Source organism: Ranitomeya variabilis, chromosome 1 (genome assembly GCF_051348905.1).
Source record: "Ranitomeya variabilis isolate aRanVar5 chromosome 1, aRanVar5.hap1, whole genome shotgun sequence".
In the NCBI taxonomy this organism is placed as follows: Eukaryota; Metazoa; Chordata; class Amphibia; order Anura; family Dendrobatidae; genus Ranitomeya; species Ranitomeya variabilis.
Window position 1 is genome coordinate 106487500 of NC_135232.1, and position 72089 is coordinate 106559588.

At 44.6% G+C, this 72089-nt stretch overlaps 1 protein-coding gene across 1 annotated transcript; it reads right to left on the bottom strand.

The window, feature by feature from the left end:
* Positions 1–15156: 15156 nt before the first annotated feature.
* F2R (coagulation factor II thrombin receptor) lies at positions 15157–38129 on the bottom strand. Its single transcript, XM_077287286.1, has 2 exons — positions 37817–38129; positions 15157–17614 (listed from the first exon to the last, which is right to left on the bottom strand). Exons 1-2 carry the CDS (start codon positions 37890–37892, stop codon positions 16437–16439), a joined length of 1254 nt encoding a protein of 417 aa, XP_077143401.1. The 5' UTR covers positions 37893–38129; the 3' UTR covers positions 15157–16436.
* Between the last annotated feature and the right edge of the window lie 33960 nt (positions 38130–72089).

Consider the following 72089-nt stretch of genomic DNA (forward strand, 5'->3'; position numbering starts at 1 on the left):
AGGGGGTTTCTGCTGTTCTGGTACCTTAGGGTTCTGTAAATGTGACATGACACCCTCAAACCATTCCAGAAAAATCTGAACTCCAATATGGCGCCTCTTCCCTTTTGAGCTTTGTGCCTAAAAAAGTAGTATTCCTCCTCATATAGAGTATCAGCGTACTCAGGAGAAATTGCAAAACAAATTGTATGGTGCAATTTGTTCTGTTATCCATATGAAAATCCAAAATTTTGGGCTAAAATAACATTTTTTGGGGGAAAATGTGATTTTATTAATTTCACAGCTCAACATTATAAACTTCTGTGAAGCACCTTGGGATTCAAGGTGCTCACCACACATCTAAATACATTCCTTGAAGGGTCTAGTTTAGAAAATGCGGTTACTTGTAGGGTACCATTGTTTAGGCACATCAGGGGCTATCTAAACGGGACATGTCGTTCACTAATGATTCCAGGAAATTTTAAATTCAAAAAGTCAAATGACGCTTTTCCCTTCCAAGCCTTGCCGTGAGCCCAAACAGTGGTTTTCTCCCTCATATGGGGTATCGGCATACTCAGGAGAAATGTTTGGGTCCATTTTGTCACGAAACAACTGTCGGGTGACTCGGGACCAAGGGCTCCTTTTCTGGCCCTAACACTAGGGGGCTCCCTAGCTCGACCTGTTCCCCGGGATACTTAAGATGGCGAAGACGCCGGGGCCTCCACCCTTGCCTTATCTCCTAAGTTAGCCCTCCGCATGTTCTCTTCTCCCACCCAGGGAAGAGGGGGAGCTACTGTGCACCTCAGTACACCAACCCGACAAACAGGACAACAAAAACAAGGGGTAACTGAAAACTGCACACACACAAAATATTCACTCACATATAAAAGAAGAATCCACCAGGGTGTTTAGGAAGGGGAAGAAACCAAAATAGGGAAAGATAAGGAATTATCAAGCGTGCAAACCAAACAACAGTCGCTTATAACTCCTCCAGCACTCCTTCTCGTGTGAGAAACTTGTGCGAGTTTCTCGCATCACACTCGCAAGTGTGGTCCCGGCCTAGGCCTTTTTCTGTCCCTATGCTGTTCACTCTGACCTCTTACAGTACAGACCAAAAGTTTGGACACACCTTCTCATTTAACCCCTTCACCCCCGGAGCTTTTTCCGTTTTTCCGTTTTCGTTTTTCACTCCCCTCCTTCCCAGAGCCATAACTTTTTTATTTTTCCGTCAATTTGGCCATGTGAGGGCTTATTTTTTGCGGGACGAGTTGTACTTTTGAACGACATCATTGGTTTTACCATGTCGTGTACTAGAAAACGGGAAAAAAATTCCAAGTGCAGTGAAATTGCAAAAAAAGTGCAATCCCACACTTGTTTTTTGCTTGCCTATTTTGCTAGGTTCACTAAATGCTAAAACTGACCTGCCATTATGATTCTCCAGGTCAGTACGAGTTCATAGACACCTAACATGACTAGGTTATTTTTCACCTAAGTGGTGAAAAAAAATTCCAAACTTTGCAAAAAACAAAACAAAACAAAATTGCGCCATTTTCCGATACTCGTAGCGTCTCCATTTTTCGTGATCTGGGGTCAGGTGAGGGCTTATTTTTTGCGTGCCGAGCTGGCATTTTTAATGATAGCATTTTGGTGCAGATACGTTCTTTTGATCGCCCGTTATTGCATTTTAATGCAATGTCGTGGCGACCAAAAAAACGTAAATCTGGCGTTTCGATTTTTTTTCTCATTACGCCGTTTAGCGATCAGGTTAATGCTTTTTTTTTATTGATAGATCGGGCGATTCTGAATGCGGCGATACCAAATATGTGTAGGTTGGGTTTTTTTTTTATTGATTTATTTTGATTGGGGCGAAAGGGGGGTGATTTAAACTTTTATATTTTTATTTTTTTCACTTTTTTTTTACTTTTTTTTTTTTACTTTTGCCATGCTTCTATAGCCTCCATGGGAGGCTAGAAGCAGGCACAGCCCGATCGGCTCTGCTATGCAGCAGTGATCATAAGATCGCTGCTACACAGCAGAAATGCCGGTGTGCTGTGAGCGCCGACCACAGGGTGGCGCTCACAGCCACCGGCGATCAGTAACCATAGAGGTCTCCAGGACCTCTATGGTTACAATGTACAAGCATCGCCGACCCCCGATCATGTGACGGGGGTCGGCGATGCGCTCATATCCGGCCGCACGGCCGGATGCGGTAGTTAAATGCCGCTGTCTGCGTTTGACAGCGGCATTTAACTAGTTAATAGCGGCGGGTGATCGCGATTTCACCCGCCGCTATTGCGCGCACATGTCAGCTGTAAAAAACAGCTGACATGTCGCGACTTTGATGTGCGCTCACCGCCGGAGCGCACATCAAAGCAGGGGACCCGACATCTGACGTACTATAACGTCAGATGTCGGGAAGGGGTTAAAGAGTTTTCTGTATTTTCATGACTATGAAAATTGTACATTCACACTGAAGGCATCAAAACTATGAGTTAACACATGTGGAATTATATACTTAACAAAAAAGTGTGAAACAACTGAAATTATATCTTATATTCTAGGTTCTTCAAAGTAGCCACCTTTTGCTTTGATGACTGCTTTGCACATTCTTGGCATTCTCTTGATGAGCTTCAAGAGGTATTCACCGGGAATGGTCTTCCAACAATCTTGAAGGAGTTCCCAGAGATGCTTAGCACTTGTTGGCCCTTTTGCCTTCACTCTGCGGTCCAGCTTACCCCAAACCATCTCGATTGGGTTCAGGTCTGGTGACTGTGGAGGCCAGGTCATCTGGCGTAGCACCCCATCACTCTCCTTCTTGGTCAAATAGCCGTTACACAGCCTGGAGGTGTGTTTGGGGTCATTGTCCTGTTGAAAAATAAATGATGGTCCAACTAAACGCAAACCGGATGGAATAGCATGCCGCTGCAAGATGCTGTGGTAGCCATGCTGGTTCAGTATGCCTTCAATTTTGAATAAATCCCCAACAGTGTCACCAGCAAAGCACCCCCACACCTCCTCCTCCATGCTTCACGGTGGGAACAAGGCATGTAGAGTCCATCCGTTCACCTTTTCTGCGTCGCACAAAGACACGGTGGTTGGAACCAAAGGTCTCAAATTTGGACTAATCAGACCAAAGCACAGATTTCCACTGGCCTAATGTCCATTCCTTGTGTTCTTTAGCCCAAACAAGTCTCTTCTGCTTGTTGCCTGTCCTTAGCAGTGGTTTGCTAGCAGCTATTTTACCATGAAGGCCTGCTGCACAAAGTCTCCTCTTAACAGTTGCTGTAGAGATGTGTCTGCTGCTAGAGCTCTGTGTGACATTGACCTGGTCTCTAATCTGAGCTGCTGTTAACCTGTGATTTCTGAGGCTGGTGACTCAGATAAACTTATCCTCAGAAGCAGAGGTGACTCTTGGTCTTCCTTTCCTGTGGCAGTCCTCATGTGAGCCAGTTTCTTTGTAGCGCTTGATGGTTTTTGCAACTGCACTTGGGGACACTTTCAAAGTTTTCCCAATTTTTCGGACTGACTGAGCTTCATTTCTTAAAGTAATGATGGCCACTCATTTTTCTTTACTTAGAATTTGTATTATGGCAAGAAAAAAGCAGCTAACAGTCTATTCAGTAGGACTATCAGCTGTGTATCCACCAGACTTCTGCACAACACAACTGATTGTCCCAACCCCATTTATAAGGCAAGAAATCCCACTTATTAAACCTGACAGGGCACACCTGGGAAGTGAAAACCATTCCCGGTGACTGCCTCCTGAAGCTCACCAAGAGAATGCCAAGAGTGTGCAAAGCAGTCATCAAAGCAAAAGGTGGCTACTTTGAAGAACCTAGAATAAAAGGGTATGTGTCCGCGTTCAGGATTGCTTCAGGATTTGGTCAGGATTTGATGCAGGTAAAATCCTGACCAAATCTGCACCTGAGGTCACTGGCAGGTCACCTGCGTTGTCCTTGAGTTTTTTCTGCAATGTAAGGACATGCTGCGTTCTTAAAAGACGAGCTGCATGTGAGTTTCCGCGGGTGTGCCGCATGCGTCTTTTACTGCATAGTGGAGACGGGATTTCATGAAATCCCCTCCACTATGCTGTAACATCTAGACGCTGCGTTTTTTATGCATGCTGCTCAACGCTGCGTCAAAAATGCAGCGTTTCCTGAACGTGGACACATACCCTAAGACATAATTTCAGTTGTTTCACACTTTTTTGTTAAGTATATAATTCCACATGTGTTAATTCATAGTTTTGATGCCCTCAGTGTGAATGTACAATTTTCATAGTCATGAAAATACAGAAAAGTCTTTAAATGAGAAGGTGTGTGCAAACTTTTGGTCTGTACTGTATATCTGCACAGCACAGGCATAAAATGGCGTTCCTTGGCCGCTCCTGATCTTTCATACTGCCTGGGCCAAAACATTTGATCTAATTGCTTCCGAGCATTATGATGAAATTAGCTGCGTAGCTGAGTCTTCAGCCATGTGTGAAATGGTGCCGGACATTTTTTTTCTGATCCTTGTGAATCGATTTTCAGATTTTATGAGCTAATGTCCTTTAACTTACAGCAGCAAAGAACAAAAGAACACAATTGTTCATATGAGAATGATTGTTCTGTGTATTTCTATTTGTACATATATTAATTAGTAATTGAAAACGTACACTGTATACTGTAGATGTTAATCTAATAAGGTTTAATTATGTTACTCATTCTGATCTCTTTCAAGTTGCACATTATATTTTCACCACTGGGTGTCACTATTGTATAATAAAAATAGCCAAGTACATCGCCACAGGGTATGTTCACACATGGCATTTTTACGGTATACAATTTGCGCATTTTTGCTGCGTTTTCTAAAAGAATTAGTATGCTTCATCTTAGCAAAACCGTATGGTGTAAAATATGGACAATAAAAAAAACCATAAACAAAGTGTGTGCATGAGATTTCCGAAAACTCATTGATTATGCTGATACTGTGTATTTTATGCCCTAAATAAGAAATGTAAAATAAGCTGCTAAAACGCCACATGTCAATATAATAAGGTCACCCTGCCATGGTTGAATGGCTTTTTAACTTGATAAAAAAAAAACGTTAACTAAGAACCTCATATTTTTGGCGTGTATAGCAACAGCGGAGTTTATGTATTCAATGGGGGGGGGGGGAATAAAATGAGGTGGGGGGGCTGTGCTGATGGGGGAAATAATCTGATGGGCTTAGCAGAGAGGGGGATAAAATGGGCTGTGCAGAGGAGTGGGAATAAAACGAGGGGTTGTGCAGATGGGAGGAGTAAACTGATGGGCTGTGCAGAGACGGGAGTATAAAATGAGGGGGTTGGATGTGCGCTATCCCTACCTTGCAGCAGAGATTGGCACCCTAAGTTAGGAAGACCATACGGGTGCATAATAGTCAGTGGTCCTTGCTAGGTATATTTTGATGCTTACTTTTTGTCGAAAAGCACCAATAGTAAACAAAAAAAGGGGGAAGAAGAAATGGACTCGTATATCAATGAGGTCAACAAGATTCATTTAGCAGTTGAAGGGAACCCTTTAGATATTCAGCAAGATGTCTTTATGATAGCCATGATGTCAAATAATAAGGCATAAAAATTGTTTGCACAGTAATAAACCCCTTTACAATCACAGAATCATCAGAATCATGATCACTACATGAATACAGCACCAGAACAACCATCAGTACATGACTACGTCACCAGAACCGAATATATCACCATAGCCACCATCAGTTTTGTGCAAGCTGTACTTGCATGACGGATGCAATAAGCATCAAACGCATCCCTTTATTTAGAATAAGTATCTGTTTATTTTCCATTAGGGTATTTGCCAAATGCTGGACACCTTAATTAAAACCAAACAGCCCAGATTATAGTTACACTTTATTAGTTTCCATAACTATTCTTGGGTTCTACATTTAATATATAGGACTTCAGGTATGAATATCGCTATTTTTTCCCCTGTATTGTGTAAATGGTCTGGAAAAAATGATTGATTCTGTATCTAACTTTGAATTTGCACTCCTTGTGTCATGTCACATCCCTAAAGTACACCACTTATTTTTACTTTCGGTAACATGTATTTGTGAAAAAGGTAACAATTCTAGTGAAAGTGGTCATCATAGTTTGCTACCTAACCCATCAGTGTTGAAGGGGGGATGTGCATTAGAGGTCCTGTTACCTTAGTCTCTGAGCCATTCCTTTGCCTTGGGGTGATGGGGGCGCCATTGCTTCATCTACCTAGGGCACCAAAATACTGTGCCCGGCCCTGATAGAAGCACGTGCACCACTTCTACATTTTCCACCCACTACTGATTTTTCAGCAAATACTCAACATGTGCACATGACCTTACACAGTTGCACCCTTATATCATGCTGGAAAGGCGAGTATGTGACATTCATCATTTACAACAGACACCAGGGGACCTATAGATTACTGAATATGAGCATTTTGTTTTTATCTAGTTTTCGGTGGTTTTTTTTCCTGTTTTTTTTTTTCATTTGCACCATATTTTCCATTTAATTTGCACCTTTTCTTAAAGCGAACTTTAAAGCTTTAAAAAATTTTTTTATGATAAATGTCGCAAAATAGGCTAACGACAAAAATAAAGAGCATTTTTAATTTTGCGTAAAATTCATGAACAGCGTTCGCCGTTTGGAAGGATTTAGCACAATAAAAGGCAACAAATACCAAAACACAAAAAAATAACTAAAAGTGAGTCAAAACACAAATCCATGACTAATATACTATATGAAGTCAGAGTGCGGCTAAAGCGCTTTACAGGAAAAAGTGCTCAATCAATGACAATAGGATTCCAAGACAGGACAGAAACAGCTAAATGGGTTGTCCACTACTTGGACAACCCCTTCTTAAAGGGATTAAATCCTTTCATGCAAGGTTTATCCCCAGCTGCTGTTTAATATATAATAACAAACTTGTCTTTACTCACCGTCCCCTGGTCCAACACTGAGTCGCTGGCTATGGACACCTTTCTGACAACATGTCTCCGAATTTCCAAGCAATACATTTTTTATTTTTTTAAAAAGATAAATGGTCAAAATTACAGACCTCAAATAATGCAAAGAAAACAAGTTCATAATCATTTAGAAACAACAGTACTAATGTTTTGTCTCAGGAAGAGTTCAGAAATCAATATTTTGTGGAATAACCATGATTTTTAATCACAGCTTTCATGCGTCTTGGCATGCTTTCCACCAGTCTTTCACACTGCTCCTGGGGCAAGAATGTAAGTAGTTCTTCTTTGTTTGATGGCTTGTGACTATCCATCATCATCTTGATTACATTCCATGGGGTTCAGGTCTGGAGATTGGGCTGCCCATGACAGGGATTTGATGTGGTGGCCTCTTAATTTTTGCCAGAGCTGTATTTGTATTTAAACAGTTACGTGAAAAAGTGTCACCAGTGTTGTGCATCCATGTGTACGTTTTTACCATCAGTGTATTATCATCCGTGTGCCCATTTTCACCCTCAGGGACATTTGTGTTTTTCATGGATGGATAAAGAAATAAATACATTACAAAGCTTCTCCAGTACTTTGCAATGTTAAACATGGATATCAGACGGAGACGCACTGATGCCATCCGTGTGCTGTACGTGTTTTTCACAGACACATAGATCTGTATTGGGCTTTTTCATCCGTGCTGGCAGAAATAAGCAATCATGTCTCTGTGTGTTTTCTGCACAGACACACGGTCCAGGAAAAACACAGACGTGTGCAGCATAGAATACAATGGGTACGAGTTGTATCTGTCAGATAAGATACAACACATATGTGCAACACGGATGTCTGAATGAGGCCTTAACTAGTTTTATCTGACCCCCCTGAGGCTGCCGTCACACTAGCAGTATTTGGTCAGTATTTTACCTCAGTATGTGTAAGCCAAAACCAGGAGTGGAACAAACAGAGGAAAAGTATAATAGAAACATATGCATATGCACCACTTCTGCATTTATCACCCACTCCTGGATTTGGCTTACAAATACCAATGTAAAATACTGACCAAATACTGCTAGTGTGACGGCAGCCTGAGATTCTTTCTCCCCTCTCCACTACAGATCTATGTACAACCCCCTCCCTGCTGCAATCTGTAACACTGAACGCAGGGAGAGGGGCAGGGAGCAGTAACAATGGAGTTCGAGCTTTGACGGATTTGTAACATTAGAAGTTCACTCCGGTAGATAAAGAATTTACAGACATCTGCAGAGACAAAGTGGTAGAAACATGTTAATGAAGACTATAAATACAAAGCTAAGCAACTTTCAGTATAAAGAAAATGTGAATGTGACCAGAGCCTTTATTCATGTGGGGTAAGCTAGAGATGTTTAGCAGAATCCTAAGGTAAATGTACCGGGTCAGCCATACGAGCGCCAATTTAGGGTAGAACAGGATGATTTTCACCCATTTAAAGGTCGCTTTACCTGGGAGGATTATTAAGTCCCATAAGAAATGTTACTGGCTGATGTGAAGAGATTGCAGACAATGGTTGGGAAAGAGAATATTTAAGAACACTCATTCTGCCAAATGTTGGCCCTACTGAGAACACGTGGACGCTCAACTCAGGAAGGGGGTCAGACCTATAAAGCGTGTGATCGGCCCTATAAAGTGTATGGCCGACCCTATAAAGTTTACGATCAGCCCTATAAAGCGTATGATCGGCCATATAAAGCGCATGGCCGGCCCTATAAAGTTTATGATCGGCCCTATAAAGTGTATGGCCGGCCCTATAAAGTTTACGATCAGCCCTATAAAGCGTATGATCAGCCATATAAAGAGTATGGCCGGCCCTATAAAGCGTATGGCCGGCCCTATAAAGTTTACGATCAGCCCTATAAAGCGTATGATCAGCCATATAAAGCGCATGGCCGGCCCTATAAAGTTTATGATCGGCCCTATAAAGCGTATGATCGGCCATATAAAGCGCATGGCCGGCCCTATAAAGTTTATGATCGGCCCTATAAAGTGTATGGCCGGCCCTATAAAGCGTATGATCAGCCATATAAAGCGCATGGCCGGCCCTATAAAGTTTATGATTAGCCCTATAAAGCTTATAGCCGGCCCTATAAAGCGTATGATCAGCCATATAAAGCGCATGGCAGGCCCTATAAAGTTTATGATTGGCCCTATAAAGTGTATGGCCGGCCCTATAAAGCGCATGATCAGCCATATAAAGCGCATGGCCGGCCCTATAAAGTTTATGATCGGCCCTATAAAGCTTATAGCCGGCCCTATAAAGCGTATGATCAGCCATATAAAGAGTATGGCCGGCCCTATAAAGCGTATGGCCGGCCCTATAAAGTTTATGATCAGCTCTATAAAGCGTATTATCGGCCATATAAAGCGTATGGCCGGCCCTATAAAGTGTATGATCAGCCCTATAAAGTTTATGATCAGCCCTATAAAGCGTACGGCCGGCCCCAAAAAGTGTATGATCAGCCCTATAAAGTTTATGATCAGCCCTATAAAGCGTATGGCCGGCCCTTTAAAGTGTATGATCGGCCATGTAAAGCGTATGTAGCAAATAGATTAATGGCTGCACTCAACTGTACTTAAGCAAGGAAATGTGCGATACATGAAATGTGAATAGCTTAATGGCTTGTGAAATCTATGAAAAAACACATGAGATGCTTAGCACAAGATTTGGCCAAAAACTGTGAGCCCATCCACCAAACGTCAAGGTAATCTCAGATCGGATGGGTACCTGACCTGACTCCTATATTTACTATGTACTATTTTTTCTGACTTGAACACCCGCCCTTCACCATGCTGTGATTTTAATTACATCCAAACACAGTTGGTTCTGAGCTTCCTATAAAAGCAGGCTTTACCATATTATTAGCCATAGGTAAGTGTTCACACTAGGCAGAGAGGTCAGGTACCCATCCGATCTGAGATTACCTTGACGTTTGATGGATGGGCTCACAATTTTTGGCCAAATCTTGTGCTAAGCATCTCATGTGTTTTTTCATAGATTTCACAAGCCATTATGCTATTCACATTTCATGTATCGCACATTTCCTTGCTTTAGTACAGTTGAGTGCAGCCATTGATCTATTTGCTATGTAAGTCTTTTTTGTTTATGCACCAGTACAGACTAGATTGCTGTTCAGTCAGTTTTCCTATATTTACTATGTAAAGCGTATGGTCAGCCCTATAAAGCGTATGATCAGCCATAAAAAGCGTATGATCGGCCATATAAAGCGTGTGATCGGCCATGTAAAGCGTATGGTCGGCCCTATAAAGCATATGATCGGCCATATAAAGCGTATGGCTGGCCCTATAAAGTTTATGATCGGCCCTATAAAGTTTATGATCGGCCCTATAAAGCGTATGGCCGGCCCTATAAAGCATAAGGCCGGCCTTATAAAGCATATGATCAGCCATATAAAGCGTATGGCCGGCCCTATAAAGCGTATGATCAGCCCTATAAAGCGTATGATCGGCCACATAAAGCGTATGGCCGGCCCTATAAAGTTTATGATCGGCCCTATAAAGTTTATGATCGGCCCTATAAAGTGTATGGCCGGCCCTATAAAGTGTACGGCTGGCCCTATAAAGCGTATGATCGGCCATGTAAAGTGTATGATCGGCCCTGTAAAGTGTATAGCTAGCCCTATAAAGTCTACGTCCGGCCCTATAAAGCGTATGGCCGGCCCTATAAAGCGTATGATCGGCCTTATAAAGCTTATGGTCAGCCCTATAAAGTGTATGGCTGGCCCTATAAAGTGTACGGCCGGCCCTATAAAGCTTATCATCAGCCCTATAAAGGGTATGGCCGGCCCTATAAAGTTTATGATCGGCCCTATAAAGTGTATAGCCAGCCCTATAAAGTCTACGTCCGGCCCTATAAAGTGTATGATCGGCCCTATAAAGCTTATGGTCAGCCCTATAAAGTCTACGTCCGGCCCTATAAAGTGTATGGCCGGCCCTATAAAGCGTATGATCGGCCCTATAAAGCTTATGGTCAGCCCTATAAAGTGTACGGCCGGCCCTATAAAGCTTATCATCAGCCCTATAAAGCGTATGATCAGCCCTATAAGGCAGATGCAATGTGCCTTGGACTTTTCACAGCAAGGACATTAGATTCTTGTAATCAGGACAACTCCCTGTAAACAAACAATGAACGGCACATTCTTCTGGGATAAGCAATTTTATTTACACAGTAAACAAGGATACAATATCATAAAGATTAAATACATCAATACAAAACATTCAGAATCCATATTTACAGACATTTACATCTTTATTAGATATGTGCAAACATGAAGCATTCATAACACTGAGCACAAAGCTCCTGGAGGATAAAGTACAGTGCACACCCAGTGACGCCTGCCTTGCTGGAGGGGACGCAGGACAACATGTTTGTACAGTCAGAAGTTTCAGTGTGTCCTGCCAGACGAGCAGCTAAAAGCCCGGACAGACCTGCGGACACTACACACTGTAGAGACCGGCTCTGCGGTGTAGATAAACAGCCACATACATAACAAGCATAGAAACTGCTCAGAACCGTACACAGGAATTAATAAGCTTATTGGAAAAAAAAATCTAACTTATTCTGGCAACTGTTATAACATGAGAAACACATCTTTTGATTTAAAGGGATATTCCCAACTCCAAGATCCTATCCCAATATGTACTGGTTTTAATAATAATAATATTAGCAAATACCTCCAATTAGAAATGCTAGGAATGTAGTATAGTTCTTCTGATTAGCTATGCCTCTTTCCTCATGTGCAGGGCATTGCAGTAGTTTAGGTATCCGGGGTTACGACCACTCATATAGTGAGTTAGCTAGTTGCTAGTGGTCGTAGCTATGGATCCCTAAGCGTCTGCAATGTCTGAACATGAGGAAAGAGACATAGCGTATCAGAAGAACTGTACTACATTCCTAGCATTTCTAATTGGAGCTTTTAGCTAATATTATTACACCTACTACATACTGGCATATGATCTTGGAGATGGGAATAGCCCTTTAATCAGGAAACATTAAAAGGGTTGTCACTAATTATTATTTAAAAAAAAAAAAAACAATACACTCATGCGCCAGAGCCCTGTTGTTCCTCGTAACTGCTGCCTTGTCCCCCGCCAGTCGCTAGCTTTCTCCTCCGGCAGGAGACATAACATGACAGTAGCCACCAATTTGCTGCAGTGGTTACCTGCTTTCGGAGTCAGAAGAAACAGTCTCTTCGCCCTTTCTTCCATCTCAGACAGTACAGGACCACTGATTTGCTGCAGCAGTCCAGCACAATCTTGCTGACATTCCTGGTTGGTTGATCCCTCCCAAAAAAACACAGTTTAATAAAGTGAGGAAGAGGCTGATAAGGTGGATACAGCACTGTTATTTGAAGCTGTGTGTTCTTATTTCATCACATTACTTTTATTGAAGAAGGTTACAAAGATCTGTACGAAAGCAGTCCGGTCCCTCTACCAGATGCTACAGGAAAGATATATATCTTTGTACTGTGTTAGCCAGTAGATAGAAAAATATTTGGAATTGAGAGTCCTCAGTGGTTGGGAGTATAAGCTGATGATGACCTTTGACACTCTCAGTGCAGGAATGAATGTGTTGCATGGATTTATGTCTTTCTACATCAATTAAGGAATTTGTCTCTCAGACCTTGTGGGGGCATCACAACACAGAACCAGACCCCAATCAGAGGACAATAAAACATTCACTCTCCTTATCTATGAACTGTTCCAATATTTATGGCCACAACTGTTTATCACTCTCCCATATTGGTAGTTCTGCTTTACGTCACCTGTCTTATCTATGGCATTATTTCTGTAATGTGTTGTGCATAAATATGTGACTCTTCAGAATTTGTATTAGTCTGTGCCTGATGAAGAGACCTGTGTAGTCTCGAAAGCTTGCAATTTGTTACCGTCTTTTCAGTTAGCCATTAAAAGGTATCAACCACTGAGGACTCTCAATTCTAAATATTTTTTTTGTCCCAGATGAGTCATTAATAACGGCCTGTAAGCAATGTATACATTGTAAGATCAGAGGTGAGGACACACATGAATTATATCTACGGGACACTGGGAACAGAATTTTCTTTTTTTTGATGTAACATAGTCACGCTAAGTATACATTACTAGATAATATTATGACAACATAATTATGAGTGATCACACGACCCGGGCCACATCCACATCAGGATATTAAAGGATAGGATATATGGAAAGTGCGGACAAAAGCCAAAGTGACTGCTTATATTAAAAGCTTACTAACCCGACATACACAAGTATAAGGAATTGTCCTATCAGGAACATTCCTATTACTTGTTACATAAAGTCTGACACCTTAGGCTTTTAGGATTAGGCCTTCACTCCCAAAACTATTTATATGCACATGTAGCTCTTTCCTCCGTTCCTGAGAAATCAGCGTTTGAACTGATATGCAAATGAGGCTGAGGAGCTATTTGTAGATCTGAAGCCTCTGTCACTCCAGCTCTATTGCCCAGTCACTCACCATAGAGGCTGTCAGTATAGCAGGAGGCAGTGCTGGGTATGAAATAGAGCTGGAGTGACAGAGGCTTCAGATCTACAGTAACTCTTCAGCCTTAATTTGCATATCAATTCCTTGCTAAAGGCTTCCTGCCCCACGACTATCTGCCTTGTAGGCTGCAGATAGCAATCACTGAATTGTGCCACCCCATTCTGAGTGCAGGGAAGAAGGAGATTCAGTTATACTATAAGGCGAGTATTAACTAAATTATTGTGACAGAGGTTGCACAAAGGAGGCAATATGGCACTTAGGGGCATCATTACTTCTTAAGGAGGCATGCATATTTTCCAAAGGGGGCACAAAGGGCATTAATTGTTTTAATGTGAGACTCAGTGGGCATTATTTATTTTAGGGCTCGCTCACACGGCCGTATATTAATTGGGCTGATTATGCTAATGTAACTCAGATCGAACATTGTCAGAGTTTAAAGCAAGTGTCACCTTAGTGTAATCTCACAAGAGAGAACTGCATCAGAGGTGCGAAAAAGATAGAGAACTTCATTTCTCCATTGTCTGGGTCCGTGGATAGTGGACTGCACTCGGATTCCATCCGAGTGCAGTCCGCTGTTTTATAAGCACCCATAGACTTGTATGGGTGCGTGCGTTCCGATTATCAGATGCACTTTCAGAATGCTGTGATTGTTTTCTGATGCCGATTAAGCATGAGAAAATAATCGCAGATCTGCACTGCTTCATAGTATAGAACTCAGCTCTGTTATATGGTCATTAAGAGAAAACTCAGGCGGAGTTACTCCTTCCCTTATCACGGGTGCTAGCAACCCACGCTACACCAGGAGACTGAGGTGTAATCAATGAGAAATAATCTTTAAAAAATGTCTGCAGGTGCCTGCATGGAAAATATCATAAAAATATACTGTACATAAGATTTATGGCTTGGTTAGAATATGTCTTATCTGGAGTCTGGGACAGTCTGGTCATGAAATGTACAGCGCTGTATACTATGTGCCGTGCTGTCACGCCATGCCATACGACACTCCCTCATATCTGATTTACAGGAATACTAAACCTGAAGCACAAGATGCCACAAAGCAACACGGAAGCGATTTAACAGAAACACTGAATAAAGCGTTCCATTCCCGACGTACACTATGTGTTAGGGTACTGTCTCACAGTGGCAATTTTGTCGCTACGACGGTACGATCCGTGACGTTCCAGCGATATCCATACGATATCGCTGTGTCTGACACGCAGCAGCGATCAGGGACCCGCTGAGAATCGTACGTCGTAGCAGATCGTTTGGAACTTTCTTTCGTCGCTGGATCTCCCGCTGTCATCGCTGGATCGTTGTGTGTGACACCGATCCAACGATGCGTTCGCTTGTGACCAGGATAAACATCGGGTAACTAAGCGCAGGGCCGCGCTTAGTAACCCGATGTTTACCCTGGTTACCATCGTAAAAGTAAAAAAAAACAAACACTACATACTCACATTCCGGTGTCCGTCAGGTCCCTTGCCGTCTGCTTCCCGCTCTGACTGACTCCCGGCCGGAAAGTAAGCAGAGCACAGCGGTGACGTCACCGCTGTGATCTGCTTTCACTTTACGGCGGCACTCAGTCAGAGCGGGAAGCAGACGGCAAGGGACCTGACGGACACCGGAATGTGAGTATGTAGTGTTTGTTTTTTTACTTTTACGATGGTAACCAGGGTAAACATCGGGTTACTAAGCGCGGCCCTGCGCTTAGTAACCCGATGTTTACCCTGGTTACCCGGGGCCCTCGGCATCGTTGGTCGCTGGAGAGCGGTCTGTGTGACAGCTCCCCAGCGACCACACAACGACTTTCCAACGATCACGGCCAGGTCGTATCGCTGGTCGTGATCGTTGGAAAGTTGCAGAGTGTGACAGTACCCTTAGGGATGTCATACTAGATTACCGCTGCTCCGCAGGCCACCAGCTAAGGATGCCGTGATATGGCAGACCATGGGAATGGAGGGGAAAAGCTGATACTGGGTCAGAGATAAGGTCACAAAGGTGAAGATGTTGATTGTTTCACAATGATTCCTGATAATATATAAGTTCAGGCCACAAAATACAGTTTCCAGAATAAACTGCTTGATTTATCGTTTTCCATTCTGAAGTTGTTGAATATACGTTTACATACCATTTACATATTTATAGAATCATTAATGCTGATCTGTCACCAGATTTCACAATACAAACTTATTAAAAAGAACGTTTTAGACCTGATGAGGCTGGTATATTTACTTTTGAAATTCATGTCAGAATGGCTGTGTAACCCTTTGTGAAAATGGCCCCGGCCGTAAAGGGGTATTCCCATCTCCTATCGCTATTTGTAGTAGGTGTAATAATAATTTTAGCAAATGCTTCCAACTAGAAATGTAGTATACTTTTTCTGATTCGCTATGTCTTTCCTCATGTGCAGGCATTGTAGGACCTTATGTATCCATGGTTACAACCACTAGCAGTCACTATATCAGTGGTCCTAATCATGGATACCTAAGGTCCTGCAATGCCTGCACATGAAGAAAGACAGATAATCAGTAAAGCTATACTACATTTCTAATTGGAGGTATTTGCTAATATTATTATTATTACACCTACTACAAATAGGGATAGGATCTTGGAGATAAGAATATCCCTTTAAGTTAAAATGAAAATTTTGATTTGAGGACTGTACAGCCCTTCTGATTTGAATTTTTAAAGTAAGTACACCAGTCCCATCAGGTGTAAGATCTTTTTCTTGATGTATGTAGTTTGTAAGTTGAAATCTGGTGACATATTCACTCTAATGCCTTAATAGTTCACCACAATCATATGACCATAGTGCTAGGAATAAAGAAAAGTCCGTTCTGCAAGGAATAGCCCAAGCAGTACGGCCAAAATGACACCGCAAAGGCTAAAGTGTGCTGTAAAAGATAATAAAGTCCCCGGATTAAGGGAGCAATGTCTAGGTTAACAGTTTTCGGTATATGCTGTTCTTCACAGTCGTGACGCCAGTCTCGTTTTTGCTTGCTGAGCTCATTAATTGAGCGCTGCTGCTTATGGGTTTCTCCGCCTTCTTGCAGCACAGCAAACTATACAGATACCTTTGACATTGTGAGGACGCGTAATAATACACAAGGGGGTCAAGACAGCAACTGACGCTGCTAACACAGGCACAAAGGATATAGGCAAAATACAAGGACTCATTAGCCCCATGGTAGAAATACAAGTAATGGATCAAAAAGATACAATTTGTTGGCCCGAAGCACATAATAAAAACACAAAGCACAATAATCGCCAAGACCAAGGCTCGGGTCTTCTTACATGAGTTTTCAAGGCCAGAACTGCTCAGGCTATGGATGATGAAAACATAGGAAGTGGTCGTAATAATCAAGGGAAAGAAGAAGAAGACCAAGATGAAAGTGGAGAAATAGTAGAGGTAGAAGGTCTTGAGATCTTTCAGGTCCAGGACGTCATGGCAGGTTACGATGTCCAGAGAGGCGATGCGTTGCGTTTGCTCACTCAAGAAGAGCGGTACAACGCTAGCAATAGATATGATCCAGATGAAGGAACAGACCAGCCAAGCCCGATTCATCGTCCGCCAGGAAAGAGAATGCATCGGGAAGACCACGGCCAGGAACCTGTCCATGCTGATGCTGGTCATGAGCAGGATGGAGCAGTACATGTTACAGTAAAACGCTGCAGTGATAAACTGGCACAGGCCTGATCCGAAGAGCCAGTCATTCCCCGACAATCGGTAGAATACGTTGAAAGGGAGCACGCTGACAAACAGCACATCAGCGGCGGCCAGGTTCAGCATGTAGACCACCGCCGGTTTCCGGACTTTCATCTTGAACAGGAATATGATGATGGCCATTACATTGAGAGGTAAAGCCACAATGAATACCACGGTGTACACCGACGGCACCAGCACGGTCAGCCATCGGCTGCTGAGATACTGTTCGGCCTGGCTTGTGATATTCTTCTTGATTTCAGTTATCACAGTGTGACTACGAGGCAACTTTGGCTCCAAACCAGACCCTTCCCCGGATGCATCAATTGCCTCTTCCGGAAACTCCTCAAATTCATCGTCAACAGGAACGCTGTAAAATGTTTTCAAGGTCAAATTTCCTTTCTCATAACCTGAGATCACATGGGAAAAAAAAAAAAATTAGCTTGTGCTCTTTACGTGCAACTTTCAAAGTCAACTTTTTTTTTGAACCCATTAAAAGGGTTGTCTACTTCCAAAAAATGATTAGATCTGTGCATTCTGGAATTATAACAAGTCACTAATATAATGGTGCCACAATATTCACTATCAGTCTGGGTCCCAGAATAGGCGGCTAAAGTTCCCACTATGGCAGGGAAGTGACTCGGCCCAGCTATTAGGGTACTGTCACACAGTGCCATTTTGATCGCTACGACGGCACGATCTGTGACGTCGCAGCGATCGTATGATTATCGCTCCAGCGTCGTAGACTGCGGTCACACGTTGCAATCACGGCGCTGGAGCGATGCCGAAGTCCCCGGGTAACCAGGGTAAACATCGGGTTACTAAGCGCAGGGCCGCGCTTAGTAACCCGATGTTTACCCTGGTTACCAGCGTAAACGTAAAAAAAACAAACCGTACATACTCACATTCCGGTGTCTGTCCCCCGGCGTTCTGCTTCTCTCCACTGTGTAAGCACAGCGGCCGGAAAGCAGAGCGGTGACGTCAGACGTCACCGCTGTGCTCGCTTTCCGGCTGGCCGGCGCTCACAGTGCAGAGAAGCTGAGACGCCGGAGGACTGACACCGGAATGTGAGTATGTACGGTTTGTTTTTTTTTTACTTTTACGCTGGTAACCACGGTAAACATCGGGTTACTAAGCGCGGCCCTGCGCTTAGTTACCCGATGTTTACCCTGGTTACAAGCGAACACATCACTGGATCGCTGTCACACACAACGATCCAGCGATGTCAGCGGGAGATCCAGCGACGAAATAAAGTTCCATACGATCTGCTACGACGTACGATTCTCAGCAGGATCCCTGATCGCTGCTGCGTGTCAGACACAGCGATATCGTATGGATATCGCTGGAACGTCACGGATCGTACGGTCGTAGCGATCAAAGTGTGACTGTGTGACGGTACCCTTAACCTGAGCAACCGGCCAGCCCCCTTCACACCCAACAATGATGACCTGAGAAACACTTTCCTGTAGTGAAGGATATGGCTAGAAGTGGAGCTGGAAAACCAAGGATCCAGGCTGATAGCTGAAAATCCAAACACCACTGAAACAAAGTGTATTGATAACAGAACAATCCCTTTTAGATGTTAATAATCCCATTCAGTACAATTACTGGTAAATGCACGGTAAACTGTCACACTGGCACAAATATGGCAAAAATGGAAAATTAAGAATCAAGGTACTTTGAAGTGGAAACTAGAGTGAAAAAGCTGCTTCACATTTTTATATGAATAAAACAAAAACATGTCATTACAAGCGCAGAGGAAGCCAAAGACAAAGCACCTCTCCACTGAGCATGTGCAGAAGTGATGGAGGTGCCTTGTGATGACTGAGACAACCTGGGGGGGTGGGCTGCACCTCCACAACTTCATACTGCGGTCTTACCAGGGAAATTAAACTTATTTTACTCCCTTAAGCAGAATTTACCAGAAAAAGATCTTCATTAAATTACAGGTTGGAGACAGTTTAGGGCCTTATAAGGAAATCTGTCAGAAAGTTTGTGCTATGTAATCTGAGAGCAATGTGATGTAGGGACAGAGCCCGAATCCAGAGATGTGACACTTACTAGGCTGTGTTTTGCTATTTCAATACAATCAGCGTTTTATCAGCAAGCGATAATCACTATAAGACATCTGGCCTCGTGCTTCCTGGTCCATCCCCACCCCCAGCACTGATTAGCAGCGCTCTGTCACTATACAACGCACACAGAAAGCTGTATTGTGTACGGGGATATACACAGCTCAACAACTGAGCTCTGCTAATCTGCAGTAGAGAAAACTGTGACTATCATAACTGCGGCACCCAGTAAACTAAGTGATACATCGCTGGAATCAGGGTCTCTGTCCCTACATTGTACTGCTGTCAAATTACATAACAAAAACCTGCTGACATATTCCCTTTAAAGGAATATTCTCATGCTGTCTCTTAAGCAGCTCAAAGCAATGTAGTCTCCTTTCTGGTCTCTGACAGGGCGGGCTCTCCTCCTTGAGTCACAGCTCTGGTGAGTAGCAAAACTGTAGAATACTAGAACTATAAAGCTCAGCACAAGTTCTGCTGTAATACATTCAGATATTAGTGGTTTGTTCTGGAGTCTACACTGTTATCACTACAGTATATCATTAGATTTTATATGATTTTGCAAGATGTATAACAACAACTCTTCAGAAGATGATAGAGGGGGAAGGAGGCGAGCAGATAATTGCTGCATAGAAATCAATGGGCTGGAGAAAGCTGACTGGTCACTGACTCGGCTCTGCTCAGTGTAACGCCGTCTGTGTGCAGGGACGACAGAATGAGGATTGCCAGCCGCAGAAAAGCCTCATTCACGTTCCAGCATGAATGAGCAGAGCCATGTATCTAATCCCATCATGTGTGATACGATTGGCTGGACCATGCTTCTAATCCTATCATCTATGATATGGTCCCCTGTACCGTGCATCTAATCCCATCACGTGTGACACAGTACGCTAGGCTGTGCATCTAATCCCATCACATGTGACAACACGCTGGGCTGTGCATCAAATCCCATCATGTATGACACAGAACACTGGACTGTGCATCAAATCCCATCATGTGTGACACAGAACACTGGACTGTGCATCTAATCCCATCACATGTGACACAGTACGCTGGGCTGTGCATTTAATCCCATCACATGTGGCAACACACTGGGCTGTGCATCTAATCCCATCATGTGTGACACAGAACACTGGACTGTGCATCTAATCCCATCATGTGTGACACAGAACACTGGACTGTGCATCTAATCCCATCACATGTGACACAGTACGCTGGGCTGTGCATCTAATCCCATCACATGTGACAACACACTGGGCTGTGCATCTAATCCCATCATGTGTGACACAGAACACTGGACTGTGCATCTAATCCCATCATGTGTGACAGTATGCTGGGCCGTGCATCTAATCACATCATGTGTGACACGATCCCCTCGGCTGTGCATCTAATCCCATCACGTGTGACAACACACTGGGCTGTTCATCTAATCCCATCACATATGACAGTACATTGGGCTGTGCATCTAATCCCATCATGTGTGACACAGAATAGTGGGCTGTGCATCTAATCCCATCACATATGACAGTACACTGGACCATACATCTAATCCAATCATGTGTGACACAGAACACTGGGCTATGCATTTAATCCAATCATGTGTGATATGGTCCCCTGGACTAAAGTAAAAAGGATTTCAAATAACCATGGGAAAACCCTCTAAATAAAAGCGGGCTGAAAACATCCGAAAAATGCTCAGGAAAGTACCGTACTGCAAAAAAATGACAGAAAAGACGCCTCTGGAAAAAGAATCGCCAGAGGTTCCTGCAGCGCCTCCTGTTTCAAAAACTAAGCGGGTTCCCCTGAGTCTAGGAGATGTGGTGTGCACGGACCCTGAGAGATACGGATACAGCAGAAACCTGCCATATAGTGCATGGTACATAGTAAATAGAACAGATTAAAGCAATCATCTTCATGGATGAGCCCGTCGGACCGGTATCACTTACACCCATGGAGCCAGAAATGGAAGCAAAGTTCCAGGAACCTCACATTAGTTTCTTCTCATTTTTCCTTCCTTTAGGCCCGGGCACAGGAAGCAGCATTGGAATGCACTGGATGATTGCCTGCCAGCCACATGATGTCATCCCTTTACAACTGTTTTGACATGTCTGAACTCTGACCTAGAAGTGATCACTGGGGAGACGAGCTCTGGGTTATCTGATGGGGCAGCAAGAAAAGTAAAACATAATGAATATAAGCAGCAGCTGGACAGAAGCATGGGGCTGCACTCTCCATACCGTAACACTGCATCATCCCTGCAGGGTCGAAAACTAACAATCCCACAGCTCTGCACCACAACCGCGGGGTCATTTATTCTGTGTGTGTGTGGCCTTTTGCAAATAATGGATGTTTCATAAACACACTTTGCACAGGAGTGGTGATCGAACTAATGTACCCCAGCTCCATTTACACATGGCGCTATGGGACCCCTGTTCTCGGGTTACATAGTAGTGATGAGCGAATATACTCGTTACTCGAGATTTCCAGAGCACGCTCGGGAGTCCTCAGAGTATTTTTTAGTGCTCGGAGATTTAGTTTTTCTTGCCGCAGCTGAATGATTTACATCTGTTAGCCAGCATAAGTACATGTGGGGGTTGCCTGGTTGCTAGGGAATCCCCACATGTACTTATGCTGGCTAACAGAGGACCCCCGAGCGTGCTCGAGAAATCTCGAGTAACGACTATATTAGCTCATCACTATTAGATAGGGATTACAGGGAGTAGGCGGTAATTGTATTTTGTGGGAAAAGCTGCTTTCACACTGTGTTCAGGCACCGGTTTGGTGGCCCCACTGGGGCTTATGAGATTTGTATGTATGCCTACTGGAAGCGGACAGTCAGTGTCAGTCTTCTACGGCTGAGCGTCCACCTCCAGTAGGAGTACACACTCGAAAATGATGTACGGCAGAGCGCACGTTCACTCCGCCAGTACCATTAAAGTCTGTGGACCTGCCGGCATGTATGTCCCAATCCTGTTCTGCGGGGGACTCACATTTAAACCTTGACAGGGACCACCGACAGCATCCTGAACACAATGTGAAAGCACCATCACTATACCAGCAATGCAGCCCCTCATGCTCAGGATCCATGGGGTCTGGGACATTATAAACAATGGCGTATCCCAGCATAAGCTTTGGAGACTAGAAATAGCAAATAGCATTGAGGACCAATAATTGTCCAACAAACCAATAAAAGTCTATGGGTCCATGAAAACCTCAGATGGCTCTCGGATGCCATGCTGGTCACATCAAAAGCTTGAGGAACCTCATATAGAAAAAGGATGAAGCTCAGATGGTAAAGAGTTTCACAGACACAACACTGATGAATATCGGTCATTTCTATGTGTATGAGAAGCATCACAGACGTCTGGAGGAGCCCTCAGTAGTTACAATAGCGGCAATCATTCCACTTCACATGTGGAAGTAATGAAAGCTATCCTAAATGACGACCTCCATAATCCCATGTGTACGACCATGACCTCCCACTGATCACAGGATGCTTAGCAGCTGAGTCAGAACCTCTTAACAGTGCCATGTGCTGGGCTATGGGGGGCAAAGGTTGGGGGGATGGAATACTTTTTCATATTTTCGGAATTCAGTGACAATTTCATGTCTTACTTTCACAATTGTATACTGTAGATCTGACCGAGATCTTTTCTGCTGCTATTGCAAGTGATTGCAGATGTGTCAGCCAGGTAGAAGCCCATCACATCACCAGTAGGGAGGCTTTATAGGTCAGGCACGATCACAGATGATCGCCTCAAGGATCATTAACACTTTACTGTTCTATCAAAGTCTGATAGTAACTATCCATCCCAAAAGGACGATATGATATAGATATTTTCTTTATAAAATTCCACAAAACTCTATGCTAGTGATACATTTCTAATGTATGTTTAATGGGGTCAGAAGTAGTTATTAAAAGAGCTACAAATTCATGCATAGATGTACAGATAAAGGTGTCGATTATGGCAAACCCCCATCCTCCAGCTGCAGATTGTTGAGTCTCCACCGCTGCTCCTGATGTTTGGTATTTTCTGCAACGCTGACATCACGTTGATAGTGAGCCAATCGGTGAGCTCAGCGGCTTGTGCACTCGTATGGAGCCGCTGAGCTGACTGATTGCAGCACTGACGTCAGCGCACCTGACAATAACAGACGCCAGGAGCAGCGATGTAGACTCAGTGCTGGACCTGGGGAGGATGACGAATGCTAGTCTAGTTTTTTAAACATACTGCATCCGGGGACAGGGGTTTTCATGAACCGGAACCAGGTTTAAAGTAACATTTATCCCCAATCTACAGGATTCCTAGTTGCTGGGACCTCCACCAATCATGAGAACTGAGGCCCAGTAACTGCATATGAAAGGGGATGCGGATTTATGTCCTCTGCTGCACTTACTGTCTATATAAGCAATGGTAAAATGTGTATACCACCATTCCCATACAGGTGAATAGAGCACTGACCACGCAGAGTCAAGGTTATCTTAAGGTACCGTCACACTAAGCGACGCTGCAGCGATAGCGACAGCGATGCCGATCGCTGCAGCGTCGCTGTTTGGTCGCTGGAGAGCTGTCACACAGACCGCTCTCCAGCGACCAACGATGCCGAGGTCCCCGGGTAACCAGGGTAAACATCGGGTTGCTAAGCGCAGGGCCGCGCTTAGTAACCCGATGTTTATCCTGGTTACCAGCGTAAAATGTAAGTACATACTTACATGCGTCCCCCGGCGTCCGCTTCCTGTAATGACTGAGCGCCGGCAGTAGCAGGGCACAGCGGTGACGTCACCGCTGTGCTGTGCTTTCACTTTCAATTTGCGGCGCTCAGTCAGTGTGGGAAGCGGACGCCGGGGGAAGCATGTAAGTATGTGCTGTTTGTTTTTTTTTACATTTTACGCTGGTAACCAGGGTAAACATCGGGTTACTAAGCGCGGCCCTGCGCTTAGTAACCCGATGTTTACCCTGGTTACCAGCGTAAAATGTCGCTGGTATGGTTGCTTTTGCTGTCAAACACGGCGATACACGGCGACCTAGCGACCAAATAATGTGCAGACCTTCTAGCAGCGACCAGCAATTTCACAGCGGGATTCTGATCGCTGCTGCGTGTCAAATACAGCGATATCGCTCCCTAGGACGCTGCAACGTCACAGATCGCTGGCGACGTTGCTTAGTGTGACGGTACCTTTAGCTAAGTGGGAGTGGGCTTCAATTCTTCTCTGTGGAAGTCTAAAGGTACCGTCACACTCAGCGCCGCTGCAGCGATGTAGACAACGAGCCGATCACTGCAGCGTCGCTGTTTAGGTCGCTGTAGAGACGTCAAACACAGCAACTCCAGAACGATGCAGGAGCGATCCTGTGACGTAACGGCGACTCACTTATCGTTCTCACAGGTCGTTAGCTCCATGTAAAACATTGCTGGCATCGTTGCTTTTGCAGTCAAACATGACGATACACGCCGACCTGACGACCAAATAAAGTTCTGGACTTCTAGCTCCGACCAGCGATATCACAGCGGGATCCAGATCGCTGCTGCGTCTCAAACACAACGAGATCGCTAACCAGGACGCTGCAACATCACGGATCGTTGTCGTTCTCGTTGGAAAGTTGCTGAGTGTGAAGGTACCTTAAGGCTACTTTCACACTAGCGTCGTGCACTGCACGTCGCTATGCGGCGTTTTGTAGAAAAACGCATCCTGCAAAAGTGCTTGCATTGACTTGCATTAGCGACGCAGTGCGACGCATTGCCACACGTCGCAACCGTCGTGCGACGGTTGCGTCAGACCGTCGCCACCAAAAACCATTGTGCTGCGCTTCCACAGTATGCGTCGGTGCGCCGCAACGTCGCATTGCGACGTGCAGTGCACAACGCTAATGTGAAAGTAGCCTAAGGCTGTGTGCACACAATGTGGATTTAGTGCGGATCCGCAGCGCTTTTTTCTGCGCAGAAACGCTGCAGATCCGCAAAGTGATTTACAGTACAATGTAAATCAATAGGAAAAAAAATGTGCTAACGGTGTGGAAAATTCCGCAAGAAAACCGCTACGGATCAAAAGAAGTAACATGTCACTTCTTTTGTGCGAATCTGCAGCGTTTCTGCACCCCTCCATTATAGAAATCCGCAGTGGTAAAAAACGCACAAAATCCGCAACAAAAACGCACAAAGTCCGCATAAAAAAAACACGTCAAATCTGCACCTGTGTTTTCTGCCAGGAGATGCGGATTTTTTGCAGAAAATTCTGCACCCCCAATCCGCAACGTGTGCACATAGCCTTATTGAGAACCACACCGAGAGACTCAGGATATCTCAAGACTGGAAAGCAGAATGGACAAAAAATGTGAGATTCAGGAAAACAATGTCATTTACACCAGGTTAAAATATATATATATATATACAGTGGTGTTCAAAAGTCCTGCATAGGCGTGAAGAAAACTATATGTTTCATACTTCTGCAGCTCTACAGTGAAACTGGTGGGACATATGTGTTTTTGTAATCCCTCATTGTTTGCCATACTCATTTTTGAATGTCCCAAGTGTATTAATTTTATGGCATGCGCATTTTTGATAATTTTTTTTACAGCATAACCATACCTACACCAGTACAGTGTGTAGAATGGTGAACAGGTTTCTAAGTTCATTAACTTCCAATGCACGTTCACACAGACTTAAATTTTACTTTTTAAGATTTATTATTTTTTATTTAATTCAGAGTCCTGAAAAGGGCCTTTTGAGTGCATATTAAGCTTCTAATACTTTATTGGCCAGCCTTTGCTCTTGAGCACCAGCTTGCATCTCTGTGGCATTGAGTGAACAAGCTTCTGCAGATGTTCACGCGTGATGATGTGGTTCCAGGCCTGTATCAGAGCCTCAATCAACTCACTCTTGGTCCTTGGCTGTTTTCTAGATATCTCTAATGATACCTTGTGCCACAAATTTTCAATTGGATTGAGGTCCGGGGACTGAGCTGGCCAGTCAATAGTAGCCACCTTGTTCTTCCAACACCATTGGCTGCCATACAGCCCCAGACCATTACTTTCATTACATGTTTCACAGAGAAGCTCAAACACTCTGGCTTGTACTCTTCATGTGGGAACCTTCTCACATAAGACTTGCCATCATTTCCTAAAATGCAAAAAGTGCTTTCATCACTAATTAGCACTTTTTCCCACTCCTCCTTCCTCCATTTTAAATATTTCAATGCACACAGTTTTCTCCTTTGTCTTTGTATGGTTGTCATCAATGGCTTCTTTCGGGCCTTGCACCCTTTCAATCCTGCTTCCAAACATCTCTTCCTAACAGTTGATGTTGCTACCTCAATATTGCACTTTTCTTGCCATTCTCGCAGAAGCTGAGGAGAGGTGAGCTTTCGATTGGCAAGGGATGTTCTTATCAGTACTCTATCCTCCCTTTTAGTTGACTTTCTGGGCCGACCAGATCTGGGCCTGTCCTGGGTAATTCCTAGCTGCTTATGTTTCTGCAAAATTCTTACGACTATGCTCTGATTACAGCCGACCTTCCTTGCGATCTGGGGGCCAGTATAACCCTCTTCATGTAGCACCACAACTCGCACACGATCCTCCGCTGACAAAAATCTGAAGGCTCCCATCATAAAACTCTACAGTATGATTCACTAGATAGACCAACAGATAAAACAAACAAACAAAGCAGCAGATGTGATGCAATGTAATGCAATGTGATTGGCTGCCATATCCAGGTTATGATTGGTCACAAGAACCTCATCTGTGATTGGCTAATTTTGGATCTGAAGCTGTACAATATATAGTTGTGCTTTCAATTCCCATATTGTTGCAATAATTTCAGGCAAAACTGCTTCAAAAGCTAAAAATATTGCAGGGAGAGAATGCAAAATTGTATTCTGAACAAAACCATATATAATATGTCATATTAGCACCGAAGATATTCGACAGAAAACATTTAAAACTTGAAAAATCAATTTATCCTATGCAGGACTTTTGAACACCACTGTATATATATATATATATATATATATATATATATATATATATATATATATATATATATATATATATATATATATATATATATATCAATTAAGATAACTAATGCTATTTTGGATGCCAGGAACTGCCACCAGGGGGAGTTCTGGAGCAGACTGTATACTCACATTGACCTCCAGGAATTAACACTATGCAGTAAGTTTGGGAACTGATCTTTTTCCTTGTTATGCCAAAGTCCAATCCAGTTGCTAATTAAAAATACATATGGAATACAGATCATTTGTGTACAGGCTTAACTCCTGGTTGGAATCCAGTCGCCTGATCCTTTTGTATGGTGGGGGGACTAGTTGCTGCCAGATGATTGTGGCAGCAGCTCTATCACATAGGACAGAGGTGCGCCCAGCAGAGCCATGCGTTTCTATGTACACAGGATGTCTCTGTGTATGGGGGAGTTAGGAGAGATGGCAGTCAGCCATATGATCAATCGGCTGACACTTATTTCATGTGTATAGCCACTGGACAGCATACTAGCAGCACATTTGCAGGTACATTGGCAATTGGGTTCCTGAGATTTGTCCTGTTCTGGTCCATTTGTTGACAATGGGAAAAACTTTTTCATCCAATATAAATGGGGTATTTTGTGCATTCAGATACTTTCATGTAATAGCATCACATTTATCCATGTGCGCTTCCATTACAGAAATGTCAGAAGCCAGAGCAGCACTGACTCGTCCTGACCCGGGCACACACCGCACATCTCACCATGGCCGCTCCGCCCTGGGGAGAGCTTTCACTTTGTTGCCAGAACTGAATAGGAGGTTGAATTTCCGAGAAACCAGAAACAAAAGCTTCAGACACACAATGTGCGGCATTATCAATCAATCCAAGCCCATTGTTAGCAGCTGAACGAGCATAAAAAAAATCAGACGGCACTTCGCAGGCAAATTGATATTTTTGAAAAATATTTTTGCTAAATGGCCCAATTTTTAAATATTTGTTTGTAAATAGCTGTAAAGAGACAACAATGTGACAACAGATAACTCGCTCTAATAAAGAAACATCCTGTGCCTGTATTGGAGCCGTGCTGACTGAGCCACATGGGAAAGGGGCATAACATGGGGTAAACCCAAACCCCGCAGGTGGGACGGCTACATCCACATGAGGCAGACATCACTGCAGAAAAAAGGGGCAAATGTGTAGGAAATCCCAACTAATAGTGTGGAGGTATAACAGGTAGACAGAGAAAACCCCACTGTGGGAGTTGTTGGACATAGGGGGTCCAGTATGTACAGGAGCCACATTATTGCTCTGTGCACCACATGTTTGCAGGGAAGAATTCTGCAATATTTGGGGTCCACAGCAGCAGAGAAGGTGCGGGGTCCGGTACCCTACACTGCTCTGGGGACCTCCCATATACGGCAGATTTCACACATCACTCTCTCCTGCGTTAGTCTGTGTGCCATTAGCTTGTGTTTTGACTTTGTCTATAGTGTAATGTATATGTTTTCCGTCATTGTGTGACTAGAGTCCTGTGGGAACCGCTGGATAAGGCTACTTTCACACTAGCGTTAACTGCATTCCGTCACAATGCGTCGTTTTGCCGAAAAAACGCATCCTGCAAAAGTGTTTGCAGGATGCGTTTTTTCACCATTGATTAACATGAAGCGACGCATTGTGACGGATTGCCACACGTCGCACCCGTCGTGCGACAGATGCGTCGTGCAGTGGCGGACCGTCGGGAGCAAAAAACGCTACATGTAACGTTTTTGCTCACGACGGTCCGCTTTTTCCGACCGCGCATGCGCGGCCGGAACTCCGCCCCCACCTCCCCGCACCTCACAATGGGGCAGCGGATGCGCTGGAAAAATGCATCCGCTGCCCCCGTTGTGCGGCGGAGACAACGCTAGCGTCGGGAACGTCGGCCCGACGCACAGCGACGGGCCGAGCCCGACGCTAGTGTGAAAGTAGCCTAAGCTAACAACATATACACTGCCAATGGCACTGCCACCAGCAGACATGGTCCCCAATCCCTGATTGTGGATACTTCACACTAGACCTTGGACAGCAAGGTCCCAGAGTCTGGAGGAAGAGTAGAGAGGTCACAATACAAGCTACTTGAGGTCCAGTGTGAAGTTTCCACAATCAGTGATGGTTTGGGGAGCCATGTCATCTGCTGGTGTAGGTCCACTGTGTTTTATCAAGACCAAAGTCTGTGCAGCAATCTACCAGGAGATTTTAGAGCACTTCATGCTTCCCTCTGCCGACAAGCTTTTTGGAGATGAAAATTTAATACTCTAGCAGGACTTGGCACCAGTCCACACTGCCAAAAGTACCAATACCTGGTTTAAAAACAACAGTATCACTGTACTTGATTGGCAAACAAACTCACCTGACCTTAACCCCATAGAGAATCTATGTGATATTGTCAGGAGGAAGATGAGAGACACCAGACCCAACAATGCAGATGAGCTGAAGGCTGCTATCAAAGCAACCTGGGCTTCCATAACACCTCAGCAGTGCCACAGGCTGATCGCCTCCATGCCACTCCGCATTGATGCAGTAACTGATGCAAAAGGAGCCCTGACCAGGTATTGAGTGTATTTACTGAACATACATTTCAGTAGGACAACATTTCAGATTTTAACCCCTCTGTGACCTTAGACGTACTATCCCGTCGAGGTGACCTGGGCCTATCTGACCCTCGACGGGATAATACGTCATAGCCGATCGGCCGCGCTCACGGGGGGAGCGCGGCCGATCGCGGCCGGGTGTCAGCTGCATATCGCAGCTGACATCCGGCACTATGTGCCAGGAGCGGTCACGGACCGCCCCCGGCACATTAACCCCCGGCACACCGCGATCAAACATGATCGCGGTGTACCGGCGGTATAGGGAAGCATCGCGCAGGGAGGGGGCTCCCTGCGTGCTTCCCTGAGACCCCTGGAGCAACGCGATGTGATCGCGTTGCTCTGAGGGTCTCCTACCTCCCTCCTCGCCGCAGGTCCCGGATCCAAGATGGCCGCGGCATCCGGGTCCTGCAGGGAGGGAGGTGGCTTACCAAGTGCCTGCTCAGAGCAGACACTTGGTAAGCCTGCAGCCCTGCACAGCAGATCGCAGATCTGGCAGAGTGCTGTGCACACTGCCAGATCAATGATCTGTGATGTCCCCCCCTGGGACAAAGTAAAAAAGTAAAAAAAAAATTCCCCACATGTGTGTAAAAAAAAAAAAAAAAAAAATATCCTAAATAAAGAAAAAAAAAAAAAATTATTCCCATAAATACATTTCTTTAGCTAAATAAAATAAAAAAAACAATAAAAGTACACATATTTAGTATCGCCGCGTCCGTAACGACCCAACCTATAAAACTGCCCCACTAGTTAACCCCTTCAGTAAACACCGTAAGAAAAAAAAAAAAAAACGAGGCAAAAAACGCTTTATTACCATACCGCCGAACAAAAAGTGGAATAACACGCGATCAAAAAGACTGATATAAATAACCATGGTACCGCTGAAAACGTCATCTTGTCCCGCAAAAAACGAGCCGCCATACAGCATCATCAGCAAAAAAATAAAAAAGTTATAGTCCTGAGAATAAAGCGATACCAAAATAATTATTTTTTCTATAAAATAGTTTTTATCGTATAAAAGCGCCAAAACATAAAAAAATGATATAAATGAGATATCGCTGTAATCGTACTGACCCGACGAATAAAACTGCTTTATCAATTTTACCAAACGCGGAACGGTATAAACGCCTCCCCCAAAAGAAATTCATGAATAGCTGGTTTTTGATCACTCTGCCTCACAAAAATCAGAATAAAAAGCGATCAAAAAATGTCACGTGTCCGAAAATGTTACCAATAAAAACGTCAACGCGTCCCGCAAAAAACAAGATCTCACATGACTCTGTGGACCAAAATGTGGAAAAATTACAGCTCTCAAAATGTGGTAACGCAAAAAATATTTTTTGCAATGAAAAGCGTCTTTCAGTGTGTGACAGCTGCCAATCATAAAAATCCGCTAAATAACCCGCTATAAAAGTAAATCAAACCCCCCTTCATCACCCCCTTAGTTAGGGAAAAATAAAAAAATTAAAAAATGTATTTATTTCCATTTTCCCATTAGGGTTAGGGCTAGAGTTAGGACTAGAGTTAGGGCTAGGGTTAGGGTTAGGGCAAGGGTCAGGGCTAGGGTTAGGGCTAGGGTTAGGGCTAGGGTTGGGGCTAGGGTTAGGGCTAGAGTTAGGGCTAGAGTTAGGGCTAGAGTTAGGGCTAGGGTTAGGGCAAGGGTTAGGACTAGGGTTAGGGCTAGGGTTGGGGCTAGGGTTAGGGCTAGGGTTAGGGCTAGTGTTACGGCTAGTGTTAGGGCTAGGGTTATTGCTAGGGTTAGGGCTAGGGTTGGAGCTACAGTTAGGGTTGGGGCTAAAGATAGGGTTAGGGTTTGGATTACATTTACGGTTGGGAATAGGGTTGGGTGTGTCTGGGTTAGAGGAGTGGTTAGGGTTACTGTTGGGATTAGGGTTAGGGATGTGTTTGGATTAGGGTTTCAGTTATAATTGGGGGGTTTCCACTGTTTAGGCACATCAGGGGCTCTCCAAACGGGACATGGCATCCGATCTGAATTTCAGCCAATTCTGCGTTGAAAAAGGAAAACAGTGCTCCTTCCCTTCAGAGCTCTCCCGTGTGCCCAAACAGGGGTTTACCCCAACAATGGGGTATCAGCGTACTCAGGACAAATTAGACATCATCTTTTGGGGTCCAATTTCTCCTGCTACCCTTGGGAAAATACAAAACTGGGGGCCAAAAAATAAGTTTTGTGGGAAAAAAAAAGATTTTTTATTTTCACGGCTCTGCGTTGTAAACTGTAGTGAAACACTTGGGGGTTCAAAGTTCTCACAACACATCTAGATAAGTTCCTTGGGGGGTCTAGTTTCCGATATGGGGTCACTTGTGGGGGGTTTGTACTGTTTGGGTACATCAGGGGCTCTGCAAATGCAACGTGACGCCTGCAGACCAATCCATTTAAGTCTGCATTCCAAATGGCGCTCCTTCCCTTCCGAGCTCTGTCATGCGCCCAAACAGTGGTTCCCCCCCACATATGGGGTATCAGCGTACTCAGGACAAATTGATCAACAACTTTTGGGGTCTAATTTATCCTGATACCCTTGTGAAAATACAAAACTGGGGGCTAAAAAATCATTTTTGTGAAAAAAAAAAGGAATTTTTATTTTCACGGCTCTGCGTTATAAACTGTAGTGAAACACTTGGGGGTTCAAAGTTCTCACAACACATCTAGATAAGTTCCTTGGGGGTCTAGTTTCCAATATGGGGTCACTTGTGGGGGCTTTGTACTGTTTGGGTACATCAGGGGCTCTGCAAATGCAACGTGACGCCTGCAGACCAATCCATTTAAGTCTGCATTCCAAATGGCGCTCCTTCCCTTCCGAGCTCTGTCATGCGCCCAAACAGTGGTTCCCCCCCACATATGGGGTATCAGCGTACTCAGGACAAATTGGACAACAAAGTTTGGGGTCCAATTTATCCTGATACCCTTGTGAAAATACAAAACTGGGGGCTAAAAATCATTTTTGTGAAAAAAAAAAGGAATTTTTATTTTCACGGCTCTGCGTTATAAACTGTAGTGAAACACTTGGGGGTTCAAAGCTATCAAAACACATCTAGATAAGTTCCTTAGGGGGTCTACTTTCCAAAATGGTGTCACTTGTGGGGGTTTTTAATGTTTAGGCACATCAGGGGCTCTCCAAACGCAACATGGCATCCCATCTTAATTCCAATCAATTTTGCATTGAAAAGTAAAATAGCGCTCCTTCCCTTCCGAGCTCTGCTATGCGCCCAAACAGTGGTTTACCCCCACATATGGGGTATCGTCGTACTCAGGACAAATTGCACAACAACTTTTGTGGTCTAATTTCTTCTCTTACCCTTGGGGAAATAAAAAAATGGGGGCGAAAAGATCATTTTTGTGAAAAAATATGATTTTTATTTTTACGGCTCTGCATTATAAACTTCTGTGAAGCACTTGTTGGGTCAAAGTGCTCAACACACATCTAGATAAGTTCCTTAAGGGGTCTACTTTCCAAAATGGTGTCACTTGTGGGGGGTTTCAATGTTTAGGCACATCAGGGGCTCTCCAAACGCAACATGGCATCCCGTCTCAATTCCAGTCAATTTTGCATTGAAAAGTCAAATGGCGCTCCTTCCCTTCCGAGCTCTGCCCTGCGCCGAAACAATGGTTTACACCCACATATGGGGTATCAGCGTACTCAGGACAAATTGCACAACAATTTTTGGGGTCCAATTTCTTCTCTTACCCTTGGGAAAATAAAAAATTGGGGGCGAAAAGATCATTTTTGTGAAAAAATATGATTTTTTATTTTTACGGCTCTGCATTATAAACTTCTGTGAAGCACTTGTTGGGTCAAAGTGCTCACCACACATCTAGATAAGTTCCTTAGGGGGTCTACTTTCCAAAATGGTGTCACTTGTGGGGGTTTTTAATGTTTAGGCACATCAGGGGCTCTCCAAACGCAACATGGCATCCCATCTTAATTCCAGTCAATTTTGCATTGAAAAGTCAAATGGCGCTCCTTTCCTTCCGAGCTCTGCCCTGCGCCCAAACAATGGTTTACACCCACATATGGGGTATCAGCGTACTCAGGACGAATTGTACAACAAATTTTGGGGTCTATTTTCTCCTGTTACCCTTGGTAAAATAAAACAAATTGGAGCTGAAACAAATTTTGAGTGAAAAAAAGTTAAATGTTTATTTTTATTTAAACATTCCAAAAATTCCTGTGAAACACCTGAAGGGTTAATAAACTTCTTGAAAGTGGTTTTGAGTACCTTGAGGGGTGCAGTTTTTAGAATGGTGTCACACTTGGGTATTTTCTATCATATAGACCCCTCAAAATGACTTCAAATGAGATGTGGTCCCTAAAAAAAAATGGTGTTGTAAAAATGAGAAATTGCTGGTCAACTTTTAACCCTTATAACTCCGTCACCAAAAAAAATTTTGGTTCCAAAATTGTGCTGATGTAAAGTAGACATGTGGGAAATGTTACTTATTAAGTATTTTGCGTGACATATGTCTGTGATTTAAGGGCATAAAAATTCAAAGTTGGAAAATTGCGAAATTTTCAAAATTTTCGCCAAATATTCGTTTTTTTCACAAATAAACGCAAGTTATATCGAAGAAATTTAACCACTATCATGAAGTACAATATGTCACGAGAAAACAATGTCAGAATCGCCAAGATCCGTTGAAGCGTTCCAGAGTTATAACCTCATAAAGGGACAGTGGTCAGAATTGTAAAAATTGGCCCGGTCATTAACGTGCAAACCACCCTTGGGGGTGAAGGGGTTAAAATAATTTTTTAAGCTAGTGTTATAAAGTATTCTAAATTACTGAGATAAAGTATTCTAATTTACTGAGATAATCACTTTTGGGTTTTCACTGGCTGTAATCCATAATCATCAACAGAGATAAACACTTGAAATAGATCACTCTGTTTGTAATGACTCTATATATGATTCTCACTTTTTGTATTGAAGAACTGAAATAAATTAACTTTTTGAAGATATTCTAATTTTGTGAGAAGCACCTGTACGCTATATACACCCCGTGCTCTCACCTCTGTGGTATATACCCTATATACACTCCGTGCTCCCACCTGTGATATATACCCTGTATACACCCCGTGCTCTCACCTCTGTGGTATATACCCTGTATACACCCCGTGCTCTCACCTCTGTGATATATACCCTGTATACACCCCGTGCTCTCACCTCTGTGATATATACCCAGTATACACCCCGTGCTCTCACCTCTGTGATATATACCCTGTATACACCCCGTGCTCTCACCTCTGTGATATATACCCTGTATACACCCCGTGCTCTCACCTCTGTGGTATATACCCTGTATACACCCAGTGCTCTCACCTCTGTGATATATACCCAGTATACACCCCGTGCTCTCACCTCTGTGGTATATACCCAGTATACACCCCGTGCTCTCACCTCTGTGATATATACCCAGTATACACCCCGTGCTCTCACCTCTGTGATATATACCAAGTATACACCCCGTGCTCTCACCTCTGTGATATATACCCTGTATACACCCCGTGCTCTCACCTCTGTGGTATATACCCTGTATACACCCCGTGCTCTCACCTCTGTGATATATACCCTGTATACACCCCGTGCTCTCGCCTCTGTGATATATACCCTGTATACACCCCGTGCTCTCACCTCTGTGATATATACCCAGTATACACCCCGTGCTCTCACCTCTGTGGTATATACCCTGTATACACCCCGTGCTCTCACCTCTGTGATATATACCCTGTATACACCCCGTGCTCTCACCTGTGGTATATACCCTGTATACACCCCGTGCTCTCACCTCTGTGATATATACCCTGTATACACCCCGTGCTCTCACCTCTGTGATATATACCCTGTATACACCCCATGCTCTCACCTGTGATATATACCCTGTATACACCCTGTACTCTCACCTCTGTGATATATACCCTGTATACACCCCGTACTCTCACCTCTGTGATATATACCCTGTATACACCCCGTGCTCTCACCTCTGTGATATATACCCTGTATACACCCCGTGCTCTCACCTGTGATATATACCCTGTATACACCCCGTGCTCTCCTCTGTGATATATACCCTGTATACACCCTGTGCTCTCACCTCTGTGATATATACCCCGTGCTCTCACCTGATATACACATTATATACACCCCGTGCTCTCACCTCTGTGATATATACCCTGTATACACCCCGTGCTCTCACCTCTGTGATATATACCCTGTATACATCCCGTGCTCTCACCTCTGTGGTGTATACACCCCGTGCGCTCACCTCTGTGATATATACCCTGTATACACCCCATGCTCTCACCTCTGTGGTACATACCCTGTATACATCCCGTGCTCTCACCTCTGTGGTATATACCCTGTATACACCCCGTGCTCTCACCTCTGTGATATATAGCCTGTATACACCCCGTGCTCTCACCTGTGATATATACCCTGTATACACCCTGTGCTCTCACCTCTGTGGTATATACCCTGTATACACCCCGTGCTCTCACCTCTGTGGTATATACCCTGTATACACCCCATGCTCTCACCTCTGTGGTATATACCCTGTATACACCCCGTGCGCTCACCTCTGTGGTATATACCCTGTATACACCCCGTGCTCTCACCTCTGTGGTATATACCCTGTATACACCCCGTGCTCTCACCTCTGTGGTATATACCCTGTATACACCCCGTGCTCTCACCTCTGTGGTATATATCCTGTATACACCCCGTGCTCTCACCTCTGTGGTATATACCCTGTATACACCCCATGCTCTCACCTCTGTGGTATATACCCTGTATACACCCCATGCTCTCACCTCTGTGGTATATACCCTGTATACACCACATGCTCTCACCTCCGATATATACCCTGTATACACCCCATGCTCTCACCTCTGTGGTATATACCCTGTATACACCCCGTACTCTCACCTGTGATATATACCCTGTATACACCCCGTGCTCTCCTCTGTGATATATACCCTGTATACACCCTGTGCTCTCACCTCTGTGATATATACCCCGTGCTCTCACCTGATATACACATTATATACACCCCGTGCTCTCACCTCTGTGATATATACCCTGTATACACCCCGTGCTCTCACCTCTGTGATATATACCCTGTATACATCCCGTGCTCTCACCTCTGTGGTGTATACACCCCGTGCGCTCACCTCTGTGATATATACCCTGTATACACCCCGTGCTCTCACCTCTGTGGTACATACCCTGTATACATCCCGTGCTCTCACCTCTGTGGTATATACCCTGTATACACCCCGTGCTCTCACCTCTGTGATATATAGCCTGTATACACCCCGTGCTCTCACCTGTGATATATACCCTGCATACACCACGTGCTCTCACCTCTGATATATACCCTGTATACACCCCGTGCTCTCACCTCTGTGGTATATACCCTGTATACACCCCGTGCGCTCACCTCTGTGGTATATACCCTGTATACACCCCGTGCGCTCACCTCTGTGGTATATACCCTGTATACACCCCGTGCTCTCACCTCTGTGGTATATACCCTGTATACACCCCGTGCTCTCACCTCTGTGGTATATACCCTGTATACACCCCGTGCTCTCACCTCTGTGGTATATACCCTGTATACACCCCGTGCTCTCACCTCTGTGGTATATACCCTGTATACACCCCGTGCTCTCACCTCTGTGGTATATACCCTGTATACACCCCGTGCTCTCACCTCTGTGGTATATACCCTGTATACACCCCGTGCTCTCACCTCTGTGGTATATACCCTGTATACACCCCGTGCTCTCACCTCTGTGGTATATACCCTGTATACACCCCGTGCTCTCACCTCTGTGGTATATACCCTGTATACACCCCGTGCTCTCACCTCTGTGGTATATACCTTACATACACCCTGTGTAGTATATACCCCGTGCTCTCCTCCTCACCTCTCTGCCTCTGACACTGGCCGGCCCAGAGCAGCCCCGTCAGGCACAGCAGTGACACCAGCCGGCTGCTCTCCATGTCTCTGTCCTCTCGCAGTCTCTGTCCTCTCCCGGTCTCTGCCCTGCTGCTCACACCGGGTGTAGAAGTCGCGGAGCTGCGGGCGACTCTTCCCCAGTGGGAGCCCCTGATGGCCGGAGGCAGGATCCCCGTGTAACGAGCTGGGACTAGTGCTTATCTGGAGGAGAAGCAGGCGCTTCAGTGTCTTTGTTACTGTGGCGGCGGTGGCCGGTCCTGCAGGGTGATGTGGGCTGTGGGGGAGGAGGAGTGAGCGCTCGGGTCAATGCTTTCCCGAGTGTCGCTGTGTGAGTCACTCATTGAGATACTTAACATGTGGTGGTAATTGTGTTGTGCGACATCTTGTATGCTCCGGGATGCCCAGAGACTTTTTACCACCACACATTACTATGTGCGCCTTCTGGGGGGGCACAAGGGCTGACTCGGACGGCCCGGCTCTTCTAGTGTAGCCATTATATGAGTTGTGACGGGGCAATGAGGGCACCACAGAGCGCCACCTATTGGGTGCAGGGCAAAAGTGGACCACTGTCCCATCAGATCAGGCGAGTCTATATCGTCAGGGGAGGGGTGCAAGCACACGGGGGTATTATTACTGAAGGGGGCGCTCTGGGAGGGACATTAGTACTATTGAGGGTCTCTGACGGGAACATTATTAATGAAGGAGGCGCTCTGGGGTGAAGTATTAATGAATGAGGCACAATGAGGGTAGTGTTACTGAAGGGGGCGCTCTGGGGGGTATAATTACTGAGGAGGGACTCTGGGGGTAGTGTTACTGAAGGAGGCACAATGAGGGTAGTGATACTGAAGAAGGTGCTCTGGGGGGTATAATTACTGAGGAGGGACTCTGGGGGTAGTGTTACTGAAGGAGGCACAATGGGTGCATTATCACTGAAGGGGGCTCTGTGGGGGACATTAATATGGAAGCAAGCACTCAGGAAGGAACATTAGTACTAAACGGCAACTCTTGGGCTATGTGCACACATTGCGGATTGGTGTGCGGATTTTTCCGCACTGTTTTTGCAAAATCCGCACTGCTGATTACCCGCATTTTTTGTGCAGATTGCACCTGCGGTTTTACACTGCCGTCACACTAGCAGTATTTGGTCAGTATTTTACCTCAGTATTAGGCCGGCCTCACACTAGCGAGTTTTACGGACGTATGAGCGCAGAAAATACACCCGTAAAATATGCATAACACACGGCCCAATGATTCTCTATGTCCCATCTCCTATCAGCCGTATTTTACGGATCCGTATTATAAGGTCTTCTACGGCCGTACAAAATCGCAGCATGCTGCGTTTGTCACCGTATTGCGCAAACAAATCGCCAATGAAAGTCTATGGGGGCGAGAAAAATACGGATTACACACGTACCAGCAGTGTGACTTGCGAGAAATACACAGCGGTGTTCTATAGAAAAGCCGGTAATTCATTTGCCGGCTTTTCATTTCTCCTTCCCAAACCCGACATGATATGAGACATGGTTTACATACAGTAAACCATCTCATATCCCTTTTTTTTTTTGCATATTCCACACTACTAATGTTAGTAGTGTGTATGTGCAAAATTTGGGCGCTGTAGCTTCTTAAATAAAGGGTTAAATCGCGGAAAAAATTGGCGTGGGCTCCCGTGCAATTTTCTCCGCCAGAGTGGTAAAGCCAGTGACTGAGGGCAGATATTAATAGCCTAGAGAGGGTCCATGGTTATTGGCCCCCCTGTTGTGAATTCTGTTCTTGGGCTCCCTCCGGTGGTTATAAGTGGTTGCGCTGCTGTCTGTCCTTCACAGCAGTTATCAGGTGTGTCCACTCTGGACTGGGCTATTTAGTCTGGCCTCACCCTTTAGTCAGTGCCAGTTGTCCATTGTTTCTGGAGGATTCACATCCCTTCATGGTTTCTCCTGCTTCCTGGTCTTTTCACCAAGATAAGTTCTGCTTGTTTTGCAGCCCACATTTTGTGGGCCTCATTGTTCAGTGCATTTCATGTTTTGTCTTGTCCAGCTTAATCTGTGTAAGGATTTATGCAGTCAAGCTGGAATCTCTGGAGAGGCAGATATACCCTCCATGTCTTTAGTTGTATGTGGAGTTTTTTGTATTTTCTGTGGTGGATATTTCCTAGTATTTTAATACTGACCGCATAGTTCTCTGTCCTATCTTTCTTATTTAGCTAGTTTGGCTTCCTTTGCTAAATCCTGTTTTCAGCCTGTGTATGTTTTTTCCTCTCCTCTCACAGTCAATATTTGTGGGGGGCTGCCTATCCTTTGGGAATTTTCTCTGAGGCGAGATAGTTTTCCCTTTTCTATCTATAGGGTTAATTAGTCCTCCGGCTGTGTCGAGGTGTCTAGGATCAGTAGGTACATCCCACGGCTACTTCTAGTTGCGGTGTTAAGTTCAGGGTCCGCGGTCAGTACAGATACCACCTTCTCCAGGGTACGTCCAATGCTACTCCTAGGCCACCAGATCATAACAGTACATCTGCCCAACAATGAGTTAACCGCATCTCAGAAGAAGGGAAAGAAAGTGCTGAGCCATTTTTTTTTCTGTACTCTGTTGTGTTTTTTTTTCCCTCTTTACCTCTGGGTGGTTCAGGAGTTTGGCACTGACATGGATGTTCAGGGACTTGCTTCTCGTGTGGATCAACTTGCTGCTAGAGTACAGGGTATTTCTGATTATATCGTTCAGACTCCGGTTTTAGAGCCTAGAATTCCAACTCCTGATCTGTTTTTTGGGGACAGGTCTAAATTTCTGAACTTTAAAAATAACTGTAAACTGTTTTTTGCTCTGAAGCCCCGTTCCTCTGGTGATCCCATCCAGCAGGTTAAAATTGTCATATCTCTGTTGCGTGGCGACCCCCAGGATTGGGCATTTGCCCTGGAACCTGGGAATCCGGCGTTGCTTAATGTAGACACCTTTTTTCAGGCGCTTGGGTTATTGAATGATGAACCTAACTCTGTAGAGCATGCTGAGAAAACCTTGTTGGCCCTGTGTCAGGGTCAAGCAGCGGCAGAATCATATTGCCAGAAATTTAGAAAATGGTCTGTGTTAACTAAATGGAATGAGGATGCTTTGGCGGCAATTTTCAGAAAGGGTCTTTCTGAATACGTTAAAGATGTTATGGTGGGGTTCCCCACGCCTGCTGGTTTGAGTGATTCTATGTCTCTGGCCATTCAAATTGATCGGCGCTTGCGTGAGCGCAGAGTTGTGCACACTATGGTGTTGTCTTCCGAGCGGAGTCCTGAGCCTATGCAATGTGATAGGATTGTGTCTAGAGCTGAACGACAAGGATTCAGACGTCAGAATAGGTTGTGTTTTTACTGCGGCGATTCTGCTCATGTTATTTCTGATTGCCCTAAGCGTGTCAAGAGAATCGCTAGTTCTGTTACCATCAGTACTGTACAACCTAAATTTCTGTTATCTGTGACCCTGATCTGCTCATTATCGTCATTTTCTGTCATGGCATTTGTGGATTCAGGTGCCGCTTTAAATTTAATGGACTTAGAATTTGCCAGACGTTGTGGTTTCCCCTTGCAGCCTTTGCAGAGTCCTATCCCTTTGAGGGGCATTGATGCTACACCATTGGCTAAAAATAAACCTCAGTTTTGGACACAGTTAACCATGTGCATGGCGCCAGCCCATCAGGAAGATTGTCGTTTTCTGGTGTTGCATAATCTGCATGATGCTATTGTGCTGGGGTTTCCATGGTTACAGGTGCATAATCCGGTGTTGGATTGGAAATCTATGTCTGTGACTAGTTGGGGTTGTCAGGGGGTTCATGATGACGTTTCTTTGATGTCAATTTCCTCCTCCCCCTCTTCTGAAGTTCCTGAGTTTTTGTCAGATTTCCAGGATGTTTTTGATGAGCCAAAGTCCAGTTCCCTTCCGCCGCATAGGGACTGTGATTGTGCTATTGACTTGATTCCAGGCTGTAAGTTCCCGAAGGGCCGACTTTCCAACCTGTCTGTGCCAGAACATGCCGCCATGCGGAGTTATGTTAAGGAGTCTTTGGAGAAGGGGCATATTCGGCCATCTTCTTCTCCATTGGGAGCAGGTTTCTTTTTTCTTGCCAAGAAGGATGGCTCCTTGAGACCCTGTATTGATTATCGCCTCTTGAATAAGATCACGGTCAAATTCCAATACCCTTTGCCTTTGCTCTCTGATTTGTTTGCCAGGATTAAGGGTGCTAGTTGGTTTACTAAGATTGACCTTCGAGGGGCATATAATCTTGTTCATATTAAGCAGGGCGACGAATGGAAAACTGCGTTCAATACGCCCGAGGGCCATTTTGAATATCTTGTGATGCCATTCGGACTCTCTAATGCTCCATCTGTGTTTCAGTCCTTCATGCATGATATATTTCGGAATTATCTTGATAAATTCATGATTGTATATTTGGATGATATTTTGATTTTTTCAGATGATTGGGAGTCTCATGTGAAACAAGTCAGGATGGTATTTTAGACCCTTCGTGATAATGCCTTGTTTGTGAAGGGGTCTAAGTGCCTCTTTGGAGTACAGAAGGTTTCTTTTTTGGGCTTCATTTTTTCTCCCTCATCTATAGAAATGGATCCGGTTAAGGTTCAGGCCATTCATGAGTGGATCCAGCCCACATCCGTGAAGAGCCTTCAGAAATTTTTGGGCTTTGCTAATTTTTATCGCCGTTTCATTGCCAACTTCTCCATTGCGGTTAAACCCCTGACCGATTTGACGAAGAAAGGCGCTGATGTGACGAATTGGTCCTCTGCGGCCGTTTCTGCCTTTCAGGAGCTTAAACGCCGATTTACTTCTGCCCCTGTGTTGCGTCAGCCGGATGTTTCTCTTCCTTTTCAGGTTGAGGTTGACGCTTCTGAGATTGGGGCAGGGGCTGTTTTGTCTCAGAAGAATTCTGTTGGTTCTTTGATGAAACCGTGTGCCTTCTTCTCCCGCAAGTTTTCGCCTGCGGAACGCAATTGTGATGTCGGTAATCGTGAGTTGTTGGCTATGAAGTGGGCATTTGAGGAGTGTCGACATTGGCTTGAGGGGGCTAAGCACCGTATTGTGGTCTTGACCGATCATAAGAATCTGATTTACCTCGAGTCTGCCAAACGGCTGAATCCTAGACAGGCCCGATGGTCCCTGTTTTTCTCCCATTTTGATTTTGTTGTCTCGTATCTTCCGGGTTCTAAGAATGTTAAGGCTGATGCCCTCTCTAGGAGTTTTTTGCCTGATTCCCCTGGGGTCCTTGAGCCGGTCGGCATGCTGAAGGAGGTGGTGATTCTTTCTGCCATCTCCCCTGATTTACGACGGGTTCTTCAGGAATTTCAGGCTGATAAACCTGACCGCTGTCCAGTGGGGAAACTGTTTGTTCCTGATAGATGGACTAGCAAAGTGATTTCTGAGGTTCACTGTTCTGTGTTGGCTGGCCATCCTGGGATTTTTGGTACCAGAGATTTGGTTGGTAGGTCATTTTTGTGGCCTTCTTTGTCACGGGATGTGCGTTCCTTTGTGCAGTCCTGTGGGACATGTGCGCGGGCCAAACCTTGCTGCTCACGCGCCAGTGGGTTGCTTTTACCTTTGCCGGTCCCTGAGAGGCCTTGGACGCATATTTCTATGGATTTTATTTCGGATCTTCCGGTTTCCCAGAGGATGTCGGTTATCTGGGTGGTTTGTGACCGGTTTTCTAAGATGGTTCATTTGGTACCTTTGCCTAAATTGCCTTCCTCTTCTGAGTTGGTTCCGTTGTTTTTTCAGCATGTGGTTCGTTTGCATGGCATTCCGGAGAATATTGTGTCCGATAGAGGTTCCCAGTTTGTTTCCAGGTTTTGGCGGGCCTTTTGTGCTAGGCTGGGCATTGATTTGTCTTTTTCTTCCGCATTTCATCCTCAGACAAATGGCCAAACCGAGCGAACTAACCAGACTTTGGAAACTTATTTGAGATGCTTTGTGTCTGCCGATCAGGATGATTGGGTGGCTTTCTTGCCATTGGCCGAGTTTGCCCTTAATAATCGGGCTAGTTCTGCTACCTTGGTTTCACCTTTTTTTTGTAATTCTGGGTTTCATCCTCGTTTTTCTTCGGGGCAGATTGAGCCTTCTGATTGTCCTGGGGTGGACTCTGTGGTTGACAGATTGCAGCAAATTTGGGCTCATGTTGTGGACAATTTGGTCTTGTCTCAGGAGGAGGCTCAGCGCTTTGCTAACCGTCGGTGGCGTGTGGGTTCCCGGCTTCGGGTTGGGGATTTGGTCTGGTTGTCTTCCCGTCATGTTCCTATGAAGGTTTCTTCCCCTAAGTTCAAGCCTCGGTTTATTGGTCCTTATAGGATTTCTGAGATTATCAATCCAGTGTCTTTTCGTTTGGCCCTTCCAGCCTCTTTTTCCATCCACAATGTTTTTCATAGATCTTTGTTGCGGAAATATGTGGTACCCGTCGTTCCCTCTGTTGATCCTCCGGCCCCGGTGTTGATTGATGGGGAGTTGGAGTATGTTGAGAAGATCTTGGATTCTCGTTTTTCAAGGCGGAGGCTTCAGTATCTTGTCAAGTGGAAGGGTTATGGCCAGGAGGATAATTCTTGGGTTGTTGCCTCTGATGTTCATGTGACGATTTGGTTCGTGCCTTCCATTTGGCTCGTCCTGATCGGCCTGGGGGCTCTGGTGAGGGTTCGGTGACCCCTCCTCAAGGGGGGGGGGTACTGTTGTGAATTCTGTTCTTGGGCTCCCTCCGGTGGTTATAAGTGGTTGCGCTGCTGTCTGTCCTTCACAGCAGTTATCAGGTGTGTCCACTCTGGACTGGGCTATTTAGTCTGGCCTCACCCTTTAGTCAGTGCCAGTTGTCCATTGTTTCTGGAGGATTCACATCCCTTCATGGTTTCTCCTGCTTCCTGGTCTTTTCACCAAGATAAGTTCTGCTTGTTTTGCAGCCCACATTTTGTGGGCCTCATTGTTCAGTGCATTTCATGTTTTTTCTTGTCCAGCTTAATCTGTGTAAGGATTTATGCAGTCAAGCTGGAATCTCTGGAGAGGCAGATATACCCTCCATGTCTTTAGTTGTATGTGGAGTTTTTTGTATTTTCTGTGGTGGATATTTCCTAGTATTTTAATACTGACCGCATAGTTCTCTGTCCTATCTTTCTTATTTAGCTAGTTTGGCCTCCTTTGCTAAATCCTGTTTTCAGCCTGTGTATGTTTTTTCCTCTCCTCTCACAGTCAATATTTGTGGGGGGCTGCCTATCCTTTGGGAATTTTCTCTGAGGCGAGATAGTTTTCCCTTTTCTATCTATAGGGTTAATTAGTCCTCCGGCTGTGTCGAGGTGTCTAGGATCAGTAGGTACATCCCACGGCTACTTCTAGTTGCGGTGTTAAGTTCAGGGTCCGCGGTCAGTACAGATACCACCTTCTCCAGAGTACGTCCAATGCTACTCCTAGGCCACCAGATCATAACACTCCCCTGGCTACAAACATCTGCCCCCAGCCACCCCAGAAAAGGCACAACTGGAAGATGCGCCTATTCTGGCACTTGGCCTCTCTCTTCCCATTCCCGTGTAGCGGTGGGATATGGGGTAATGAAGGGTTAATGTCACCTTGCTATTGTAAGGTGACATTAAGCCAGATTAATAATGGAGAGGCGTCCCACACTCATATGAACTCGAGCGTGGGAACTTTTACCAGGCTCCAGTTCATGAGGACATCCAGCAGAGGGCGCCTCACCGCAACTCAAGGCAACTACAGGTCATTCCCCTGCAATCCATTCATTCCTGGGGGTTTTACAGCCAGGAGCACTGCTTTAGCACAGCTCCTGGCTGTAAAATGATTTAACCCCTTCAGATGGATTTACTTCGTGGGACTTGACCTGAGCGTCGGAAGGTATGAGATATTGTTGTTTTTTATTTTTCCTTTGTTATAGGACGAGGGTCATCAGGTGGATTACCAGTATAATAAAATATTACAACAACCTGTGTCTTTATTTCATTAAAATACTTGTAAATAATGTGTGCGTGTTTTATTAACCATTTCGTACTATTGGATTAATAATGGATAGGTGTCATAATTGATGCCTCTCCATTATTAATCTGGCTTAATGTCACCTTACAATAGCAAGGTGACATTAACCCTTCATTACCCCATATCCCACCACTACACGGGAGTGGGAAGAGAGTGGCCAAGTGCCAGAATAGGCGCATCTTCCAGATGTGCCTATTCTGGGGTGGCTGGGGGCAGATGTTTGTAGCCAGGGGGTGCCAATAACCATGGACCCTCTCTAGGCTATTAATATCTGCCTTCAGTCACTGGCTTTACCACTCTGGTGGTGAAAATTGCACGGGAGCCCACGCCAATTTTTTCCGCCATTTAACCCTTTATTTTACAAGCTAGAGTGCCCAAATTTTGCACATACACACTACTAACATTAGTAGTGTGGAATATGCAAAAAAAAGGGGGATATGAGATGGTTTACCGTATGTAAACCATGTCTCATATCATGTCGGGTTTGTGAAGGAGAACTGAAAAGCCGGCAATTGAATTACCGGCTTTTCTATAGAACACTGCTGCGTATTTCTCGCAAGTCACACTGCTGGTTCGTGTGTAATCCGTATTTTTTTCGCCCCAATAGACTTTAATTGGCGATTTTTATTGTGCAATACGGTGACAAACGCAGCATGCTGCGATTTTGTACGGCCGTAGAAGACTATATAATACGGATCCGTAAAATACGGCTGATAGGAGATGGGACATAGAGAATCATTGGGCCGTGTGTTATGCATATTTTACGGGTGTATTTTCTGCGCTCATACGTCCGTAAAACTCGCCAGTGTGACGCCGGCCTTAGAAATACTGATGTAAAATACTGACCAAATACTGCTAGTGTGACGGCAGCCTTACACTGCGGATTCCTATAATGGAGCAGGTGTAAACCGCTGCGGAATCCGCACAAAGAATAGACATGCTGCGGAATAAACACCTCTGCGTTTCCGCCTGTTTTTCTCCGCAGCATGTGCACTGTGGATTTTGTTTTCCATACGTTTACATGGTGCTGTACAACGCATGGAAAACTGCTGCAGATCTGCAGCGTCAAAGCCGCAACGTGTGCACATAGCCTGGAGGGGCACATTCTACCAAGACATTATTACTTGAAAAGAACCCTTGAAATAGTATTACTAGGGGATCCATTATTGCTGAAGGGGGCACTCTGGGGCATTATTACTTGATCTACAGAATTAGGGGTAACAGCAGGCTGGGGAGTTTGTGTATGTTGGGAAAAGGTGGAGATGATGTGAGAAATATGAGAAGTAATGTGTGTGTACTGTATGTTACTTTGCAGATGTAAGTCGTTAGGAAGTCGTCAGACTGGGCCAGATGGAAAATACGGGAAAAGTGAATGACTCCAGAACGTCACCTTTAAGTCACTGTACTGCAGGACTGGAATCTACCACTATATGTCACAGGAATATTGGTCTTTTAGGCTGTGCGCCCATGTTGCGTTTTTGCTGCGTTTTTCTGCTGCGGAAACGCTTAAAAAACGCATCCCATTATTTTTAATTGTATTCTGCAGTTGTGTCTATGCTGCATATTGTTCCGCAGCGGAAACGCATCATGGAAAAATACGAAGCATTTTCATTAATTTTGCAGAATCGTGGCAATTCCGCCGCCATAGAATAGTATTGGAACGCATGAAAAAAAAACTCAACAAATCCGCGAGAAAAACCAGAGCAGTTTTCCTGGCAAGGATGTGCAGTTTTGATGAGGAAATTTCTGCTTATATTCTGCAACGTGGTCACATAGCCTTATAGTGTTTTTTTGCTTGGTAACGGGTTGTGCAATATAGTGACTCTATAGGACTATATAGTATGGAGAGTTGTATGGTGGTATTATTCTTAATAATGGTCTTTGTGGACAAAACACATTTGTACAAAGATGCAGACATTTTATGTATTCACTATGTCGTGGTAACATTAGTGTTCATAGTTTGGTGGAATTATTTTAGCCTAACATAGTGGCTTTATTGGTAATGATGATCTTTATATATTGTGTTTTGTACGGAACAGTAAGTAGGTAATATTTACCAAAATTTAAAAATGACAGGATTAAAGAGTACCGGTCCTGTCACCTGAAACCATTAAATGCATGGCCTTGCTGCCAATTACTGACCGCAGCATTGATACTTTGGCCACCACGATCGTTGACTCTATGGATCACATGCTGCCAGAAGAAGCAGCACATGGACCCGTTCAGTGTTAAAAGAGGACTTCTAGGGATCGGTAGAGTATTTTTTTTTATTGTTCACCTTTCTTTCCTTTTTTACGTACAAAACTTTAAAGGGGTTGTCTGGCCTAAAGTGAAAAGTCTGCAGTCACTCTGTGTGCCCAGAACAGAGGTCAGGTATGTGATATGTATACTTCCGGGTAAAAACCATGGTTATCTAGTGGGTCCAGCCTTGTCAATACAAGTGTATCGAGTGCGGCCACACACACTAGATGGGTTCTGCCCTGGTGTATGCATATCGCATAGCTGTATACTGGAATCCTATGGATGACAATGTCCCATAGAATGACCAAGGACCTCAAATTCAATGTAACTACAGCAGAAGTAAAAATTTAATTAACATACTACCCAAAGGCAATCTCTCATGGTTAGAGAGGGTACCATTTCGCTTAAGTCAAAACCATAATGACCCTATTGAGGATCAAAAAGTGTTAATCAGCAATATTGTTAAAAACAAGTTCTTTATTGATTACACAAAAAGTCCTAAACATACAAATTTCTTCTAAAAAGGTGCCTCAAACCAAAAAGGGTGGTCCACATCTAAAAAAAAGGCATTCCAGTGTATGTGAATAAATAGGTATGCTATACTTCTAGGCAACAAAAATGCTGATATCAATATTATTATTATTTATTATTATAGCGCCATTTATTCCATGGCGCTTTACATGTGAGGAGGGGTATACATAATAAAAACAAGTACAATAATCTTACACACAATACAATCACAATACAAGTCACAATGGTACAGTAGGGGAGAGGACCCTGCCCGCGAGGGTTCACAATCTACAAGGGATGAGTGAGGGCAGAGCTGGTCGTGCAGCGATTTGGTCGATTGGCGGTTACTGCAGGTTGTAGGCTTGTCGGAAGAAGTAGGTCTTCAGGTTGTTTTTGAAGGTTTCCACGGTAGGCAAGAGTCTGATGTGTTGGGGTAGAGAGTTTCAGAGTATGGGGGATGCATGGGAGAAATCTTGTATGGGATTGTGGGAAGAGGAGATAAGAGGGGAGTAGAGAAGATCATGTGAGGATCGGATGTTGCGTGCAGGTAAGTGCCGGGCGACGAGGTCACAGATGTATGGAGGACACAGGTTGTGGATGGCTTTGTATGTCATGGTTAGGGTTTTGAACTGGAGTCTTTATGTAATGGGGAGCTAGTGCAGCGATTGACAGGGGGGAGTGGCTGGGGAATAGCAGGGAGCCAGGTGGATTAGTCGGGCAGCAGAGTTTAGAATAGATTGGAGGGGTGCGAGAGGGTTAGAGGGGAGGCCACAGAGCTGGAATTTGCAGTAGTCAAGGCAGGAGATGATGAGAGCATGGACTAGGGTTTTTGCAGATTCTTGGTTTCGGAATGTACGGATCCGGGAATTTTTTTTAGTTAAAGTCGGCAGGAAGACTTGAAGAAGAATACACGAAACATGCGTTGGGGTGGAGAGAAACACCATCAGCTCCGCATTAACAAGCTGGATTTCACACCTGAACACTTACTGCTATAGGTAAATCTGCCCTCTTTACAAACTTTTACCTGCACTACGTTATGTTATGGTCTTTATTATTCATTTAACATAGGCACTTGTACCTTTTGGTCTTCTGGCATCTTGCCTTAAATTAGACCAGGTAGTGTGGCAATTTAATCCATATACTTCAATGGTGGATAAACCTGCTGTTTATGATTGGACACCATCCAACTAAAACTATTTGCACACTTGTTGTTGATATTATATCTGCAGTGACTGACACTGCTTCCCTCACACGAAAAGGCACCTTTTTGAATTTTGTGAATTTTATATACATGTTTTTTAAATATATTTTCAATAAATTGTTATTTTTTTAAACAAACACATTGATAATAGTGGTTATTGCTATATGTCCCCTACTATGTGTTAGTTTTGGGGCATATTTTTGGATTCTATATGATTATTATATACCACAAGCTTATTTTGGACTATATTGGTTGATAATTTTAGGAAGTGGAAAGGGCCTGGATATGTGGTTTGAAGGAGAGATCAGTGTCCAGGATTAATCCAAGTCAGCGAGCTTGTGGGACTAGGGAGAGTGAGCAGCCATTTACTTTAATGGATAAGTCTGTTGGGGGAGTCAAGTGAGATGGGGGAAAGATGATTAATTCTGTTTTGTCCATGTTAAGTTTTAGAAATCTAGCGGAGAAGAAGGATGAAATAGTAGACAGACATTGTGGGGTTCTGCTTATTAGGGAGGTGATATCTGGTCCAGAGATGTAGATTTGTGTGTCATCAGCATAGAGGGGATACTGAAAGCCATGAGATTCAATGAGCTGTCCGAGGCTGAAGGTGTAGATCAGTGTTCCCCAACTCTGGTTCTCAAGAGCCACCAACAGGTCATGTTTTCAGGATCTCCTTAGTATTGCACAGGTGATTGAATGCTTGCCTGCCAGGTGATGCAATTATCACCTGTGCAATACTAAGGAGATACTGAAAGCAAGACCTGTTGGTGGCTCTTGAGGACCGGAGTTGGGGAACACTGGTGTAGATTGAGAAGAGTAGAGGTACTAGGACTGAACCTTGCGGGACTCCGACAGATAGGGAATGAGGTGAGGAGGTGGTGTGTGAGTGGGAGACACTGAATGTCCGGTCTGTTAGGTGTGACGAGATCCAAGATAGGGCCAATTCAGTGATGCCAAGAGATGAGAGGGTCTGTAATAATAGAGAATGGTCCACTGTGTCAAAGGCAGAGGACAGGTCCAGGTCGAGTGATGCGGCCGGAAGCCAGATTGTAAGCAGTCAAAGAGGGAGCCAGAAGGTGGGAGGACAGTTCAAGATGGACATGTTGTTCCAGTAGTTTTGAGGCATAGGGGAGAAGTGATATGGGGCGATAGCCAGATGCAGAGGATGGGTCAAGAGAGGGCTTTTTGAGGATGGGTGTGATTGAGGCATATTTATAGCATGTGGGGAAAACACCTGTTGTTAGTGATAGGTTGAAGAGATGGGTTAGGGTTGGGATGAAGACTGTGGTGAGGATTGGGATCGGGACAGGCGCACAGGTGGTGAGATTTGATCTTGAGAGTTGAGTGGAGAGTCGATCTTCTGTAATGGTGGAGAAGTTGGTTTTGGAGGAGGAGGGCTAAACAGTTAGGAGAAAGGGCTCTGGGGATTGTCGAACAAAACTCTTTGATGTTATCAATCTTCTGCTTGAAAAATATCCAATGTTATAAGGAAAGTGCAGCCTATTGATACACAGGGCCAGATTATTGTAGCATACGAGCAGTACAATCATGATTTTATATGTAAATAATTCTAGATGAAATTATCATTAGTTAAATGATTAGCTATGTTAGTTAGTGTATGACTTTTATAGAACATAAAATATTGCTATTGGAACAGCAAAGGATATTTAAAGGGAACCTGTCACCCCCAAAATCGAGGGTGAGCTAAGCCCACCAGCATCAGGGGCTTATCTACAGCATTCTGTAATGCTGTAGATAAGCCCCCGATGTATCCTAAAAGATAAGAAAAAGAGGTTAGATGATACTCACCCAGGGGCGGTCCCGGTCCGGTCCGATGGGCGTCGCGGTCCGGTCCGGGGTCTCCCATCTTCATCAGATGACGTCCTCCTCTTGTATTCACGCTCTGGCTCAGGCGTACTTTGTCTGCCCTGTTGAGGGCAGAGCAAAGTACTGCAGTGCGCAGGCTCTGGGCCTCTATGACCTTTCCCGGCGCCTGCGCACTGCAGTACTTTGCTCTGCCCTCAACAGGGCAATGTACGCCTGCGCCGGAGCCACAGTGTGAAGACCAGAAGAGGAAGTCGTCCTATGAAGATGGGAGGCCCCGGACCGCGACGCCCACCGGATCGGACCACCCGCCCAGGTGAGTATGATATAATCTCTTTTTCTCATCTTTTAGGATACATCGGGGGCTTATCTACAGCATTACAGAATGCTGTAGATAAGCCCCTGATGCCAGTGGGCTTAGCTCACCCTCGATTTTGGGGGTGACAGGTTCCCTTTAACTGATCAATCTATATAGCCTATACCATCATTACAGCATATGCCTATACCTTGACATGTAGATTTAAATAAGTCCAATGTAATTGCGCCTCATTGCCAATATAACTTATATGTATATATACACACACAGGTGCTTCTCACGAAATTAGAATATAAAAAAGTTAATTTAGTTCAGTTCTGCAATACAAGAAGTGAAACTCATATACTACGTATATAGAGTCATTACAAACAGAGTGATCTATTTCAAGTGTTTTGTTTATTTCTTAACCCCTTACTGACCTCGGACGTACTATACCGTCCGAGGTCAGCTCCCCTGCTTTGATGCAGGGCTCCGCGGTGAGCCCGCATCAAAGCCGGGACATGTCAGCTGTTTTGAACAGCTGACATGTGCCCGCAATAGGCGCGGGCAGAATCGCGATCTGCCCGCGCCTATTAACTAGTTAAATGCCGCTGTCAATCGCAGACAGCGGCATTTAACTACCGCATCCGGCCGGGCGGCCGGATATGACGTCATCGCCGACCCCCGTCACATGATCGGGGGTCAGCGATGCTTCTGAATGGTAACCATAGAGGTCCTTGAGACCTCTATGGTTACTGATCGCCGGTGGCTGTGAGCGCCACCCTGTGGTCGGCGCTCACAGCACACCGGCATTTCTGCTGTGTAGCAGCGATCTTATGATCGGTGCTGCATAGCAGAGCCGATCGCGTTGTGCCTGCTTCTAGCCTCCCATGGAGGCTATAGAAGCATGGCAAAAGTGAAAAAAAAAAGTTTTTAAAAATGTGAAAAAAATAAAAAAAACATAAAAGTTTAAATCACCCCCCTTTCGCCCCATCCTAAATAAATCAATAAAAAAAAAATCAAACCTACACATATTTGGTATCGCCGCGTTCAGAATCGCCCGATCTATCAATAAAAAAAAAGCATTAACCTGATCGCTAAATGGCGTAATGAGAAAAAAATCGAAACGCCAGAAATACGTTTTTTTGGTCGCCGCGACATTGCATTAAAATGTAATAACGGGCGATCAAAAGAACGTATCTGCACCAAAATGCTATAATTAAAAACGCCAGCTCGGCACGCAAAAAATAAGCCCTCACCTGACCCCAGATCACGAAAAATGGAGACGCTACGAGTATCGGAAAATGGCGCAATTTTTTTTTTTTTTTTTTTTGCAAAGTTTGGAATTTTTTTTCACCACTTAGGTAAAACATAACCTAGACATGTGAGGTGTCTATGAACTCGTACTGACCTGGAGAATCATAATGGCAGGTCAGTTTTAGCATTTAGTGAACCTAGCAAAATAGGCAAGCAAAAAACAAGTGTGGGATTGCACTTTTTTTGCAATTTCACTGCACTTGGAATTTTTTTCCCGTTTTCTAGTACACGACATGGTAAAACCAATGATGTCGTTCAAAAGTACAACTCGTCCCGCAAAAAATAAGCCCTCACATGGCCAAATTGACGGAAAAATAAAAAAGTTATGGCTCTGTGAAGGAGGGGAGCGAAAAACGAAAACGGAAAAACGAAAAATCCCAAGGTCATGAAGGGGTTAATGTTGATGATCATGGCTTTCAGCCAATGAAAACCCAAAAGTCATTATCTCCGTAAAGTTGAATAATTAACAAAAAACACCTGCAAAGGCTTCCTAAGCGTTTAAAAAGGTCCCTTAGTCTGTAATGACTCTATATAATATGACTTTCACTTTTTGTATTGAAGAACTGAAATAAATTAACTTTGTTGATATTCTAATTTTGTGAGAAGCACCTCTATATAGGGATGTAAAGATCAATTTTGCATACATGTATTTCCTATTTAATGGATGATACATGCCACACACGAGAGTAGAGTTGAGCCACAACCCCTCACCCTAAACAGTGTTTCACCTCCCTTCTTCCTGGGTGCGTGACGTGGATGCCCCCAGGAAGAAGCGAGGTGCATCGGGATGAAGGAACGCAGCTCAGCTCTACAATACCCCACATATAATGTGTTCTGATATGCTTTATTTTAGTTTTCTGTTTGTGCAGCCATGCTTGTGCTGAGAGGATTCACATGTCTACAGTCACAAATTGACTGCAGATTTTTCATTTTAGACCAGATAACCCCTTTAATGGTTAAGATAATCTTTTAATCTTTACTTAACAGGCATGTCAATATCAGTCACTGTCTGCTCACTTCTGACAGGCAAAAAAAGAGTAGTGGGACAGCCGAGATGTACACAATATAAGCATACATTACCTTTATCAAAATTAGGTGCAAGTACATATTTTATAATTTTGTCTAGGTAGGTTCATGTGTATACCTTTACAGTGCGTATATATGTTTTCTCAGCAGATTTAGGTGACGGTGATGGTGTGGTGTTAGTGATGACGCTGGAATGCTCATGTTCAGCACTGACATGACAGAATGCTTTGTATAACGCTGATAGAGGCTTCGTAATCTGCTGGGAAAAAATCTCAGCATAATGCAGAGTTGGAGAAAGTGTTGCTATGTGTCAGAACATTAAATTGTATTATGCACATAGTCCACTTTTATGTGTCCCAAGGAGGGAAAAGTGACCATTGGTGTAGAGTATTGACTATGGACTCTCACTGCATCATTCCTAGGTTATACAGTATAAAAAGCCTAGTTCATGTTATACACAAGTGTATTTATGAGGCCAGACACTGATGTTGGATGAGAGGGCAAAATATTTTGGATGGGTTTGAGATCGGGTGTCTGTGCAGCCAGTCAAGTTCTTCAACTCCAAACTCAACAATCATGGTCAAACTTACGATTGTCACAATGGAGTCAGGCAGGTGATGTTCTCCTTGCACTTACCCAACCTAGACTTGTCTATTGTACTACCTGATAAAGAAGCGTGATTCTCCACAAAATATGTCTCCACTGATCCAGAGCCCACTGGTGGTACCTTTACAACACTCCATCTGACACTTGGCAATTGTGATATAAGGCCTCCTCAGACATGGAAACCTAGAGTTTTTGTGCTTTTGTTAATGCCAAAGTAGGTTTGGTACTCTATTCTGTAATTGAGTCAGTAGAGTATTGGTGCCTTTTGTGCACTGTGCAGCTCCGCACTCGGCGACCCCGCTATGTAATTAACCTTGGATTAGTTCCTGTGAATCCTAAATATTTCCACTTTTCAGGAATATCATTTACAGTTGATTGTAGAATATTTTCCAAGCAAATTTCATGAACTGACTTATAATGGTGGTATGCGATTACAGGAGTATGTTCTTATATCAGTGAGAATTTAGGATGACCCATTTTTTCACAACTGTTTATAAAGGCGGGAAATGCTTGAGTGAAACAAACTTTTTTCAGGACAGGCCCCTTCCGTGTCATTTCCATGTTCCATTTTTAGGCTCCCTGAATATGCACTTAGATTTTGGAACTCAGTCTGATGATCGAGCATTCCAGCACTAGCCATAAAAAACAAAAAGGAACACTTTTTTAGAAGACTTAGGCTTGCAAAGAGGAAACTGGCCAAATTTTGTAGGAATCTGGGAGGTCTCCCATCCTGGATATTTCAGCAGAGCTGGCAAGTATGAGGATAGGTGATAAGTATGGAACCCTGCCAAATTGCTACTGATGGTCCCTTGTCACCACAGTGCGAGACTGCAAAAAGGTAAATGGGCTGCAAACATTTGGACACCCTTGGAGATTTGAGTGCTCAGATAACTATGACCAAGGTTTCAGATCTTAATAAGCCTGTTAGAGCTATGGCTTGCTCACCATCATCGTTAGGAAAGGCCAGGTGATGAAATTTCCCAGCTTTATAAAAACCTAGCATCGTCTAACCTTGTGCCAAAAAACAGCAGCAATGGGATCTTCTAAGGCTACGTTCACATTTGCGTTGTTGGGCGCAGCGTCGTCGACGCATACCGACGCATGAGTCATGCGCCCCTATCTTTAACATGGGGGGGCGCATGGACATGCGCCGGTATGCGTTGTACTGCGTTTTACGACGCATGCGTCATATAGACACACAAGACAGGGCGCAGGGGACGCTGCTTATAGCGTTTTCCCTGCGCCGAAAGTCCCGATCTGTAGGATCTTATGACAACGCATGCGTCGCAAAACGCTGCGTTGTGTACATGCGTTGTTGGTTGCGTCGCGTCGCCGACGCTGCGCCCAACAACGCAAATGTGAACGTAGCCTAAGCGGATACCTAGCAACCTGAAAATGAAAATGGTGGAGGCCCACAACGCAGGAAAAGGATATATAGTGGGGGAAATAAGTGTTTGATCCCCTGCTGATTTTGTAAGTTTGCCCACTGACAAAGACATGAACAGTCTGTAATTTTAAGGGTAGGGTAATTTTAACATTGAGAGATAGAATATCAAAAATAAAATCCAGAAAATCACATTGTATAAATTATATAAATTTATTTGCATTGTGAAATAAGTATTTGATCTTTCTGGCAAACAAGACTTAATAACTTGGTGGCAAAACTCTTGTTGGCAAGTACAGCAGTCAAACAATTTTTGCAGTTGATGATGAGGTTTACGCACATGTCATTAGGAATTTTGGTCCACTCCTCTTTGCAGATCATCTCTAAATCATTAAGATTTTGAGGCTGTCGCTTGGCAACTCGGAGCTTCATCTCCCTCCATAAGTTTTCTATGGGATTAAGGTCTGAAGACTGGCTAGGCCACTCCACTTCTTTTTGAGCCACTCCTTTGTTGCCTTGGCTTCATGTGTTTTGAGTCATTGTCTTGCTGGAAGACCCAGCCACGACCCATTTTTAATGTCCTGGCAGAGGGAAAGGTTGTCACTCAGGATTTTACGGTACATGACTCCATCCATTCTCACATTGTTGCGGTGAAGTAGTCCTGTGCCCTTAGCAGATAAACTCCCCTAAAACATAATGTTTCCACCTCCATGCTTGACAAGGGGAACAGTGTTCTTTGAGTCATAGGCAACATTTCTCTTCTTCTGAATACGGTGAGTTAAGTTCAGGCCAAAGACCTCAATTCTTGTCTCATCTGACCACAGCTCTTCTCCCAGTCACTCACAGAATCATCCAGGTGTTCATTGGCAAACTTCAGCACCTGTACATGTGCCTCCTTGAGCAGGGGGACCTTTCAGGCACTGCAGGATTTTAAACCTTTACGGCGTAATGTGTTACCAATGGTTTTCTCGGAGACTGTGGTCCCAGCCGCCTTGAGATCATTAACAAATTCCCCCCTGTGTAGTTTTAGGCTGATCTGTCACCTTCCTCATGATCAAGTATACCCCACAAGGTAAGATTTTGCATGGTGCCCCAAATCGATGTCAATTGACAGTCATTTTGTATTTCTTCCATTTTCTTACTATTGCACCAACAGTGGTCTCCTTCTCTCTTGGCGTCTTACTTATGGTTTTGTAGCCCATTCCAGCTTTGTGCAGGTCTATGATCTTGTCCCTGACATCCTTATAAAACACTTTGGTCTTGCCCATGTTGCAATGGTCAGAGTCTGACTGATTAATTGAGTCTGTGGACAGGAGTCTTTTATAAAGGTGACTATGTAAGACAGCTGTCTTTAATGCAGTTAATGAGTTTATTAGGAGCGTCTAACTGGTCTGTAGGAGCCAGAACTCTTAATGGTTGGTAGGGGATCAAATACTTATTTCTCACTGCAAAATGCAAATAACGTTAAATAATTTATACAATGTGATTTTCTGGATTTGATTTTTGATATTCAATCTCTCAATGTTAAAATTAACCTACCCTTAAAATTATAGACTAAATTTATTTTATTGGGGCCAAGCTTGCTGTATGACAAGGAGTTGTCCAAGTAGTGGACTACTTCTTTAAAGCACCACTCCAGCGGGGTTTTTTTTTCAATGCTTTAAATGTAAGCCCCTTGCCCCCGTTCTTATACTCATCTTCTGACGGCTTCACGTCTTACCAACGCCACTCTGGTCCTGCGGTGCCATCTTGTGCCTTTAACTTCTGACTGGCCCTGAGTCAGAAGTTACGACACAAGAGCTCATTGCAAATCTATGAGAACCGGAATGAGGCTCTCATAACGACGCTGGAAAAGGATGAAGGCAGTAGCAGGTGAGTATAAAATGGGGCAGGGAAATTACATTTAAAGCACCACTCCAGCGGTGCAATAAAAAACATTGGAGTGGTGCTTTAATGTACTGCTTTCACCCTGTTGGTGCACCTCTTAACGCCCAATACCCAGAAAAAATGCCTGATTGCTGAACTCTAGCTACAACCCTGATTTATGGAACAATGCAAAGGCATTCAGGGGGGATGTTATCGTTTGTTTTGCAACTGTTTGTTGCATTTCATCACTTTTACTTTTCAGACACGATAATGACAGTGTACCAAGTCTGTCATTTTTAATCTGAGATTGTCAAAGAAAGCGGGTCTCCGACAGTTTCCCTGTTTTAGCTATATTTATGACTTGACTGTATTCTAAAATGTTGCACAAAAAGATGCCTACTAACTTTATTAGGGATGTGGTGTCACAAAGTAAGTAACATTTCTAGACATAAGTGTGATATCTTATGATGTGCTCCATTTGTGATGACTTTGGTACAAATAATGGCATTGCAGCCATAGGCAAAACTGACTTCAAACATTCCCCTCATGATAAATTCTCAGATAGAATCCACAAGTAATACAAGTGCCAGATTTGACTGTGCACCATGTTATGGGGGTATTCTGAGTAATGTGATGCATGCACTGAACTGTGCAGTTCTCGGTGCCACATTGTTGTGGCTAGATGGTTGTGAATTGTATAATGGGGCGGTAGTTTATGTGGTTTATGTCTGTGATAAATATACTGTAATTTTTATAATAGCAAAATTATCTTATAAAAAAATATTATAAAATAAGAGCCCAGACTTGTAATATGTAATAAAGCTTAGTTTCCTTGTGGGGGCATAATCCCTTTCTTATCCTCTCCTAGAATATTATAAATCACCATTGTCATCAGCATTCCTTCTTTGAAGTACTAAGTATACATTTGTTCTCACAGTAGAGGAGACAAATTTCCCTAAATTCTCCATAAATGGTCATGAAAATAGTTCCCTTATCAATGAGATGTATTGCTAAATTAACTCAGTTTTTCCTCATACAATATTTGGTCAAGGTTTGTGGTGATTGAACACGCCACACCCTATAAATCAGGGGCCCCTATTTTTTCTTAACTTGAGAGCCACACCAAGCTCTGAGAGATTGTTGCTACTCACATTCTACCTAAACCAATCTTAGAAGCCAATAATGTTCCCCAAGTGCTCCCTTAACTCTTATAAAGTTGCAGTTTCCCGAGTGCAGATGTTCTGAATATACTGCTCCTATAGAAAGGAATAATATACGCTGTGAACCTGGACACAGCTGAGAGTCGCACTGCCTAATAGTCCATGAGCCGGGCCAGATATCGGTACCACCCGGAGTGACTAATTTTCTTTGGTATTTTTAGGTAGATGCATGTCTGTAGTTTATTTTTTGATATGATAGCCCTTACATATACGTAGCTTATTAACCCCTTCAGCCCTAGGCCTATTTGTACCCAAGTGCCTAAGCCAATCTGACCTGTGCCACTTCATGGGCTAATAACTTTGGAACGCTTTCACCTATCCAAGCCATTCTGAGATTGTTTTCTCGTGACATATTGTACTTCACGTCAGTGCTAAATGGGAGTCAATATATTTTACCTTTCTATATAAAAAAATGCTAAATATTCGGAAATTTTGGAAAAATCGGCAATTTTTTAACTTTGAAATTCTCTGCTTTTTACAAAAATACTGATACCCCCCATAATAGTTATTAATTTACACTCCCCACATGTTTACTTCATATTGGCATCATTTTGAAAATGAAACCTTATTGTTTTACGACGTAATAGGGCTTATAGTTTTATGCGCAATTTTTCACATTTACAGCAAAACCCACTTTTCAAAGGACCAAGTCACTTCTGAAGTCACTTTAAGGGGCTTACATAACAGAAACCACCCATAAATTACCCCATTTTGCAAACTACACCCCTCAAGCTGTTCAAAACTCATTTTTAAAAACTGTTAACCCTTTAGGTGTTCCACAGGAATTTTAGCAGAATGAAGGCGAAATTTCAAAATTTCATTTTTTTTCCAGATATTACATTGTAATCCAATTTTACCTGCAACCTAGCAAGGGTTAACGGCAAACCCAAACTTGGTTACCCTAATTCTGCAGTTTATAGAAACACCCCACATGTACTCGTAAACTAAAGTATGGGCACACAGCACAGCTCAACACGGAAGGAGCGCTATGTGGTTTTTGGGTGGCGGATTCACTGGAAGAAATCTAGGGGGCCATGTCACATTTGAAGGCTGCCTGAGGTACCCCCACAGTGGAAACCCCAAAAAGTGACCCTATTTTGGAAACTACACCCCCAAGGAATCTTTTAGGGGGTATAGTGACCACTTTGACCCAACCAGTGTTTCACAGTAGTTGGAAACACTTGGTTGAGAAAATGGAAAAAGTGCATTTTTTACATGAAGGTGTCATTTTAGGCTCATTTTTTTATTTTTAAGAGGTGTACCAGCAAAAAATGCACCCCACTATTTGTTCACCAATCTCTCCCGAACACAACAACACCCGATATGTTGTCGTACACTGCAGTATTGGGGAACGGCAGGCCTCGGAAGGGAAGGAGCGCCAAATGACTTTTGGAGTGCAAATTTTACTGGAAGAAATCTAGGGGGCTATGTCACATTTGAAGACACCCTGAGGTGCCCCAACACACGCACACACACTGACACATACACGTTCTGTGCTGAACAGGACTCTCCGGTCTTCTCTGCAGAGCTCCTATCTCCCTCTGTAGAGGCTGACACCTCCCAGGCAGAGCAGTGAGACTACACAAGCTGGTCTATGAAGCACTTATGAGGCTTGCTTGGAAAAACTTCCTTCCATGGCTAGAAGAAAACCATGCAAGGGACCTTCACCATCTGGATGAAACACTGAAGAACATCACAAACTTTCGCATCAGTGTGTCGCAGGGATCCTTCGAAAAGCTCTTGGATAATGAATCTTGCACACTTACCCTGAAGCTCTTTCAAGTTTATCTTGAGACCCTCAGAAATGAACAACTCTCAGCATTCTGGATGTCATACTTGGACATGGTCGAGACCATGCTGGCCCTGGTTCGAGCTTCAAGAGAAGGCAACTGGATGCTTCACCTAGGAGCAATCCGACAGATGATACCATGGTGTTTTGCCTATGACAAGGTCAACTATGCCCGATACCTAACCTATTACTATGCCACAATGTCTCGGCTGCCCATAGAACACCCAGAGGTCCATGAATACTTCATGCAAGGTGGCTTTTCGGTCCAGATCGGTAGCAAGAATCCTTTTGGACGAATTCCTGTGGACCAGACCATTGAAGAGACAATCAACAAAGACACCCAGACACCAGGGGGCACAAAAGGCTTCAGCCTCAAAGTTGGAGCTGTTTCCAGGTTCTACCTGACATCAGAGTACCGCAGTATGTACTTGAGGCAGCTGAGGGCCCTGGTAGGCCAACAATATACTGACTTCAGCCATTCAGACCTACAGGTGTCTAGGATTAGAAGAGATGAAGCCGATGTCCAATCTTTCGTTCAACTGCTGGAGACAGGTTGGGTGAACCCCTTCAACAAAGAGCATAATGGTGAACTTATCAGTTTGTCAACAGCGACTGTAGCACCACCAGATGTAGCCAAAGACCTTCAAGGGGCATACAGTATAGGAGAGGATGCATATCAAACATTCAAGGATGAGCGTTTGGGTACCGATAAGCCAACTACATTGTTTCATGACAAGATGACGAAGAACAAACTTAAAACGTTCTCTAACATCCAAATGAAGACACGCAGACAAGGTCTTGGCAAGGAGGTAATTTTGAAGGCTGACAGAAACCTATTTGGCCAGATGATACTTGTAGCTGAGAACAGAAAGCTACAAATGAGTGATGTCTTGACTCATCCCCTGGGTCCATTGCCATGGGCACTTGCCAATGGTGATGGGTCTATCCGCAAGACCAACAAGGCTGCCCTCGCAAGGGAGTTGGAGAGGAATGCTCGTCCTGCAGAAGTGATCCCCGAGCCCTCTGCAACCATCATTGATGGGATGAGCCTGGTTCAGAAACTGAAGGGAAACAATGCAACATTTGGCCAGCTAGCAGGCACAGCAATGAGTCGCGCTATCCATGAGGGTGCTAAGAGCAAGCGCATTGATATTGTCTTTGACGTCTACAAGGAGACATCCATCAAAGATACAGAAAGAGTCAACAGATATGAAGGCACAGGGATCCATTTCAAGAACATTCAACATGGGCACAACATCCAGCAGTGGAAAAAGCTTCTAAGTAGTTCCTCCAACAAGGCAAGTCTCATAAAGTTTCTGGTAGAAGAATGGAAGGCGAAACACCACAGGGAGAAGCTTGAGGAGAAGGAGCTGTATGTCACATGTGAGCAGCTCTGCTTTAAGATCACCAAAGAACAGTGGGAAGAGGCTGCTGACCTTAAGTCAAATCAAGAAGAAGCAGACAAACGCCTCCTTCTCCATGCTCTTCATGCAGCAGAATCTGGTTACAAGTCGGTCATCATCACTTCGGAGGATACTGATGTCATGGTCCTGTGTCTGGGCATGTGCCACAAAATCCCATCCCACCTGTTCCAGAAATGCGGTACACAGAACCGGACAAGATTCCTGGATATCACCACTCTGAGCCGAACATTGGGAGGCAGCGTATGTGATTCATTGATTGGTATGCATGCATTTACAGGCTGTGACACCGTCAGTGCATTCGCTGGCCGTGGGAAGATGACGACACTCAAGCAGTTGAAGATGAACAAGACATACCAGGATGCCTTTCAGGAAGTTGGTCGTTCATGGGAAGTGTCTACCGAACTTTTTGAGAAGTTACAGGAAATCACCTGCCACATGTACCTGCCAACTACCCAAACAACTGAGGTAAACAGGCTCCGTTATCAGCTGTTCTCTGCCAGACGTGGAGTGGTAGAGTCAAGTCAACTCCCTCCTTGCCAGGACTGCCTTTTCATGCATGCACTGCGTGCAAACTACCAGGCTGCGATCTGGAGGAGAAGTCTGCAGAGCCAGCCATGGGTTGCAAACCCAACAGACTGCGGTTGGATGATAGATAACGACGGAAAGCTTGTTGTCAAGTGGATGCAAGGGGCACCAGCACCAGAAGCTATTATACAGCTACTGTCCTGCAAGTGTGTGCGGTCATGTGAACTTCCTCAGTGTACTTGCCTCAGCAATGGCCTGAAGTGCACAGACATGTGCAGATTACAGACATGCCAGAACAAGGGTACTGAAGACGAGCCAGTAGAACAACAGTCAGATTCAGAGTCCGATGTTGAAGATATTATGGAGTAACATATATATATATATATATATATATATATATATATATATATATATATATATATATATATATATATATATATATATGCACATGACATGTTCAGTGTGTATTTACATAACTTGGATTAAATTTTGTTACAAATACTACATCTAGTCACTCCGGGTGGTACCGATATCGTCATATTTGGTTCTTGGCTCATGCTAAAATTCCTGTGGAACACCTAAAGGGTTAACAGTTTTTAAAAATGAGTTTTGAACAGCTTGAGGGGTGTAGTTTGCAAAATGGGGTAATTTATGGGTGGTTTCTGTTATGTAAGCCCCTTAAAGTGACTTCAGAAGTGACTTGGTCCTTTGAAAAGTGGGTTTTGCTGTAAATGTGAAAAATTGCGCATAAAACTATAAGCCCTATTACGTCGTAAAACAATAAGGTTTCATTTTCAAAATGATGCCAATATGAAGTAAACATGTGGGGAGTGTAAATTAATAACTATTATGGGGGGTATCAGTATTTTTGTAAAAAGCAGAGAATTTCAAAGTTAAAAAATTGCCGATTTTTCCAAAATTTCCGAATATTTAGCATTTTTTTATATAGAAAGGTAAAATATATTGACTCCCATTTAGCACTGACGTGAAGTACAATATGTCACGAGAAAACAATCTCAGAATGGCTTGGATAGGTGAAAGCGTTCCAAAGTTATTAGCCCATGAAGTGGCACAGGTCAGATTGGCTTAGGCACTTGGGTACAAATAGGCCTAGGGCTGAAGGGGTTAATAAGCTACGTATATGTAAGGGCTATCATATCAAAAAATAAACTACAGACATGCATCTACCTAAAAATACCAAAGAGAATTAGTCACTCCGCTTGGTACCGATATCGTCAAATTTGGTTCTTGGCTCATGGACTATAAACAGACAGCTGCAAGCCACTGGTTGGTGACCACTGCCAGGGCCGGACTGGGACTAAAATTCAGCCCTGGCATTTGAAGTCACACAGGCCCACTTGTCACATGGTGACTGTATAATATCTTTGTACACTTGTAGGCTACAAAAAGTGAGGGGAGTGTAACACGACTATATAACATATAATTACAGCTGTATCCAGCATTACAGCTCAGCCCCCATAGACTGTAATACAGCACAGCCCCCATAGACTGTAATACAGCACAGCTCCCATAGAATGTAATACAGCACAGCCCCCATAGAATGTAATACAGCACAGCCCCCATAGAATGTAATGCAGCACAGGCCCATAGAATGGAATGCAGCCAGCCCCATAGAATATAATGCAGCACAGGCCCATGGAATGGAATGCAGCCAGCCCCATAGAATATAATGCAGCACAGGCCCATGGAATGGAATGCAGCCAGCCCCCATAGAATGTAATGCAGGCAGCCACTGTACAATATAATGCAGCACAGCCCCCATAGAATGTAATGCAGGCAGCCCCCATAGAATGTAATGCAGGCAGCCCCCATAGAATGTAATGCAGCACAGCCCCATAGAATGTAATGCAGCACAGCCCCATAGAATGTAATGCAGCACAGTCCCATAGAATATAATGCAGCACAGGCCCATAGAATGGAATGCAGCCAGCCCCATAGAATATAATGCAGCACAGGCCCATGGAATGGAATGCAGCCAGCCCCATAGAATATAATGCAGCACAGGCCCATGGAATGGAATGCAGCCAGCCCCATAGAATATAATGCAGCACAGGCCCATGGAAAGGAATGCAGCCAGCCCCCATAGAATGTAATGCAGGCAGCCACCATACAATATAATGCAGCACAGCCCCCATAGAATGTAATGCAGGCAGGCAGCCCCCATAGGATATAATGCATGCAGGCAGCCCCCACAGAATGTAATGCAGGCAGGCAGCCCCCACAGAATGTAATGCATGCAGGCAGGCCCCATAGAATGTAATGCATGCAGGCAGGCCCCATAGAATGTAATGCAGGCAGGCAGCCCCCACGGAATGTAATGCAGGCAGGCAGCCCCCACAGAATGTAATGCAGACAGGCAGCCCCCATAGAATGTAATGCAGACAGGCAGCCCCCATTGAATGTAATGCAGGCAGGCAGCCCCCACAGAATGTAATGCAGGCAGGCAGCCCCCACAGAATGTAATGCAGGCAGGCAGCCCCCACAGAATGTAATGCAGGCAGGCAGGTCCCATAGAATGTAATGCAGGCAGGCAGCCCCCATAGAATGTAATGCAGGCAGGCAGCCCCCATAGAATGTAATGCAGGCAGGCAGCCCCCATAGAATGTAATGCAGGCAGGCAGCCCCCATAGAATGTAATGCAGGCAGGCAGCCCCCACAGAATGTAATGCAGGCAGGCAGCCCCCACAGAATGTAATGCAGGCAGGCAGCCCCCACAGAATGTAATGCAGGCAGGCAGCCCCAACAGAATGTAATGCAGGCAGGCAGCCCCCACAGAATGTAATGCAGGCAGGCAGCCCCCACAGAATGTAATGCAGGCAGGCAGCCTGTTATGACCCCAGTGGACAGGGTCTCAGAGGAACGTGTAAGTCTGCGAGATTCAAAAATCCAGCTCATAGGGCTGTGGTAACTGGGTTGACCAAATAGCTACTCCTAACGCCAACACTAGAAGTAGCCGGGGATCATGCCTACGGTGATCGCTAGATGACTCGCGCCAGCCGGAGAATCTAACTACCCCTAGGAGAAGAAAACAAAGACCTCTCTTGCCTCCAGAGAAAGGGACCCCAAAGCAAGATACAAGCCCCCCACAAATAATAACGGTGAGGTAAGAGGAAATGACAAACACAGAAATGAACCAGGTTCAGCAAAGAGAGGCCAGCTTACTAATAGCAGAATATAGCAAGATAACTTATCTGGTCAACAAAAACCCTATAAAAATCCACGCTGGAGATTCAAGAACCCCCGAACCGTCTAACGGTCCGGGGGGAGAATACCAGCCCCCTAGAGCTTCCAGCAAAGGTCAGGATACAGATTGGAACAAGCTGGACAAAAATACCAAACAAAACAAAAGCAAAAAGCAAGGAAGCAGACTTAGCTTGAAATACAGGAACCAGGATCATAGGACAAGAGCACAACAGATTAGCTCTGATTTCAACGATGCCAGGCATTGAACTGAAGGTCCAGGGAGCTTATATAGCAACGCCCCTGAACTAACGGCCCAGGTGAGGATATAGGAAAAGACAGAAGCTCCAGAGTCAAATCACTAATGACCACTAGAGGGAGCAAAAAGCAAAATCACAACAGTACCCCCCCCTTAGTGAGGGGTCACCGAACCCTCACCACGACCACCAGGGCGATCAGGACGAGCGGCGTGAAAGGCACGAACTAAATCGGCCGCATGAACATCAGAGGCGACCACTCAGGAATTATCTTCCTGACCATAGCCCTTCCACTTGACCAGGTACTGAAGCCTCCGCCTGGAGAGACGAGAATCCAAGATCTTCTCCACCACGTACTCCAACTCGCCCTCAACCAACACCGGAGCAGGAGGCTCAGCAGAAGGAACCACAGGCACAACGTACCGCCGCAACAAGGACCTATGAAACACGTTGTGGATAGCAAACGACACAGGAAGATCCAGGCGAAAGGATACAGGATTAAGGATTTCCAATATCTTGTAAGGACCAATAAAACGAGGTTTAAATTTGGGAGAGGAAACCTTCATAGGAACAAAGCGGGAAGAAAGCCACACCAAATCCCCAACACGTAGTCGGGGACCCACACCGCGGCGGCGGTTGGCAAAGCGCTGAGCCCTCTCCTGTGACAACTTCAAGTTGTCCACCACAAGATTCCAGATCCGCTGCAACCTATCCACCACAAAATCCACCCCAAGGCAGTCAGAAGGTTCCACATGACCCGAAGAAAAACGAGGGTGGAAACCAGAGTTGCAGAAAAACGGCGAAACCAAGGTGGCGGAACTAGCCCGATTATTAAGGGCAAACTCAGCCAACGGCAAGAAGGTCACCCAATCGTCCTGATCAGCAGAGACAAAACACCTCAAATAAGCCTCCAAAGTCTGATTAGTTCGCTCCGTCTGTCCATTAGTCTGAGGATGGAAAGCAGACGAAAACGACAAGTCAATGCCCATCCTACTACAAAAGGATCGCCAGAATCTGGAAACGAACTGGGATCCTCTGTCTGACACAATATTCTCAGGGATACCGTGCAAACGAACCACGTTCTGGAAAAACACAGGAACCAGATCGGAAGAGGAAGGCAGCTTAGGCAAAGGAACCAAATGGACCATCTTGGAGAAGCGATCACATATCACCCAGATAACAGACATGCCTTGAGACACCGGAAGATCAGAAATGAAATCCATGGAGATATGTGTCCAAGGTCTCTTAGGGACAGGCAAGGGCAAGAGCAACCCGCTGGCACGAGAACAGCAAGGCTTAGCTCGAGCACAAGTCCCACAGGACTGTACAAATGACCGCACATCCCTAGACAAGGAAGGCCACCAAAAGGATCTGGCCACCAGATCTCTGGTGCCAAAAATTCCTGGGTGACCTGCCAACACCGAGGAATGAACCTCGGAAATGACTCTGCTGGTCCACTTATCAGGCACAAACAGTCTGTCAGGTGGACAAGAATCAGGCCTATCAGCCTGAAATCTCTGCAACACACGTCGCAGATCTGGAGAAATAGCTGACAAGATAATACCATCCTTAAGAATACCAACAGGTTCAGCGACTCCAGGAGCATCAGGCACAAAGCTCCTGGAAAGAGCATCGGCCTTCACATTTTTTGAACCTGGTAAATACGAGACAACAAAGTCAAAACGGGAGAAAAACAATGACCAGCGGGCCTGTCTAGGATTCAGGCGTCTAGCAGACTCGAGATACATCAGATTTTTGTGATCAGTCAAGACCACCACACGATGCTTAGCACCCTCGAGCCAATGACGCCACTCCTCAAATGCCCATTTCATGGCCAACAACTCCCGATTGCCCACATCATAATTTCGCTCCGCAGGCGAAAACTTCCTAGAGAAAAAGGCGCAAGGTCTCATAACAGAGCAACCAGGGCCTCTCTGCGACAAAACGGCCCCTGCTCCAATCTCTGAAGCATCCACCTCAACCTGAAAGGGAAGCGAGACATCAGGCTGGCACAAAACAGGCGCCGAAGTAAACCGACGTTTCAACTCCTGGAAAGCCTCCACGGCAGCAGGAGCCCAATTAACCACATCGGAGCCCTTCTTGGTCATATCCGTCAAAGGTTTCACAATGCTAGAAAAGTTAGCGATAAAACGACGATAGAAGTTAGCGAAACCCAAGAACTTCTGAAGACTCTTAACTGACGAGGGCTGAGTCCAATCAAGAATAGCTCGGACCTTGACTGGGTCCATCTCCACAGCAGAAGGGGAAAAATGAACCCCAAAAAGGGAACCTTCTGTACACCAAAAAGACACTTTGAGCCCTTGACAAACAAAGAATTTTCACGCAAAATTTTAAAGACCATCCTGACCTGCTCCACATGCGAGTCCCAATTATCAGAAAAAACCAGAATATCATCCAGATAAACGATCAAAAATTTATCCAGATAGTTCCGGAAAATGTCATGCATAAAGGACTGAAAAACTGAAGGGGCATTAGAGAGCCCAAAAGGCATCACCAAGTACTCAAAATGACCTTCGGGCGTATTGAATGCGGTTTTCCATTCATCCCCTTGCTTAATGCGCACAAGGTTGTACGCACCACGAAGGTCTATCTTGGTAAACCACTTGGCACCTTTAATCCGGGCAAACAAGTCAGACAACAGCGGCAAAGGATACTGAAATTTGACAGTGATCTTATTTAAAAGCCGATAGTCAATACAAGGCCTCAAAGATCCGTCCTTTTTAGCCACAAAAAAGAATCCCGCACCAAGAGGGGAAGAAGACGGACGGATGTGTCCTTTCTCCAGAGACTCCTTGATATATGAACGCATAGCGGTATGTTCAGGTATCGACAGATTAAACAGTCTTCCCTTAGGAAATTTACTGCCTGGAATCAAATCTATTGCACAGTCACATTCCCTATGAGGAGGCAATGCACTGGACCTGGACTCGCTAAAGACATCCTGATAATCAGACAAATACTCCGGAACTTCCGAAGGCGTAGAAGAAGCAATAGACACAGGCAGGGAATCCTCATGAATACCACGACAGCCCCAACTAGACACTGACATAGCCTTCCAGTCAAGGACTGGATTATGGGTCTGTAACCATGGCAGCCCCAAAACAACCAAATCATGCATTTTATGTAGAACGAGAAAACGTATCACCTCGCGGTGTTCAGGAGTCATGCACATGGTAACCTGTGTCCAATACTGCGGTTTATTTTCTGCTAATGGCGTAGCATCAATACCCCTAAGAGGGATAGGATTTTCTAATGGTTCAAGAATAAAACCACAGCGCTTAGCAAATGAGAGATCCATAAGACTCAGGGCAGCACCTGAATCTACAAACGCCATGACAGGATAAGATGACAGTGAGCAAATCAAAGTTACAGACAGAATAAACTTAGGATGCAAATTACCAACGGTGACAGAACTAACAACCTTGGATATACGTTTAGAGCATGCTGAGATAACATGTGTAGAATCACCACAGTAGTAGCACAAGCCATTCCGGCGTCTATGAATTTTCCTCTCATTTCTAGTCAGGATTCTATCACATTGCATCAAATCAGGTGTCCGTTCAGACAACACCATGAGGGAATTTGCGGTTTTTCTATCACATTGCATCACATCAGGTGTCTGTTCAGACAACAACATGAGGGAATTTGCGGTTTTGCGCTCCCGCAACCGCCGGTCAATTTGAATAGCCAGGGACATGGTATCATTCAGACCTGTGGGAATGGGAAAACCCACCATAACATTCTTAATGGCCTCAGAAAGGCCATTTCTAAAATTAGCGGCCAGTGCACACTCGTTCCAATGTGTCAGCACGGACCATTTCCGAAATTTTTGGCAATACACCTCAGCCTCGTCCTGGCCCTGAGACATAGCCAGCAAGGCTTTCTCTGCCTGAATCTCAAGATTGGGTTCCTCATAAAGTAAACCGAGCGCCAGAAAAAACGCATCAATATCAGCCAATGCCGGATCTCCTGGCGCCAATGAAAAAGCCCAATCTTGAGGGTCACCCCGTAAGAATGAAATAACAATTTTTACTTGTTGAGCAGAGTCTCCAGACGAACAAGGTTTCAGGGACAAAAACAATTTACAATTATTCCTGAAATTCCTAAACTTAAATCGGTCTCCTGAAAACAGTTCAGGAATCGGAATCTTGGGTTCAGACCTAGGATTTCTGGTAACATAATCTTGTATACCCTGCACACGAGCGGCAAGCTGGTCCACACTTGTAATCAAGGTCTGGACATTCATGTCTGCAGCAAGCTTAAGCCACTCTGAGGTAAAGGGGAAAAGAAAAAAAAAAAAAAATGAGAGAGGGAAAAAAAAAACTCAAAATTTTCTTTCTTATAATCCCACTTCTGCAATGCATTAAACATTTAATACTGGCCTGGCATACTGTTATGACCCCAGTGGACAGGGTCTCAGAGGAACGTGTAAGTCTGCGAGATTCAAAAATCCAGCTCATAGGGCTGTGGTAACTGGGTTGACCAAATAGCTACTCCTAATGCCAACACTAGAAGTAGCCGGGGATCATGCCTACGGTGATCGCTAGATGACTCGCGCCAGCCGGAGAATCTAACTACCCCTAGGAGAAGAAAACAAAGACCTCTCTTGCCTCCAGAGAAAGGGACCCCAAAGCAAGATACAAGCCCCCCACAAATAATAACGGTGAGGTAAGAGGAAATGACAAACACAGAAATGAACCAGGTTCAGCAAAGAGAGGCCAGCTTAATAATAGCAGAATATAGCAAGATAACTTATCTGGTCAACAAAAACCCTATAAAAATCCACGCTGAAGATTCAAGAACCCCCGAACCGTCTAACGGTCCGGGGGGAGAATACCAGCCCCCTAGAGCTTCCAGCAAAGGTCAGGATACAGATTGGAACAAGCTGGACAAAAATACCAAACAAAACAAAAGCAAAAAGCAAGGAAGCAGACTTAGCTTGAAATACAGGAACCAGGATCATAGGACAAGAGCACAACAGATTAGCTCTGATTTCAATGATGCCAGGCATTGAACTGAAGGTCCAGGGAGCTTATATAGCAACGCCCCTGAACTAACGGCCCAGGTGAGGATATAGGAAAAGACAGAAGCTCCAGAGTCAAATCACTAATGACCACTAGAGGGAGCAAAAAGCAAAATCACAACAGCAGCCCCCACAGAATGTAATGCATGCAGGCAGCCCCCACAGAATGTAATGCAGGCAGGCAGCCCCCACAGAATGTAATGCAGGCAGGCAGCCCCAACAGAATGTAATGCAGGCAGGCAGCCCCCACAGAATGTAATGCATGCAAGCAGCCCCCATAGAATGTAATGCAGGCAGGCAGCCCCCACAGAATGTAATGCATGCAGGCAGCCCCCACAGAATGTAATGCAGGCAGGCAGCCCCCACAGAATGTAATGCAGGCAGGCAGCCCCCACAGAATGTAATGCAGGCAGGCAGCCCCCATAGAATGTAATGCATGCAGGCAGCCCCCATAGAATGTAATGCAGGCAGGCTGCCCCCACAGAATGTAATGCATGCAGGCAG

Coding starts and splice junctions, on each gene's coding strand:
- F2R (XM_077287286.1), bottom strand. CDS start 37,892: ATGGAGAGCAGCCGGCTGGTGTCACTGCTGTGCCTGACGGGGCTGCTC. Junction 17,615..37,816: donor CCAGTGTCAGAGGCAGAGAG/GTGAGGAGGAGA, acceptor ATGTGATCTCAG/GTTATGAGAAAGGAAATTTG.